Raw genomic sequence first — 72,089 nt, forward strand, 5'->3', positions numbered from 1 at the left:
ATCCTGTCCGTCATGTAATTACCACACACTGGTATACTAAATTCATATTAACTCTTTGTGAAGTCTTCGCAAAAAGAATAGCTGAGGGCTACTTTGATGATTACACCACATGCTCCACGTGGTCAATTTGGTTTACACAAAGCGTACAACTCCACAATAATTTTGATAATTAAAATACATTAGATCGAAAAGCAATTGACAAAAGCAAAACCTTGAACTGGTTACTAACGTCTTACTATTAACCTGATGGGTCAAACAGTTATATAAGCACGTGGTACTGGTCTCGCAAAGTACACTCCACGTGGGTTGAACATAAAGAAAAGCATAAAGAAAAGTTGCTATATTGTAAAATATTGTCCAGACGAGACGTTATAATCACACAAGCATTCACATTTAAGATTGATGAACTTAGTTAGAGTTACTGATCAACACGTGGTTCCACTTTACTCGCAAAGTAATGACAAACCAACTACCCCAAAATAATCTGAACTTCACACGAGAATTACGCTACGCTGCAATTTAAGATAACCTTAGATATTTTAGAGCTAAACCCGAGATAAAGATGATTAAATTTTCAGTTAGGCTGAACTTAACAAATCCATTGTCCTATGGACTTAGCAGACACGCGCTTAGCCGGAGATCTTACCACTTCAGACGCTCGCCACCGCCAGACTGCCACTGCCTACCGCCCAGCGTGCTTCCTCAGGGTGGCTCACAAAAACCAACGGAAGTGGCCAGAGGGGCAGCTTCCTATACCAACATGACAACGGACGGACAGGACCATACTAAGGATAGAAACCCTTTGCTTTTAGGAAGCGTAGCTACCTGTTCCGACGTTGGTCCTACTGTTCTCTAGCAGACAGCCTTGTCTGCTACCCTCAAGCATGCAACTACAAACACATTTGATCATTCATCCTCTCACACAGAAGGGAAGGGGGATGACAGTATCTTATCATATACAGTATATAACAGAAAGCGGATGTAGGTTCCGTATGAGACTGTGTGACATGAATTACATATAAGAATTACATATAAACTGTGCTTTAAAGTGTAGTAGTGTGACAGATCGTTCTTGTTTATGTGTAAAAGTAACACTTTCCACTGCTCAGTCTCCTCCCAGATAGTCAGAAACGCCACAGTAAATTTAGAAGAGGAATTTATTCCATAACTGACAACAGATTTAAGAAATGAAACATGAAAGGAATCCAACAGAGACCTTTCAACCTCCCCATCGCACCCCCCTCAGATTTAGTTATAAGTTGGCACAGTGGATAGGCCTTGATAAACTGAACACAGATCAATTGAGAAAATAGGAAGAAGTTGTGTGGAACTGTGAAAAAATAAGCAAAATACACAAACTGAGTAGTCCATGGGCCACATAGGCAACATCATGCAGAATGCGAGCTCAGGAGCGCCGTGGTCCCGTGGTAGCGTGAGCAGCTGTAAAACGAGAGGTCCTTGATTCAAGTCTTCCCGGGAGTGAAAATTTTACTTTATTTATTTTTGCATAGTTATTATCTGTCCGTTCGTTCATTGACGTCTCTGTTCACTGTAATAAGTTTAGTGTCTGTGTTTTGCGACAGCACCGCAAAACCGTGCGATTAGTAGACGAAAGGACGTGCCTCTCCAATGGGAACCGAAAACATTTGATCGCAAGGCCATAGGTCAACCGATTCCTCCACAGTAAAACACATCTGATATATTCTATACGACACTGGTGACGGCATGTGCACCACATGACAGGAATATGTTGTCGACCCACCTAACTTGTACACTTGGCGATTCTTCTACCTTGTGGATGTGATAATCACTCTCAAAAAAGTGATGAAAACATAAGAGTTTGTCACATAAGCTGAAAATAAAAAATAAAAATTTTCACTCAATGGAAGATTTGAAGCAAGGACCTTTCGTTCCGCAGCTGCTCACGCTACCACGAGACCATGGCGCTCCTACGATCCTATTCTCCTTGATGTTGCATATGTTCCCATGAACTACTCAGTTTGTATATTTTGCTTATTTTTTCACAGTTCCACACCTTCCTGTTTTCTCAATTGATCTGTGTTCAGTTTTTCAAGGCCTATCCACTGTGCCAACTTATAACTAAATCTGAGGGGGGTGCGATGGGGAGGTTCCCTTGTTAGTAATATTCCTGATAATAATAAAGTAACAATAGTAATAAAGTCATTATCATAAACAGCACTCTGAGCATTTCGGAGACGGCCTCTGCGGTAAGTTTCAATTAAAGTAGTCTTCCATCATGACTTCTAAGCACCAAAGTTAATTGCTCGCCACAAAAATGTAATATAATATCACCACTTGCCACGTGGTTTTGTTTACATTATGGAGTGGCAAACAAACAGTTAATAAACTTCCTGGCAGATTAAAACTGTGTGCCGGACAGAGACTCGAACTCGGGAACTTTACCCTTCGCGGGCACGTGCTCTACCAACTTTTTTTTTTTTAGACGCTACCCCTTTTTTCATTTTTCTTTTTTGTGTTTTTTTGACCGGTGGGGGCTCGGGGGGCAAAGTGGGCAGGGGTCGAAACCTGAGGCCTGGCCACAGTGTCCCTCTCACCACCACCGAGCCTGTGGTACTTAGGGGAGTGGGAGAAACATGAATCAACAGTAGTGGAAGGCATTGTTAGTTATTTATTTGCATGTGTTTTTGTAATATTCACTAATAGCATGAAATTATGGGAACACATATGCTAAAGAGAAAATAGATATAAATTCTAGGTAAAAAAAGAAAGGAAAAAGAAAATGCAAAAAGAAATAAAATCCGCGCAATCTGCGACGCGCTCTCCCATCCGCGGAGGTCAGAAGTAGAATAGATCGTAGGCGGTTGAAACTCAGACACCGCCGGGGGAGGAGGGGTGGGTGCCCTCTGTGCCAGGCACCCCCCAACTCAGTGGAGGTCTAACAAATAACGTGGCGTGTTTTCGAGAGCTGCATGGGCTGTTCGTAAATAGGTCCAGAAGTCGAGGCGGGATTTAGGTCCCTCATTAAAGAGATAAGTGACCGCCCACCCTTTGACCCACGTAATAGCATGACATTTGGCGGCGGGAAAATGTCGGTCCTCCGGGTATAGAAACATTCGAGGCTCGACTATGTCTGGTGGCACCCGGAGATAGCAGGCAATGATTTGCTGCACGAAGCGCCATACATCTTGCGATGAGGCGCATGTCAGACGGTGTTCATCAGTGTCCAGTTGCTGGCAAAGGAGACAAAGAGGGGATTCTGACAAGCCAATGTTGTGCAGGCGCTGCTTCGTGGCAAATTTCCTGTTGACTATGTGATACCACAGTGCCCGGACGTTCGTAGGGAGAAAGGGCTGGTGGACGGTAGTCCACACTATGGGCCACTGTATGGAGGGGTGTCTGGTCTCCATCACATTCCGGAGAACACAGCGCAGCAACAGGCTGTAAAAATCCTTAGTCCTAGGTGGGCGTGTATCTGGGAGACTGGTCTGTATGTAACTGTAGTCGACGAAAAAGGTCGAAATATGCGACAAATGCGGCACGATATGGCCGACAGACACTGGTGGTGAGGTGGAAGCAGGTAGGAGGACCTCAAGCAAGCTGCATGTTAGAGATGTACCCTGGCCCATCCACTGTTTTCTCATGGTACTCATGTATAAGGCTGCAGCTCGCATACGGACATTGACGAGCCCGACGCCACAATACCGTGGGGGCAGGGTAAGTGTCTCATAACGGACTTTAAACATTGAACCAGCCGTGAGATAATAGCCAAAAGCCGCCTGAAGGTTGCGCCCAATTGCAGTTGGCAGAGGGAGAACTTGCGCGATGTGAACCAATTTTGATGCCACATAAAGATTAATAAACGCAACCCGTTGAAGAGTGTCCTGGCGGCGCAAGAATTTCTGGCGGACGTCGTTGCGGATGACGTGTAACAGGCGACGGAAATTCGTTGCCGCCGTGCGTGTGACCGTGGGGGTAAAGGTAATGCCCAGGTACCGAAAAGTCCCCACAAGCGGCAGTGGTGCCACTTCACCCTCCTGGAGGCCTCGTCCAATGTGCATTGCAGAAGATTTGGCGACATTCATGGCACTGCCAGCGGCAGCCCCATAACGGGTAATCAATTCGAGGACATCCCGAATCTCAGAGCCGGAGCGAATGAGGAGGAGGAGGTCATCAGCATATGCCCGACAGCGAAAAGTGTGTTGGCGTAGGGTGAGGCCAGAGAGCTTGGTCGTCAAGCCCCCAATAAGGGGCTCAAAGGCAATAGCATACAGGAGGGTAGAGAGGGGGCACCCCTGCCGTATCGAACGGCAGATAGGTACCGGCCCTGCTATACGTCCATTGACTTGGACACGTGAACTGGCACTGTCGTAAAGACGCCGGATGACGTCGAGAAACGGAGGGGGGGATGCCCATTCGGGCTGCCACCGAAAACAGGAAACGATGACGCACTTTATCGAAGGCGCTGTCGAAGTCTATACTGACGACCGCCGCCCGGAGCCGGCAGGCCGCCGCTATCGCAATTAAGTCGCGGCATTCCCCTGTGGCAGTCTGTATGTTAATCTGTCCGCCAGGCGTCGTTTGTTCTGGCGAGAGGATATGAGGGAGTGTAGTTCGGAGCCGCATTGCCAATAAGCGCGCGAAAATCTTGTAATCGGCATTCAGGAGGGTGAGCGGTCTGTAACTCGTGACCATCGAACCACGGGCTGGTTTGTGGACTGGTATAATGATGCCCTCAGCAAAGGCGGGTGGGATTGCTTGGTCAGATGTTATCAGTTCTTGATACATAGTCGTCCACCGTGGGGCCATGAGGTCCCGAAAGGTACGGTAAAACTCAATCGGTAAGCCGTCAATGCCGGGCGATCTGTTGACTGCACCCTTGGCGATTGCGTGACCGCCACTGTCAAAGCATCCGCCTCCGTGTGGGGGAGGGTACGCGTGACGTAATTCAAAATGGAGTCGTCTGCTGCAGTTTCAGCGTCGTCATCACTATAAGTACGACGGTAGTGCTCGACGAATGCGCGGACGATGTCATTCTGAGTGGTCACCTGCGTTCCATGAGGCGTGGTCAGAGTGCTGATGATCTGCCGACGACGCCTTCGTTTGTCGGACACTATATCATGCATGGATGGAATTTCTAAATCCGCGTGATCGTGGCGCCGCGTCCGTATCACGACCCCTTGCAATTTCCGGCGTGCCAGCGCAATTATCTTCGCCTTAGTTCTTTGCCGTTCCAACTGGTTGTCCGTGGTTGGCGGTTGAGCATCCAGATCTCGGAGAATCGCGTAATAGAAGTCAACAGTGGTGCGATGCCAGTCGGCCATGTCCTTCCCGTATCTCATCAGTGTCCTCCGGATCGCCGGCTTGGCGCAGTCCAACCACCATGTCAATGTCGAGTGGTAGCGGGGAAGGCGTCGTTCGCAGGCTGTCCACGTTTCAGTGACTTGTTGGCGACACGCCAGGTCATGCAAGTGTGAGGTATTGAGTTTCCATGGCGCACGGCTGCGCCATACTGATTGCGGCGGAAGGAGGACCGTACAGATGTAAGCGCAATGGTCGGAAAAGGCCAGCGGCCAGCGTTCGGCGCCCCGTATCGCAGATCTAAGAGTTTGTGAGACATATATCCTGTCTAGTCGGCTTGCGGAATGACTTGTAAGAAAGGTATGGCCAGAAAGGTCGCCGTGTTGTGCTTCCCAGGTATCGTGAAGCAGGAGGTCTCGCACCACTATACGTAGCTCCTGGCATGTAGTGTAGTGGGGAATCTGATCTTTAGGATGCAGAACGCTGTTAAAGTCACCTCCTAGTAGGCAATGGTCATAACGCCCTAAAACAGGGGAGCGATTTCCTCGGAATAAAACTAGGCTCTTTCATGCCGTCGGTCGGTGCCTGAGGGAGTGTAGACATTAATGATGCGTGTCCCCATGGCAGTGAGTGCCATGCCCCGAGCTGATGGAAGGACGGCGACATCGGTCACAGAAATCTCGTGGCGGAAGTAGATGGCTACCCCGCGGCCCATAGGATCACTCGCGGAGGCGTGGGCGGTATAGCCATTGATATCCGGGAGACTAGCCAAGTGAACTTCCTGCAGAAGGGCGAAATCAATATCCGAAGCCCAAAACATCTCCTGCATAAGGCGGATTTTCACCCTGGAACGGATGTTGTTGGTGTTGATGGTTGCTATCCGGTAGGCCTGGTGTCGGATTGCTGGAGGCTGGTCCACTCCGCCGTCCGCGCAAGGGTGTGGGCGTCGCAGCGGAACGTTATCCCGCTGGCCCGCAGGGGAGTCTGGGGAGAGTATGATTAGTGGAGCGGCCGTGACGGCGCAGGGTCCCGTAACGGCTCCTGCTCCGTGACCTCCTCCTCGTGCCACGCCGTGGAAGCGGAAACTGGTGTATCGTCCATTTTGTCTGCAGAAGATGTCGTAATTGTGCGTGGTGTAGTGTCGCCTGTGAGACGTTCATGATTTAGTTCAGCGTCAGCACTGGGCGCAGGCACACCGATAGATGTCTCCGCGCTCATTACGTCTTCGTCAGCAGTAGCGGGTTCTGAGGCCTCGTGCTGGTCGACGGGTACGTCCTCCTCGACTTGTAACGTCTCCTCTTGGCCGGAAACGGTGCGACGTCTTCGCTTCCGACGTTTCGGGGAACGTTGTTTCCTTGTGCGACCCTCCGTGTCCGACGACGGAAGGGAGTCGCGTCGTTCTGGCAGAAAGGCCGCTGTAGGAACGATGAGCGAGTCGATCTCCATCGTGTTTCCGAGATCAGGGTCAGCGTCTGGTTGCGTCGGCATCTTCGGAGAGGCGTCAAAGGCCGGCCGAGGCGGCGGGTCGTCCGAGGCGCTCTCCGTCGGTGTCTGGTCGGGCTCGTTGGTGGCGTCGTTTGTGGTGACCGGGCGACGTTGCAAAGTGGTAGGAGAAGTCAGAGCAGCGGCATAGGTCACCGGTAGCACTGTAGGTTGCGACGTGGGTGGTTCTTCGGCAGCTGGAAGTTGCGTAATACGTCGTTGTAGGCATTCGGATCTAAGGTGGCCTTCTTTGCCGCACCCGGAACAGGTCCGAGGCTGGCCGTCGTATATAATTATGGCACGGCATCCGCCGATCTGTAAGTAGGACGGGACGTGGCTTCGGAGATCTATGGTGACCTGTCGGACCCCGTTTAGGACAGGATACGTCCGAAACTGTGACCACTTCTCCGCAGTGTGGCCGTGGACTGTGCCGTATGGGCGTAGTGCCGCAACGACTTCCTCAGCTGGAAGTTCGAATGGCAATTCGAAAATGCGTATCGTTCGCATACCTAAACCTGCGTGGTCGACGGTTACCTCCCCCACATTGCCATCAGCGTGACAGAAGCGGAGCCCCTGTTTGGTCTCACGTAGTATGCGTTCGCACGCCGCGTCGTTAATGATTTTCACATAGACCGTGCTGCTCACGATGGACAAATGTATGCCGATAATATCGGTCGCCGGGATCTTCACTTCCTCTCGCAGAAAACGCTCCACCTCAAGTGCTTTGGGTCGGGCATAATCGTTGCAGAAAGTAAATCGTAGTGTTGATTTACGGTAACGGTTCGCCATGGATCGTACAAGGTAAGCCGGCACTTAAGCAACGGCCGTCAGAAAGTAAACAAGGCGAGCTCGCGCGCCGCACGAAGTCAACACGTACGCGTCCGCTCTGTTGCCCTGCCGAAGGAAGACTGTTGTGAGCTACCCAAGCACGACTCACTCTTCGTCCTCACAGCTTTACTTCTGCCAGTACCTCGTCTCGCTGTGAGGACGGGGCGTGGGTCGTTCTTGGGTAGCTCAGTTGGTAGAGCACGTGCACGCGAAAGGCAAAGGTCCCGAGTTAGAGTCTCGGTCCGGCACACAGTTTTAATCGGCCAGGAAGTTTCATATCAGCTCACACTCCACGCAGAGTGAAAATCTCATTCTGGAAACAAACAGTTACTTTCGCGAAATCTAAGCGATCCTGGACGGTCTACAAACCTCGCGAGTTCAATTCCTATTTCTGCCGAAAACATGCGTTTAGTGGCAGCCTGGCTGTGGCGTCATTCGAGGCTTCGTGTAAGCCGGTGTTTGACTGATGCAGGCAGAGTGATAGCTTGGTGCTATTTTTTAAGTGAAGTGTCACTGCATCTCAGGACGTATTTATACAGGGTGGTTCACTGATCGTGACGGGCCAAATTTCTCACGAAACACGCGTCAAACGAAAAACCTACACTGATCGAAACTTGTCTAGCTTGAAGGGAGAAACCAGATGGCGCTATGGTTGGTCCGCTAGATGGCGCTGCCATACGTCAAACGGATATCAACTGCCGTTTTTTTAAAATAGAAACCCCCATTTTTTATTACATATTCGTGTAGTACGTAAAGAAATTTGAATGTTTCAGTGGGACCACTTTTTTCGCTATGTGATAGATGGAGCTGTAGTAGTAATAAACATATGACTCACAATTTTAGGCGAACAGTTGGCAACAGGTTGGTTTTTTAAATTAAAATACAGAACGTAGGTACGTTTGAACGTTTTATTTCTATTGTTCCAATGTGATACATGTACCTTTGTGAACTTCTCATTTCTGAAACCGCGTGCTGTTACAGCGTGATTACCTGTAAATACCACGTTGATGCAATAAATGCTCAAAATGATGTCCGTCAACCTCAATGCATTTGGAAATACACTTAACGACATTCCTCTCAACAGCATGAAGATTCCTTATCATTTAGCTACAATATAGCACGTCAGCAACTGGAAGAAGTTAATTCCATAAATTATCTGGGAGTAGGCACTAGGAGTGATTTAAAATGGAATGACCATATAAAATTTATTGTCGGTAGAGCAGATGCCAGGCTGAGGTTCATTGAAAGAATCCTAAGCGAATGAAATCCGAAAACAAAGGAAGTAGGTTACTGTACGCTTGTTCGCCCACTGCTTGAATACTGCTCAGCAGTGTGCGATCCGTACGAGATAGGGGTGATAGAAGTGATAGAGAAGATCCAACGGAGAGCAGCACGCTTCGTTACAAGATCATTTAGTAATCGCGAAAGCGTTACGGGGATGATAGATAAACTCCAGTGGAAGACTCTGCAGGAGAGACGCTCAGTAGCTCGGAACGAGCTTTTGTTGAAGTTTCGAGAACATACCTTCACCGAGGAGTCAAGCAGTATACTGCTCCCTCCTACGTATATCTCGCGAAGAGACCATGAGGATAAAATCAGAGAGATTAGAGCCCAAACAGAGGCATACCGACAATCCTTCTTTCCACGAACAATACAAGACTGAAACGGAAGGGAGACCGATAGAGATACTCAAGGTACCCTCCACCACACACCGTCGGGTGGCTTGCGGAGTATGGATGTAGATGTAGATGTAGATGAGTTGATTGAACAGAAGGGGTGAAGGATTGCAGCCATGTCTTACCCCCTCTTCAATCTGATCTCTTCGTTGTTGGTCTTCCATTGTTATTGTTCCCTCTTCGTTCTTGTACATACAATATATATCAAATGTACCTCGCTTCTGTTTTCCTCGGAATTTCGAAGAGCTTGCACTATTTTACTGTAGCGATCGATTTTTCCAGGTCGATAAAGCCTATCAGGTGTCTCGATTTTTCTTCAGTCTTCCATTATTCAACACAACGTCAAGACTGCCTCTCTGATGCCTTCATCTTTCCAAAGCCCAACTGAACGTCATCTAACAGCTCCTCAGTTTTCTCTTTCATTCTTCTGTATACCATGCTTGTGAGTAACTTGGACGAATGAGCTGTTAAGTTTATTGTGGGATATTAGTCCCTCTTATACGCTCATGCTGTATTTGGATCTGAATGGAGGATACTTTTCAGAAAGTCTGATGATATGTCGCCAGTATCATAGATTTTACACAACGACTTGACTAGTCGTTTGGTTTGCAGTTACTCCAATGGTTTTAGAAATTCCGGGAGAATGCTATCTATGTTTTCTATTTTTTTTTTTAATTTCAATTTCTACAAAGCTCTTTTAAATATGGGATCCTACACTAGATCCCCTACCTCTTCCAAAATAATTTCTTCCTGTATCATGTCATCAGACAAGCCCTCTCATCTCACAGAGATCTTCAATGTACTCTTTCCTGTACCAGTCCTCTGCATTTAGGTGTGGATTTCATAATGCTCTCTTAATATTGTCACCTTTACTTTAAATTTCATCTAAGGTTATTTTGACTTATGTGTACGCTGAGACAGTGCTTCCAACGATAAATTCATTTTCTATTTCTTCAGTATTTTCATACAGATAATTCGCCATCGCTTCTCCGCAGTTCGTATTTATTTCATCACCTGTTCAATATCCTCATACACTTCCTTTTTTGTTGTTGTGGCCTTCAGTCCAGAGACTGGTTTGATGCAGCTCTCGATTTTACTCTATCACGTTCAAGTTTCTTCATCTCCCAGTACCTACTGCAACCTACATACTCCTGAATCTGTTTAGTGTATTCATCTCTTGGTCTCCCTCTACGATTTTTATCCTCTACCCTGTCCTCCAGTATTAAATTGGTGATCCCTTGATGCCTCAGAATATTCCCTACCAACCGATCCCTTCTTCTAGTCAAGCTCTACCACAAATTTCTCTTCTCTCCAAATCTGTTCAATACCTCCTCATTAGTTATATGATCTACCTATCTAATCTTCAGCGTTCTTCTGTAGCACCACTTTTCGAAAGCTTCTATTCTCTTCTTGTCTAAACTATTTATCATCCACGTTTCACGTCCATACATGGCTACACTCCATGCAAATACTTTCAGAAACGACTTCCTGACACTTAAATGTATACTCGATGTTAACAAATATCTCTTCTTCTGAAACCCTTTCCTTGCCGTCGCCAGTCTACATTTTATATCCTCAGTAATTTTGCTCCCCAAATAGGAAAACTCATTTACTACTTTAAGCTTCTTATTTTCTAATCTAATTCCCGCAGCATCACCCGAATTAATTCGACTACATTCCATTATCCTCGTTTTGCTTTTGTTGATGTTCATCTCTTATCCTCCTTTCAAGACACTGTCCACTCCATTCAGCTGCTCTTCCAGATCCTTTGCTGTCTCCGACATAATTACAATGTCATCGGCGAACCTCAAAGTTCTTATTTCTTCTCCACGGATTTTAATACCTACTCCGAACTTTTCTTTTATTTCCTTTACTGCTTGCTCAATATACAAATTGAATAGCATCGGGGAGGGGCTACAACCCTGTCTCACTCCCTTCCCAACCACTGCTTCCCTTTCATGACCCTCGACTCTTATAACTGCCATCTGGTTTCTGTACAAACGCCGTGCGGTTGGCAGGGGGGTTCTAGGCGCTACAGTCTGGAACCTCGCGACCGCTACGGTCGCAGTTTGAATCCTGCCTCGGGCTTGGATGTGTGTGATGTCCTTAGGTTAGTTAGGTTTAAGTAGTTCTAAGTTCTAGGGGACTCATGACCTCAGAATCTAAGTCCCATAGTGCTCAGAGGCATCTGTACAAATTGTTAAAATTGTTATTAGCCTTTCGCTCCCTGTATTTTACCCCTGCCACCTTCAGAATTTGAAAGAGGGAACTCCAGTCAACATTGTCAAAAGCTTTCTCTAAGTCTCCGAATGCTAGAAACGTAGGTTTGCCTTTCCTTTATCTATTTTGTAAGATAAGTTGTAGAGTCAGTTTTGCCTCGCGTGTTCCAACATTTCTACGGAATTCAAACTGATCTTCCCCGAGGTCGGCTTCCACCAGTTTTTCCATTCGTCTGTACAGATTTCGTGTTAGTACTTTGCAGCCGTGGCTTATTAAACTGATAGTTCGGTAATTTTCACAACTGTCAACCACTGCTTTCTTTTGGATTAGATTTATTATATTCTCGTGATGGTATTTCGCCTGTCTCATACATCTTGCTCACTAGATGGTAGAGTTTTGTTAAGTTTGGCTCCCCAAGGCTCTCAGTAGCCCTGACGGAATATTATCTACTCCCGGGGCCTTGTTTCGACTTAGGTCTTTCAGTGCTCTGTCAAACTCTTCACGCAGTATCATATCTCCTACTTCATCTTCATCTACATCCTCTTCCATTTCTACAATATTGTCCTCAAGAACATCGCCCTTGGATAGGCCCTTTATATATTCCTTCCACCTTTCCGCTTTCCCTTCTTTGCTGAGAACTGGTTTTCCATTTGAGCTCTTGATATTCGTACAAGTGGTTCACTTTTCTCCAAAGGTCTCCTTAATTTTCCTGTAGGCAGTATTTATCTTACCCCTAGTGAGATAAGCCTCTACATCCCTACATTTGTCCTCTACCCATCCCTGATTATCCATTTTGCACTTCCTGTCGATCCCGTTATTGAGACGTTTGTATTCCTTCTGGCCTGCTTCATTTAATGAATTTTTATAGTTTACCCTTTCATCAATTAAATCCAATATCCCTTCTCTTAACCATGGATTTCTACCAGCCCTCGTCTTTTTACCTGTTCGATCCTCTGTTACCTTCACTATTTCATCTCTCAAAGCTACCTATTCTTCTTCTACTGTATTTCTTTCCCCCATTATTGTCAATCGTTCCCTAATGCTCTACCTGAAGCTTTCTACAACCTCTGGTTCTATCAGTTAACCAGGTCCCATCTCTTAAATTCCCACCTTTTTGCAATTTCTTCAGTTTTAATCTACATTTCATAATCAATATATTGTGGTCAGAGTCCACATCCGCCCCTGGAAATGTCATACAACCTAGAACCTGGTTCCTGAATCCCCGTCTTACCATTACATAATCTATCTGAGAGCTTCAAGTATCTCCAGGCTTCTTCATATATACCACCTTCTTTTATGATTATTGAATCAAGTGTTAGCTGTTATTTAGTTATGCTCTGTGCAAAATTCTACTTGGCGGCTTCCTCTTTCATTCCTTACTGCCATTCCATATTCACCTACTATGTTTCTCTCTCTTCCTTTCCTACTATCGAGTTCTAGTCACCCATGACTATTAAATTCTCGTCTCTCTTCACTATCTGAACACTTCCTTTTATCTCATCATACATTTCATCATTCTCTTCGTCATCTGCGGAGCTAGTTGGCATATAAACTTGTACTACTGTTTTAGGCGTGGGCTTCGTACCTATCTTGGTCACAATAATGCGTTCACTATGCTGCTTGTAGTAGCTTACCCGCATTCCTACTTTTATATTCATTATTAAACCTACTCCTGCACTACCCCTATTTGATTTTGTATTGATAACCCTGTATTCACCTGACCAGAAATCTTGTTCTTCCTGCCACCGAACTTCGCTAATTCCCACTATATCTAACTTTAACCGGTCCGTTTCCATTTTTAAATTTTCTAAGCTACCTGCCCGATTAAGGGATCTGACATTGCACGCTCCGATCCGTAGAACGCCAGTTTTCTTTCTCCTGATAACAACGTCCTCCTGAGTAGTCCCCGCCCGGTGATCCGAATGGTGGACTATTTTGCCTCCGGAATATTTCACCCAAGAGGACGTCATCATCATTTAACCATACATTAAAGCTTCATGCCCTCGGGAAAAATTGCAGCTGTATTTTCCCCTTGCTTTCAGCCGTTCGCCGTACCAGCAAATCAAGGCCGTTTTTGTTGGTGTTACAAGGCCAGAACAGTCAGTCTTCCCTTCCAGAATGTTGCTCCTGCAGCTACTGAAAAGGCTGCTGCCCCTCTTCAGGAACCACACGTTTGTCGGGCCTCTCAACAGATACCTCTCCGTTGTGGTTCCACCTACGGTACGGCTATCTGTATCGCTCAGGCACGCAAGCCTCCGCACCAACGGCAATGTCCATGGTTCTTTGGAGGGGACTGGGGGTGGGGGACACTTCCTTTATCTCTTCATATTCTGCTTGCGAATCGGCATACCGGAACTAATGCGGCCGGCGATAGCTTGCTGTATAATCGGATAGAAGAAACCGGCGACTTAATTGTTCACAGTGACTCACTCTATACCCTACTTTCCTATTCATAAAGAATCCTACTCCCATTATAATACTCTCTGTTTCTGTTGATATTACCATATATGCGTCTTGTCTTCTTTTCTTTTCGTTGCACTGAACCCACTCTATCAGATTTTGTAGTTTGACTGACACACTCAGATTTCTGCCATTCCTCGCTGCTCCTCGTGGAATATTACCCTTCCGCTGGTTATTTCATTCCCCATGATCACCTCCCTTTTAGCAGTCCCCTCCCGGATATCCGAATAGGAGGCTACTTCGGAATCATTTGCCAATAGAAAGACCATCGTAACACTTTCTCTCTTAGAAGCGAAATGTCCTGTGGGTACATATTATGCGCAGAGGCTTCCAGTACCTTCTGCATCGTGATGTCGATGTTTGCCTATTCTTCCGTCCTTTAGGGGCAGTTCCCTACCCAGAGGACAAAGAGACAGTGCCCTGAGCGTCTGTCCACCCCCCCCCCCCCCCCACCGTCACAGACAAGGCCGTTGGCAGTACGGGGTGACTTCTCATGCCAGAAGTCTTCGGCCGCCTCTGCTGAAGATTTTTATTCAAAATTTTAGCAGAGGCTAGGATTCAGTAGCACTGCACGCACTACCGCACTAAACGTTACAAGCTATTGGTTTATCTAATCTAGAGTTAATATTAGTTTAATTTTTCCCTAGGTCAAAAATCCTTCTGTTTGATTTGATGCCATCGCGTCCTGTTATCTTTTACATGTGTGCATCTGTATGTCCTAAGCATACTGTGTTTTATTGATAAAAATAATTCTCACATATGAACGTTTGATACACGGCCTCACAATGAAGAAGGGTGTCACAGATTCCACAAGTTCTTGAATGATGTTGATCCTAAAATCAATATCACCTTGAAGGTAGGGAGTGAAGTCGGTCCCTCTTTGCTAGATGTGTTGGCCTCAGAGAGACCTGACGACAATCTAGGACCCAGAGTGTATAGAAAGGCCACTTTGTACCACCAGCCCAGAAGCAATCCGTGCTCAGCCGCATGTTTACATGTGCCTCCCGTATCAGTAAGAATAGTGGTTTGGAATCTGAGCTCGATTTCTTAAGGAAGACAATGATGGCCAATGGCCGTGATGGTTTGTTCATACGCAGAGTTTTCGAACTTAATATCCTACTGTTGCTATAGATGCTGTGGGTCAGCAAAAGAAGATTTAACAGTTATTTGTTGACCCTCCGTACCGTAATTTAAAAAGCTACCAGACGAACAGAATCTTTCGAAAAGTAGAAAAAATGGTTCAAATGGCTCTGAGCACTATGGGACTCAACTGCTGAGGTCATTAGTCCCCTAGAACTTAGAACTAGTTAAACCTAACTAACCTAAGGACATCACAAACATCCATGCCCGAGGCAGGATTCGAACCTGCGACCGTAGCGGTCTTGCGGTTCCAGACTGCAGCGCCTTTAACCGCACGGCCACTTCGGCCGGCTCGAAAAGTAGAAAATCAGCTACGAGACACCAGAATGGATAGCTCTATTGCCTAGAACCTGATACCCCAGATATCGGTCAAACACAAAATACATGGTCTAAAGAAAATTCACGAAGAAGGGTGCCCACTGAGACCTGTAGTGAATAGAATCAATATTCCAACTTACTTTTTATCAACTCAGTTGTCGGCGTAGTTGTTGCGAAAACAAACAGTTTTGTTGAAGACTCGAAACAGCCACGACTGACATTCTTGAGAGACTGATTTGTCAGTTCGATTGTAGTTATAATAGGATGAATGAAAACTTGTCACTGTCTTTGTAAACTTAATTTCCCCGCTGTTCTCATTTATAGTCCCCAACCATTCACTATTTCTATTTCTTATTTTAATTTTTATGGTAATACATGGGTACACCAGCAATTGATGTTCTAATCTCATTAAATTAGTTAGTATGATTATTAATTTGAGTTCCAAAAGTGACTGCAGACACAGGCAATCAAAGTCCCAAGAGAAAGTCACCAATTACATAAATTTAAAAAAAAATTAAGCTTGTGGCTCACACTTTGAAGGTTACTGAGAAAAAAATACGTTTCTTTATGTAAAGACAATAACATTTAACATTACTCGCAGTTATATTTACGGTCCAAGCAAACAACGGCTGCAACTGGCGACCCTTGGCCAGATCCCGAATCACGGCACATTTGTGAGGTAGTTAAAGTGGTATCTTGCGGAACAGTCGCGTGTTTTCTTTTTTCTCTCGTTCAAAGTGTGACGATAGTGCGCTGGAGCATTTAGACTCGGCTTCGGCGCTATGCATTGTATCTCAGTAATTTTTAATATGTTGCATTCATGGTATTTCAGTGTATATATTGTCTGTGTCATCTACACTGGTGTCCAAAATTAAAAAACAAACGGAAATTTTGCAAGGTTGCGTTTATTTTCCCACAAAACAGTGTAAACAGGTGATAGTAAAGCTGAAGCAATGTTAAGAATGCAGAATGTAAACAAGTGCAACATGCATAACGGTACGCAAAAACATTTTCCATTTTTCACAACTTAACGGATTTGCACACACATTCCGTAAACTTGGTAATATGCTCAGTATGGGGTGTGATAACCTCTGGCAACAATACAGGCCTGACAACGACGGGGCACAGTGTGAATTAAGTCATCAGCCTCATGTTGAGGCAATAAGGCCCATTCTTCCAGAAAGCTGCTCGCATTTTTCGAAATTGGTTGGTAGATGTTGATGTGAGGCAAGGTCATCTCCCTAATGCATCTTAAACCAGCTCCATGGGAATCGGATAGGGAGAGTGAGCTTGCCGCATCATGCGTACAATTCTTCTGTGGGTTTTTCTTTCTTTTCTTTTTTTTTAGGAAAAAAATCAGCAGCCATTCGTGCTCTGTAAGGTCCAGCACTGGCGTCCACCAATAAGAAGTCTAGGACTACAGCACCTCGGAACAACTGCAAATGAGGTCCTAGGATCTTGTGACAATACTTGACTGCAGATAAACCTTCCTGGTTCACCTGTACAATTTCATGAAGAAGGGTTCGAGTAGCCAACTTAATCCGTGGCCACATTATTAGGGATCCTCCTGGATGTCGGTCTTTTTCAACAATGTTTGGATCCCGAAATCGTGATCCACGTTCCCTCCAGTTATGAATCCATTAATAATCACTCTACAGAATAAATCGGGATTCGCCTGTGAAAACAACATTCGCCCAGTGTTCGACCGCCCAGGTAGCATGTTGATGACTTCACTCTAGACGATCCCTTCTGTGAATACGCATCAGAGATAGACATACAGCAGGTCTCCGACTGTAAAGGCCACTCTGCCGAAGCCATCTGCAAACCGTTTGCCTCCACACAAAACGTCCAGTTGATGCTGGAGCTCACACGCCAGTTGCCGTGCGTTACTAAGGCGGTACTGTCGTGCCCTTACAGTCAAATAACGGTTCTCACTTCTGAAGTCACACGTGGCGGGCTCTGCTCTGGTCTTCGGGTACAATCAACATAACGATTGACACCAAGCCATTGGGCCACATTAGTTTGCGACTGTCTTGCTTCCTTTCTTTCTCTGGCCAGAGAGTCTGGTGGGCGTCTTTTCTGTGACATACTACAACGTCTGTAATTGTGTACACAGTGATTGTGGATGTGGGGCTACCCAGCAAACACTACCTCGTTTCATACGTGCCTTGACGTCGTCGTTGGCGTAGTTGTTCGTTGATTGGAGTGCTATCTTCTCTACAAAACAGGATCGCACGGACATCTGGTTGACAGTTTGTATGATTACATCGTGAATTAGACACACTACGGGGATATGTTGGTTTGTTGCTTTAATTTTGGACACCAGAGTAATTTTGTTTCTCATTGTGTCTTGTCAGCGACTTCTGCACCACTTCTCGTGCGATGTCGCGTCGATGCTAACAGCGTTGTGCGAACTTTTGCGGAATTAATTTGCTTACGGGGATGTGAACGACACTTTAGAGTACGTTTTGTTTTATGTGCTTAGGCATAGATGTGTGCATTATTTGAAAGAAGGTCAGAGTAGCATTGTAGCGCGTGGTGCATTAGAGTCGGAAACTTGGGGAAGTAGCAATTGATTTTAATGCTCACCAGAAGAAAGACTGCTCACTAATGTCGTCCAAAATGTAACGGGAAGAGATAAAGTCAGGGATAGAAACAGTCCGATTTATCGGGCAATTCACCATAGAGCAGCTGAGTCGTCTGCGTCTAGTCTTGGGTACATTACTGGAAGTACGCTGTTAGAATCGATCATTCAATTTACGCAAAAGGCACAGAAGAGAAGAGAGGAGCAGTACAAACATAGGAACGAAACGGAAGAAAAGAGACGACAGGAGGTGGGAAAGCAGAGGAAGGAATGGGAAGAAAAGAGACGGCAGAAGGAATACCAAAGACAGGAGAACTTCATTAATGAAATTACGGAAGCTCAGAAGCAGCTAAACAAGGAGGAAAAGAGACAGGACGAAGTCATGAAAGAAATTAAGGAAATTCAAAGGAGGCCAGATGAGTTCGTTGAAAACGTAAATCAGGTCAGAAATTGAGTTAAGGGTGTTCAAATGTGTGTGAAATCATATGGGACAACTGCTAAAGTCATCAGTCCCTAAGCTTACACATTAATTAGCCTAAATTATCCTAAGGACAAACATACACATCCATGCCCGAGGGAGGACTCGAATCTCCGCCGGGATCAGCCGCACAGCCTACGACTACAGCGCCTTAGACCCGGCGCGGCGTTAAGGGTGTAAATGCAGAGGTTGAAGACATGAGGAAAACATCAGATGAGACACGAGAAGCAGCGATAGATTCCAGGCGTCAGCCTAGAACAGCCAGATTAATAGCACGAGATGCACGGAAAAATGCTCAAATTGTGCGAGATCAAGAAACGCTGGCAAAGGTGAATTGAGTAAAACCAAGAAGGATAGAAAGACACCGGAAGAAATGTTAGAAATCAAAGACGAGCAGACACGTCTCGCAACACAGCAGAATGAACAGACGGATCAGATGAGACAAATATGCGAAAGTGTCTCTTGTGAAGAAATTCAGATGGAAGCAACCGCATGTCGTCGTGGGTTCTTTGGCCACCAGGAACGTCAGAAGTACAGAAACATTAGTGCATGGCCGGTGGGAGTGGCCGAGCGGTTCTAGGCGCTACAGCTATTTGAACCATTAGTGTATGACTCTAATGACACGATACGAAGGTACAACATCATTTATGGATCGGTTGGCCATGAAATCTTGGGAACGTGCGCGCCAGAATTTAGAGGAAGTCCAGGGGAGCAAAGGTGTGAATATTGTGACTTAAAATATTTTCTCTCAGTTCAAAATTTTCTGTTTTACAAAGAGAACCGCAATTCATTACGCCCGATGGGATGGATTGCTCAGTATGATAAGCTACTACCAGAGTCATCTCCGCTAGTATAAAAATTGGAATATGTCTGTGCATATCTGGAAGGTGCAATAGCAGAGCACATGAACAGTGTTTGCAGCAAACTGCCGCAGTTATAGTGAATTCCCGAGAGGCTTTCCTAAATACCTACTGGTCACAAGACACTCAAGAAAGGATTAAACAGATTATAGTATAGAAGGACTACGAAGCATCGTGGTGCTACAGTCCGGTAAAGTTTTTCGAGATGCTTGTCAACAAGAATCGTCACCTGTACCAACTATATACTGATAAGAAGATAATGCAACACTACTGCATGAAACTGCCGTTGAGGTACCAGGAAATGCTCACCGGCAAATGCAATTACACAATAAAGTCTTTCAAAGGCGCTCTGCGAGAGTCAAACTTTGTCAAGGAAGCACAAAACGCAAGGGACCGAATGAAACATAATGAACGAAATTCACAGGGCGCGTCTGGAGGAAATAATGATGGGCAAAATACAAACATAAACAGCTCAAAAATCAGTATCAAGGCCAAAGATTAAATAATGAGCCTCAGTGGAATGATGCAGACAGGCGACATGTGGTGGTAACTTCCACGAAAGCGGAAATAGCAACAGGAAGGAAATGCCAAATTCTAATCACTTCGTGCAGCCGGTCTGAAACTCAGGGAAACTAAGAATAATGGGGAGAGTGGAAGTCGAAGTCCGCATTGTGATCACCAGAATAACGCAGTGGAAATCAGACTACCTAACCCCTCAATCAGAAACCGCAGCAAAAGTCGCCGTAGAAACTGACAGTCGGCCACTGCGGCCACAGCCTACACAAAGAAAAATCTTGTACAGTTATATAATTAAGTTTATGTTAAGAATCATCTGAAACCTGAATTTTCTGAGTCTATTGTTATTTATTTGCTTTCACTTATTCTTATTGGGTCATTTATTATTATAGTTAGCGGGTAAGATCTTCCCCTGTGACATCTGATCAATGAATTTGGCGTTCATAGTTTTACTGCACAGCAATTGCACATTGGTCATTTACCGCAAATTTGTGACGTTGTGGTATTCTCTTATTTTTTACTGATAGAAAATTATTTCGTGGATAAGAATGTGCTCATTTCTCAGCGGAAACATCTCGGGTTTATGACAGAACTGAATGGTTCAACACTTGAACATTGCTGTATTAACAGTGTTTAATGCCACAACAAAGGTGTGTGTTGGTATAACGTGAAAATTGCATTTTTTGGACCAGAAGTAATTGCACAAGTATAAAGGTATGGCTTTTGCGTTGATATTGTGTGCATTGTCGGAGGGCGTATGCACAGTCTCTTCCAGCATCCGGATTGAGGAGGCGATAGTGGTGCCCAGGAGTTGATTTGTGATACAATAGTGGATCCTGGTGTGATTTGGATCGTGCTACCGCTACCCATGAGGTATCAGAGGCGTGTTGACATTCGAGTATGTGGTTAAATTAGGGCTATCGCCTGTGAAGCGATATGTTCCCGTTGGTGGTTTTCGAGTGTGATTACGCTTATGGATGATCGCCTATGGTGCGATATTTTTTGCTGGTCGTATATCGTCTTTGGTTATCGCTTACGGATTGTCGCCAGTAGTTTGACGATGTTCGTCTTCAGGTATTTCAACTGTGGATCACCCGAAAGTAAACTTTGAGCCAACAGAGCCCTCGTCGGAAATAGACTACACACACACACTCATCACCGCTGTCTCTGGCTACTGAGGCGAGACTGTCTATTTCCGGCCTCAACAGCAAAGACAGTGGTCATGTGTGCGTGTGTGTGTGTGTGTGTGTGTGTGTGTGTGTGTGTGTGTGTGTGTGTGTGTGTTGTCTATTTCCGACGAGGGCTTTGTTTCTGAAAGTTTACTTTCTGACAGTCCTATATGCGATTCAACATCTCCGCATGTCGTAAGTAGCAACTATCCTTTTCTTAATATTTTCACATTCCATACTGGATTTTCCATTCTCTAAATTTTCTCAGTTGTTTTGCTCGAAAAGAATGTCGCCTTCCTTGAGCTACCGAAGCATCTATATTACCTACCAGAAACAAATCGAGCAGCCTGCCTCTAAAGTGCTTCGATGTCTTCCTTTAATCCGACTTGGTGCAGATTCCAAACACTCGAGCAGTACTCAAGAATAGGTCGCACTAGCGTGGTATATGCTGTCTTCTTTACAGATGAACCACACTTTTCCTAGAATTCTTCCAATAAACTTAAGTCGACCATTCGCCTTACATACCACAATCCTCACATGCGCGTTCCACTTTATATCGCTTTGTAACGTTACGCCCCGATAAATAAACGACGTGACCATGTCAGGAAGGACACTACTAATGCTGTATCCGTACATTACGGGTTTGTTCTTCCTACTCATCCGCACTAATTTACATTTTTCTACATTTAGAGCTACCTACCATTCATAACACCAACTAGAAATTTTCTCTAATTCAACCTGTATCCTGCAGTCGCTGAACTTCGACACCCTACCGTATACCACAGCATTATCAGCAATCAGCTGCAGATTGCTGCCCACCCTGTCTGCGTAATCAGTTATCTGTATAGATAGTGACAACGATCCTGTCACAGTTTCCTAGGTCACTCCTGACAGTGACATTGTCTCTGATGACCACTCGCTACATGAGCGATGCTTTCTAAAATCATGCTGATTCGTCGACTTGGAGGTGGACATGTGATTCAGTAAAATTGTATAGAAACTGGAAGGATAGCAGAAGTATGTATTAAAGAGCGTGATCGAAACATGATGTTAGTGTAACGTGTGAAATCTGCAGCAGTCGAACACGTGGAGGACTGCGGCCAAGACAGTGCTATCTACAACATACGTGTGCTGATCAAGGAAGCCAATTTTATATAATTGAAGCCAGAGCGATCAGCAATAGGCTTCTAATTTTGTGGTTTCCCGCCATCAAGGAATTAAGTAACATGCTATAAAAAGATGACGACATCACATCTGCAGTACGACAATAATAATTTGATAGTCATTCTCCCTCCCTCACTCTGCTCTTTTCGCTTCGTATCCAATGATGATGGCCCACCAGTGGTAGCTGGAAGAATATTGCTTCAACAGCCCCACTTCTTCAGAATAAGCGCGGGAAAATTCCCTTTTATGAGTGAAGTTCACACTTAGCTTTGGCATTCGTCAGCTACCCATGAAAATGCAGAGGGATATCCCAGCAGAGGAATCGAACCGTCGATCGTGAGCGAGACACTGACGCGGGACATGACGCCGTCTAACAGCCTAGAAGTTTTCACCTTGAATTTAGAGATGTTTCAGCGTGCTACTGACGGCACTTCACAGTTTCTTCAGACTGTGTTAATGAGAGAAATGGCTAAAATGTCTCGCAGTGCAACTTAGCCCAGATGCCTGGTCGGGGTGTCTAGGTCAACACTGAAGAATTATGGTATACGGTAGGGATCTAGGTTGGATCTAGGTTTGGGACCGGTAAGCTACTGATTCCCAAGTAAACGAAGTCCTCAGTTAACAATGAGTTTTATTTATACAATGTATACAATTTTACAAGAGATCTGTCAAAAGGCACGAACAAATCTTTATGATTCTGTAATACTGCAGCCAAATAATTTCTTTGCTTAAATGTACAATAATAAGGCTATTGATGTGGGGACTCTAATCTAAAATTTACCCTCCTTTAAGAAACAACAGAAGGTAACACAGTCAATAGTATTCCTAAAGTTAACAACCTGCAACTAATATTACGCACTTGAGGATCTTAATGCCCACAGGTACGTGGGATAATGACTCTTAGTTCACAAATGTTTTCAGGATCTTTAAAAAAGCTTACAAGTACATAAAACATGAAGCGCAAGTACCGTTCAGTTATGCCATAGTAGAATTATCATACGGAGCGGGGGAATGGCGGCATCACTAACATACAGTACAGAGTGAGTTGAATCTGATATACTGCTGCCGAAGCCACTACAGATTTTCGTTAAACTGCGGCCAATCAATTAATGATAATATTCTTCCAGCAGTTCCACACCTCGTATTGTGTGTAAGAACTTAAAGAGTTAAGCGTTAGAGTGACAAGAAGTTAAACATTCGAGGACACTCTAGCCCAACGGGAGACAATCATTCCGATCTTCCATAATAACTAGTCTTATACCTTTGCAGAAATTTTAATTTATGCGGCCAAGAAGCCGATCTCAAAGCTTGCCTTAAGTAAAAAGGGAACCAACAAAAACTAAGTAGTTACTTACGCACCTAAATCAGAATTCTGAGTGTTATCATCATCATCAGTGTTCTGCCTAAAGGCAGGTTTTCACATGGCAGTTCTCCAGGCTGTCCGGTCTTCTGCCATCCTCTTCAGGTCTGCATAATTTCCTCTTCCCTTTATGTAGTCTATCACCTTGTATCTCCTTCTTCCTATCAGTCTTCTCCCACAAACCAATCCCTCCAAAGCATCTACTAGCAAGCACTCCCTTCTCAATGAATGTCCCAACCAGTTCTTTTTCCTTTCTCTTACAACCTTCAGCAGACATCTCCTCTCACCAACCCTTTCCAATAATCTTTCATTACTCACTCCTTCCATCCAGCTTATACTCTCCATTCTCCTCCACATCCACATCTCAAATGGTTCTAACCTTTTTTCATCCTCGCGTCTCAGTGTCCATGTTTCTGCCCCATATAGTGCCACACTCCAGACAAAACATTTGCCAAGCCTTTTCCTTAGTCCTTTATCTAATTTGCCACATAACAGTCTCCTCTTTTTGTTGAATGTGTCCTTCGCTATGGCAATTCGAATTTTCACCTCCTGGTGACATCTCAAGTCTTCAGTTATTGTGCTTCCGAGATATTTAAATTCACTTTCTTGGCTAATGGTAGATTGTCCTATTTTAATATTGGACAGTCTGCGTCTTGTACTGATGACCATACTCTTTGTTTTTGCTGTGTTTATTTGCATCCCATATTCCACACAAGCTTCATTCAGATCTTTGAGCATGTTATTCACTGTCCGCTCACTTTCTGCCACTAATACCATGTCATCAGCAAATCTTATACATTCTATTCTCTTTACACCAATACATATTCCTCTTTCCCCATCTAAACTTTTCGCAATAATCTATTCAAGGTATACGTTAAACAACAGTGGGGAAAGGCAACAACCTTGTCTAACACCTCGACCAGTGCTGCTTCCTTCTGACATTTCATTTCCAATCCTTATCCTTACTTTCTGGTGTAAATATAGATTCTGTATCAGTCGTCTCTCTTTTCAATCTACTCCTTTCCTCTTCAAGATATCCATCAGCTTGTTCCAATGAACTCTGTCAAAAGCCTTTTTTAAATCTATAAAAACAGTAATGATTTCTCTACCATTTTCCGTATATCTTTCCCCTGTAGTCCTTAGCAGGTCAATAGCATCTCTTAATCCTTTTCCTCTTCTAAATCCGAACTGCTCCTCTGCAATCCCTCTATCCAGCTTGCCATATAACCTTCTATTCAACACTCTCAGCAAGACTTTAGCTGCATGAGGAATTAGACTGATGGTCCGGTGCTCTTCACATTTTTTTAGTATTTCTCTTTCGCCTCTATTGGTATCATAACTGTTGCAGCAAAGTCCTCAGGCCAGTCCCCTTTGTAATATATCTCGTTACAGAGGTAGACTATTTCTATTCTTGCCTTGTTTAATTCTGAGTAAAAGACGATATATTAAATTGAAACATGTGTACTGCTGAACCAGTATCAGTTCTTTAAATTTAGTTAGGGTAAGATATGACCCAAGGTAAAATTACCATTTAGTGCTACCTTTGAAGAAAAACGGTCGATGAGACACGTCCGTGCTCTCTTCACACAACAACACTAAATGACTTAGGAGATTAAACAGTACTAAAGGTGTTTCGCCTGTCTCACTCAAATTTGCAACGGAATCTATGAATCAAAATATTAACTGTAACAATTGCGGAGCCCTTGTCAGCTGGTTGATAATTCGTAATTCGGTAACCACATGTACTTTATTGCGCCATGGGAGTTCTCTTCCAGATACAAGCATTCAGTATTTACAATACGATGGCGCCCGTTCTGCCACCGTCCTTGTCAGTCACGTTCACTGGTTACTACTGTAACATACGTAACGGGAAATTACACCACCAATTAATTGTTAAGAAAATTAAAGCACAAAAGCCCTAATTCCGACGTGAGCTTGCATACTTTCTGAAGCTTCTCAAACAGACACAGAAATACCTCTCATACTGCGATCTTTCTTGCCCGTGCACAAGGTTTCGATTGTTAAAAAGGATCCCACGTCGAGTAAGCAGTAGTAGAAAAACCGTGAAGTAAGAACAATAACTTATTAACTGCATCCACAGGTTCCCACTGCAATGTACACAGAACGGAACACTACTTAACAAGTTAAAGACATACGAAACTCTTACACCATACTAATTTAAACGTTCAAGAGAGCAAAATGATTACAGACAGACGTGGGCGTGCTTTATCAGCTGATCAAGCCTCATGAGCAGATAAAACACGCTTCTCCCTGACACATCAAAAAATATAAACGAGAAAGTAAATCGGAAAGCCGTAGCTAACTATCAATAATTGGTACCAAGTCGGAAAAACACAAAAGACAACTCAAATGGAGGAGCGACCAAGTTTCAGCACAGGCAAGTTCTTGGCTATGAGTAACGGATGATCTGTCCTAAGAGCCGGCCGTTGTGGCCGTGCGGTTCTAGGCGCTTCAGTCTGGAACCGCGTGACCGCTACGGTCTCAGGTTCGAATCCTGCCTCGGACATGGATGTGTGTGATGTCCTTAGGTTAGTTACATTTAATTAGTTCTAAGTTCTAGGCGACTGATGACCTCAGAAGTTAAGTCGCATAGTGCTCAGAGCCATTTGAACCATTTGAACCATCTGTCCTAAGAAAGAAGAAATGATCGCCTTCCACCGCACTGCTTGATTATTCCACAATTGCAACGACTGCACACAGCCCATACGCGTTGCAGCTACGGTTTCCAACAGTTTCTTCTTAAAGCAGCCGCCAGCTCGTCAACCTGTTTAGCTTCTGAAGGCAGCCCTGCACCAGGCCCCGCTCAACATGCTTTTACTCACTCGCATTAGCGGAGTAAACACCTCACTCGACTGCACATTGCTCGCGCCTCTATGTAGCCGTTCTTCACGGTCTAGCCCGCCCCTTCTGTCTCCTCGCCACTGCCAAAGACGTAAGCAGGGCAAGAACAGATTTGATAGCGAGCGACGCGCCAGAAACACTCACGCGCAGGCACACTCTCATTACGGGAACGTAAAGCTACTGTGAAGAAATAGGCCACAGCCGGCAGTACTGTGTGGTGTGCGGTAGAACAACGTAACTGCGGTTCCATTAACATGCTCGTTTTAAAAGCAATTGTATGTAGATAATAATGTGTGTAAGTATTCTACTGTCTGCCGAGACAGATAGTCTGCTGCTCTCCCTAGTCCTCCAATGACAAACTGCTACTGTGTGAGGTATCAGGTATCCATCTAATTATTTCATTTTAGTAAGGAAATGTACATAACCTCCTTTCCTCGCTTAGCAGGCCGGGGTCGCCGAGCGGTTCTAGGCGCTACAGTCTGGAACTGCGCGACCGCTACGGTCTCAGGTTCGAATCCTGCCTCGGGCATGGGTGTGTGTGTGTCCTTAGGTTAGTTAGGTGTAAGTAGTTCTAAGTTCTAGGGGACTAATGACCTTAGAAGTTAAGTCCCATAGTGCTCAGAGCCATTTAAACCATTTTCCTCGCTTATTGCCGCTCGGGGTAGCCGTGAGGTCTTGGTCGTCTTGTCACGGTTCGCGCGGCTCTCCCCGTCGGAGGTTTGAGTCCCCCCTCGGGCATGGGTATGTGTGTTGTCCTTAGTGTAAGTTAGTGTAAGTTAGATTAAATAGCGCGTAAGCCTAGGGACCGGTGACCTCTGCAGTTTGGTCCCATAGTCCTTACTACAACGTTCCAAAATTTTTCCTCGCTTATTTACTGGGACTACTTCATTCTCTCACTCTTTTTTTTTTTTTTTTTCTTTGGGAGAGGTTAGTCTTCTGACTGGCTTGATGCAACCATCCACGAATTCCTCTCCCCTCTCCCGTTCAAACCTCTTCATCTGAGAGTAGCACTTGAAACCTACGCCTCGAACTCAATTATTTGCTGGATGTATTCCAATTATTGTCTTTCTCTCTTGTTTTTACCCTCTGCAGCTACCTCTAGCATCCTGGAAGTTATTCCTCGATGTCTTACCAAATGTCCTACCAACCTGTCCGTCCTTCTTGTCAGCACCTCTTACACATTCCTTTCCTAGGCGACTCTCCGAGGAACCTTCTCATTCCTACCGTATCGGTCGACCTAGTTATCAACATTCTCCTGTAGCACTACATCTCAAATGCTTCGGTTCTCTTCTTTTCCGGTTGTCCCTCAGTCCATGTTATACTACCATACAATGCTGTGCTCCAAACGTACTCTCTCAGAAATTTCTTCCTCTAATTGTAGCCTATGTCTGATACTCGTAGATTTCTCTTGGCCAGGAATGCCGGCCGTTTTTACCAGTGCTAGTCAGATTTTGATGTCCTCCTTGCTCCGTCCGTTTTTGATTATTTTGCCGCCTAGGTAGCAGAATTAATTAACTTTATCTATTTCATGACCATCAATTCGGATGTTAAGTTTTTCGCTGTTCTAATTCTGGCTACTCCTCATTACTTTCATTTTTTAATTTACCCTCAGTGCATATTCTATACTTATTAGACTGTCCATTCCAGTCAGCAGATACCGTACTTCTCGTTCACTTTCACTCATGATACCAATGTCATCACCGAATCTCATCATTGCTATTCTTTCACCATGAATTTTAATTTCTTTTGAATCTTCCTTTATTTCAGTCACTGTCTCTTCAACATTTCGATTGAACAGTAGTGCCGAAAGTCTACATCTTTGTTTTACACCCTTTTAATCCGAGCATATCGTTCCTGCTCTTCCACTCTTAAAATTCTCTCTTAGTTCTTGTACATATTGTATATTACCCGCCTTTCCTTATTTTTCTCAGAATTTAGAACATTTTGCACCATTTTACATTATCGAACACTTTTTCCAAGGTCGACAAATTGCATGAAAGTATATTGGCTTTTCCTTAGTCTTGCGTCCATTATCAACTGTAAAGTCAGAATTGTCTAGTGTCTTTACCTTCCCTAAAGCCAAACTGATCATTATCTAACACATATAACCACATTTAGAATATTTCTTTGCCTCCATCACCAATTGTTTCACTGTTAGAATTTCACTTCTTTTCTGTACAGATTTTTCAATGTAAAAAGTTTTCTTAATGCGCTCCTTGATTTCCAAACATATTATTCAATGTTCACCGCTCTGCTTTGTGACTTTTCAGCGTTTGATATGTAACAATTCAGTGTTCATTTCCATTTTTTACCGATAGTTCATGTAGATTATCTTTAAAGTAAATTTAGTGCAATTTCGTTGCCTCACATCTTTTTACACATATGTCCTTCAACTGTATTGTCAAAAGAACTTCTTTGTCGGAGGATCGTTTAATTAGTAAGAGTTCCATTAGACCCTCATTTAAAGACTTATTTTATTTACTTCATGATAAATATAAGCGCTTAAAGTATCCTTGACTGCCGGTCGGTGTGGCCGAGCGGTTCTAGGCGCTATAGTCTGGAACCACGCGATCGCTCCGGTTGCAGGTTCGAATCCTGCCTTGGGCATGGATGTGTGTGAAGTCCTTAGGTTAGTTAGGTTTAAGTAGTTCTAAGTTCTAGGGGTCTGATGACCTCAGATGTTAAGTCCCATAGTGCTCAGAGCCATTTGAACCATTTTTTTATCCTTGACTTCGAGGTTGATAACGTCATCTGTCAAGCTCGGAATCCACATGACTTCATTTCGGCGACGAAGAAAATCCACCAGTTTCTACAGTGATCCAAAATCCAGCTGAAGACCATCAGTGACGATTAGACGACGTAAAGTTACTACGTTTGCACTGCCTTTCCAGACAGTCCTACACATTACCCATGGGGTGCTTTAGAAGGCCAGCTGAGGCGTGTTATTGAGCCTGGGTGTTAGACAAACCAGAACGGAAGTGTGAAGCCCTGTGAACACGGTTGTTGTAATTTTGGAGGAAGTAGTACCCACATGAAGACGAAGAGGATAGAGCGTGAATGTTGAAATAAACACCTTGGTTCTTTGTCAAATTTCTTGAATGAATGGGCCTAAGTCAAGGTACGAAAAGCACCCCCAAAAAGCCATACAATCACCTCCGGCCTGAACTGTGCCCTAAACTGCTGGTCAAACTCATCAATCGGCCATCGGTGCTCTCAACATTTTCCACAATTTCAGAGAGAAAAAGTCGTTACTCACCTGTGTTAGGCTACTGGTCATTTCCAGTATTGTTTTGCCTATTGAAGACGCACATATTCAAGTGCAGCTGTGAGCATTGGCCTTTTTGCGAGATACGCAACTCCACAAGTCTCCACAAGATTTGTTGACAGCAGCAATTTCTCTCGTGCTTCAAACCGACTGTCATTGACAGGGATGACTATTGTCTCCAGTATCTGTCTATTAAGATATTTTTACGATCACAGTTGTTACGATGTGATTTGGCTGACAATTAAGGGTCGGTTAGTATCTTTAGTTACGTAACATCCAGCTAGAGATATGAAGACAAGTAGATGGGGATACTGATTCCTACGTTCAACCTGCTCTTTTCATGCTTTATACTTAATTATCATTACATCATTCCGTTTCTGATTTTCATTTGAAGTGTAGAATAATGAACATAATTTTTCAATATGTGCACTACTAGGATTTTACATTACAAGCAAAGCCACAAATTGGTGACCAAATTAGCTGAATGCGCTGTACCGGTTAATAAAGGCAAGGCCTTTAGATATATGGGTGTAAATATTCTGCATTTCTGTTAATAATACCGTTGCTTATACTGTACAAAAATGTATACAGATCATCAGTTATTATTACGTAAAATGAATTAGGTCTACTGTAAAAGGCGTTATGAGGAGATGAATATTGCTGTATTCATAATTAGAATATAAGGTGACAAAAATATTTCATTGTGTCAAGATCGACGCTCGAGGTGAGGAGCTCTCAGCTGAGATGGAGTAGGGGCACGGACATACCTAGCGAGAGCGCTGTTATGTAACGTGATGAGGTTCTTGCGTGCAGCTGACGTTGCGAGTGTGCAGATACAAGTAGTCGTCCTTCATTCGTGTCCTGCCAATTGGACGCCGTGTGTGGCTGAATGTGCTTGCACTGTGGACTACGGGAGCGGCTTATGAGGTGCTACAAACATTTAAATTCGTATTTAAGACAAGGTTCAAACCAAAAGATTACATAAATACTAGTACAGGGTGTTTCAAAAATGACCGGTATATTTGAAACGGCAATAAAAACTAAACGAGCAGCGATAGAAATACACCATTTGTTGCAATATGCTTGGGACAACAGTACATTTTCAGGCAGACAAACTTTCGAAATTACAGTAGTTACAATTTTCAACAACAGATGGCGCTGCGGTCTGGGAAACTCTATAGTACGATATTTTCCACATATCCACCATGCGTAGCAATAATATGGCGTAGTCTCTGAATGAAATTACCCGAAACCTTTGACAACGTGTGTGGCGGAATGGCTTCACATGCAGATGAGATGTACTGCTTCAGCTGTTCAATTGTTTCTGGATTCTGGCGGTACACCTGGTCTTTCAAGTGTCCCCACAGAAAGAAGTCACAGGGGTTCATGTCTGGCGAATATGGAGGCCAATTCACGCCGCCTCCTGTATGTTTCGGATAGCCCAAAGCAATCACACGATCATCGAAATATTCATTCAGGAAATTAAAGACGTCGGCCGTGCGATGTGGCCGGGCACCATCTTGCATAAACCACGAGGTGTTCGCAGTGTCGTCTAAGGCAGTTTGTACCACCACAAATTCACGAAGAATGTCCAGATAGCGTGATGCAGTAATCGTTTCGGATCTGAAAAATGGGCCAATGATTCCTTTGGAAGAAATGGCGGCCCAGACCAGAACTTTTTGAGGATGCAGGGACGATGGGACTGCAACATGGGGCTTTTCGGTTCCCCATATGCGCCAGTTCTGTTTATTGACGAAGCCGTCCAGGTAAAAGTAAGCTTCGTCAGTAAACCAAATGCTACCCACATGCATATCGCCGTCATCAATCCTGTGCACTATATCGTTAGCGAATGTCTCTCGTGCAGCAATGGTAGCGGCGCTGAGGGGTTGCCGCGTTTGAATTTTGTATGGATAGAGGTGTAAACTCTGGCGCATGAGACGATACGTGGACGTTGGTGTCATTTGGACCGCAGCTGCAACACGGCGAACGGAAACCCGAGGCTGCTGTTGGATCACCTGCTGCACTAGCTGCGCGTTGCCCTCTGTGGTTGCCGTACGCGGTCGCCCTACCTTTCCAGCACGTTCATCCGTCACGTTCCCAGTCCGTTGAAATTTTTCAAACAGATCCTTTATTGTATCGCTTTTCGGTCCTTTGGTTACATTAAACCTCCGTTGAAAACTTCGTCTTGTTGCAACAACACTGTGTTCTAGGCGGTGGAATTCCAACACCAGAAAAATCCTCTGTTCTAAGGAATAAACCATGTTGCCCACAGCACACTTGCACGTTGTGAACAGCACACGCTTACAGCAGAAAGACGACGTACAGAATGGCGCACCCACAGACTGCGTTGTCTTCTATATCTTTCACATCACTTGCAGCGCCATCTGTTGTTGAAAATTGTAACTACTGGAATTTCGAAAGTTTGTCCGCCTGAAAATGTACTGTTGTCCCAAGTATATTGCAACAAACGGCGTATTTCTATCGCTGCTCGTTTAGTTTTTATTGCCATTTCAAATATACCGGTCATTTTTGAAACACCCTGTATATTCCATACAGCAACGTGTACTGTGTGTTGGAATCATTGAAACCGATGACTATAACCCCAAGATGAATTTTCACTCTGTAGTCAAATGTGTGCTGATTTGGAAGTTCCTGGTATGTTAAAACTGTGCCGGACAAATAATCGAACGTGCGACTTTCCCCTTCCACGGCGAGGTGCTCTACCGACCCTTTCTAAAACACTTTATTGTATAATCATGTTCCAGAGAAAAGCAAATAAGTAAGAAAAATATTTATAAATAAATTGCTTCTTCTTTTGAACTCCTGAATACAGGCATGAATTAAATAATTTTCCAATCACCTAGGCAAACAAATTTTAACAGAGCTAAAATCAAACGTGGAATACGTAGCGAAAGTAGTTCATGGATTTTTGTATCACTCCTTACGAAGAAGTAGTCTGCTTCTACTATATTATAAACTTACTTTGTTCCTTTACTATGAAATGTTATTTTTAAGACACTGACAGTTTTTCTTATGATTTTCACATTGTGTTAATCCAGTGTAATATCTGTGTCCCTCAAATAAGTCGGTACTTATTTCGTTGATGACGTAGTTGACAAAGTTGCTTACAGCCACATTTCATTAGAGTATACTATCTAAAGATTACCTTTTGTGATGGAGTGAAGCATACTTGTGCCTATGGTGATCCTGCTTAAGTACATGGAAGTATTCAGCATTCAAAAACATATATCAGATAATGAAGATCTTCTGAAGTTGGGAAATGCTGGCAGAGCCAGGCATTAAAAAATGTCTATAAGCATTTCAGAACTGTCTTACTGTAAGGAAGAGCTGTTGCATAATCAATGCCACATTAAAAACTGTTATCTATTGTGAACCCTAGAAACTCGTAGGGACTCTAACCATCACTGCCCTAAGGTCTAAAACTGGAATTAATCGTACAAAGACATACTCACAATGGTAGTGCCAGTTTTGGCAAACCAAATCGTCAGATTCTCTCAACTCCAATTTTAGGGCACAAAAACAATGAAACCATCACTGTCTGAATTAGTAACTTCCACTAACCTCCAAACAAAGGCTTCATTTCAAACCTCCTCTTAATTTCAAGTCAGAAAACTTTTGTTGTCATTTGCGATTTCAATAGCCACAGCATTACCCAGAGATAGCCTGAAGACGATCTAAATGGAGAAGCCATATTAAAATAGGCAGATCATCATCAGCTGTCAGCCACACATGACCGAAAACCGAAAACTGCCAACGTCTTTCAACAGTGGCAAATGGCAGCGTAGTTAAAATCCTGAGCTTATTTTTGCTAGTGAAAACCTATCCCAGCGGTGCATCAAATCAGTACGCCTACCGGTTCCACATACGCAACACCGTCCAACAATGTGGCACTTAGTGTAAGCATTCCGACCAAAAACAGTGAATTTCAAGAGACAATACAGTTTAAAAAAGGCAGATGTTAAAAAGGTCCCCACTGTGTAACCAGAGAAAGTTGAACGTATTTAACCTGTCTAAACATATGAAGAATATGTGAACACTGGCAGGTTCTGCCCCCTCAAAGCTATCCCTAGATAGTGCCGAAGTGTATACTTATAGGGACTTTTTCCAGGAACATACACCACTCTCTTGAATGAATATAAATACAATTTCTAGATGAACCCATTTAGTGCTGAAACGATCACAATTAATCGATGTGTCATTCTTTCTATTTCTGAGGCAAACCGCTCACAGTGGATTAAGTTGATGGAGGAGGTAGGCATGGGAAGAAATAGCCTCAGTAATGATTCTTCTAACACCCAAAATAATAGAGCCAGTAACACCCGAAGAAGCAGATTATGGATCACGGAAAAACTGCATCTCTTAAGTATTACACCTAACGTAGTACCCTGAAGACGGTTTTCAAAACAATTACATCACGGGTGTAGTTTTCATCGATCTAATGGCATCATATCACACAGAGAACCGGCAACTACTGTTAAAGAAGCTCTATGAAATAACAAAGGGTTATAAAGCAACTCATATATTAGAATACTTGCTACAGAACTGAAGATTTTTAATTGTCTTCCAAAGCCATAGATGTAGATGGAAGAACCGGGAAAAGGCCTCCCACAAGCAAGCGTCTTAGTTCTCATCCTCTTTAACACCTACACCACTAATCATTTCTGCCCAGAAGAAACAAATAGTTTCATCTACGCAGACGACCGTGCAACATCAACACAAGAGACAAGAATAGAGCTTGGTTAAAGGAAGTTGTTCCTGTGTCTAAAGTACCTCAGTAATTACTACTAGGACAAGTAGTTGAAACCCAGTCCATCAAAAGCACAAGGATCTTGAGAAGAATTTACCACATTCTGCAAAAAACCTCGGTGATTACAACCAAGACAACCAGTTAAAACCTAATTCATCAAAAACACAAGTGTGAGTCTTCCACATAAAAGCAGACAAACAAGAAGAAAATTGCAATTGACCTTGGAACACACCCAAGTTGAATATACCACTACATCAAAATACACTGATGAAAAAAAGTACATTGCAAAGACAACGTCGATTTTGATCCGATGACAGTATATGCCACCTGTGAGATAGTAAACCTGTGAGTTAGTAAATGTACTGATTTCAGTGTCATCCGCCAGTAGGTAGTGTAGTGTCATAGCTACTAGAGAGCCATGTGTTTCTATCCTTTAATAGGGAATGCTCGTACACAGAAGGCTCAGTACGGTGATAACGTGTGCAGCAAGTAGGCAATCTCGCCACAGGTTCGCACAAGTGCTTTCTGCAGCCAACTGAGAGAGTTTGAAAGGGATAATGTGGCATTCCGAGTGGCGGGATGGTCGTTTCGGAGATGTACCACGCAAGTTGAACGTGGTGCGCCAGTTGTGCAACGATGCTGTTGAAACTTCCTGGCAGATTAAAACTGTGTGCCGGACCGAGACTCGAAGTCGGAACCTTTGCCTTTCGCGGGCAAGTGCTCTACCGACTGAGCTACCCAAGCACGACTCACGCCCTGTCCTCACAGCTTTACTTCTGCCAGTACCTCGTCTCCTACCTTCCAAACTTTACAGAAGCTCTCCTGCGATCCTTGCAGAACTAGCACTCCTGAATGAAAGGATATTGCGGATACATGGCTTAGCCACAGCCTGGGGGATGTTTCTAGAATGAAATTTTTCCTCTACAGCGGAGGGTTCGCTATATGAAACTTCCTGGCAGTGTGCGCACTCTCCGCTGTAGAGTGAAAATTTCATTCTAGAAACATCCCCCAGGCTGTGGCTAAGCCATGTCTCCGCAATATCCTTTCTTTCAGGAGTGCTAGTTCTGCAAGGATCGCAGGAGAGCTTCTGTAAAGTTTGGAAGGTAGGAGACGAGGTACTGGCAGAAGTAAAGCTGTGAGGACGGGGCATGAGTCATGCTTGGGTAGCTCAGTCGGTAGAGCACTTGCCCGCGAAAGGCAAAGGTCCCGAGTTCGAGTCTCGGTCCGGCACACAGTTTTAATCTGACAGGAAGTTTCATATCAGTGCACACTCCGCTGTAGAGTGAAAATTTCATTCTAGAAACGATGCTGCTATTAATGGTCATGTGAACATTCTCACACCCATAGACGAGTTTCTGGACATCCATGTAGCACCGATGCCTTCATGATCGTCGTATTGTAAGATCAGTAGCGGCAGATCGTATACGTACTACACCACATTTAAGATGACTTGTGAGCCAAGATGTGTCAACACGAAATATTACGAACCAACAATTAGCGGTGTGACTACTGGCACACACACCTCTGGCCCAGCTTCCAATTATGTCACCGTGACGTCAGAGGATCGTGTGGAAGACTGAATGGTGTACCGTGGTCTACAGAGATGAAAGCAGATTCTGCCTGCTTAAAAGTGATGGTCGTTTCAGCCTACGATAAAGACCTGATGAGCGCTGTCTGGTAGTGTGCATTCGTTGAAGATTTATTGGCCCCATCTCATCCCATCCAAGGGCTTACAGTCTTGTGTGCGATAATCTACAACTCTCGATCACCTTCGGTGCCCCTGGATGGGACGCTAACTATCGCTTGGTACGTGCAGAATGTTGTTAGACCTGTCGTTTGCCGTTCTTGCGCAGGCATGGGATGCGTTGTACCAACAGGATATATCTCACTCACACAGCATTTGTGAAAATCAATGCGTTCTGAAAGGCATGCAGCAATATCTCGGCCCAGCACGATTTCCAGACTCGTTTACAATCGAGCACGTGTGTGGTATGACGAGAAGTGACTCATGCGACCGTCAGCGAATAACTCGTACCGAACTACACAGGTCGATCAGGCGTGGCACAACGTGTCCCAGGACAGTATTCGCCATCTACACGCTCAAAAGGATATCAGTCAGTTCGTGCATTGCCATCTGTGGTGGCTGCACCACGTATTAGTAGTATAAGTTTTCCAGCAAGGATCGATACCTGGCACCTCAGAACCGCTGGCGCTATTCATCTGTAAATGTAATAATATCATGCACTCCATATACACTGTGCAACCATAAATCATGAGTGAACTGGTAACCTCTAAAAGAGTGAACTATTCTTTATTCTTACAGTATATTTAGGAGGCAGCCTTGATCGTACACCACCTTACTGATCCCACAGCTTGAACACCGACGAAACGGTATCAGCATAGAATAACATCCTTCGAAAACTGACTGGCACAACTTCAGGACGCGGCCACGAGTTCTCAGAACATTAGCTTTAGTCCCCGGTTCTCTGCAGCAGAATTTGCCTGCCCTCTCTGCTACGGCTCCAGTCATGCCAGATAGGTTGACGTTATCCTAATCGAAACTCTGCAGAATCATCACAGGCTCACTGTGATTAACTCCAACATGTCAGTTGTTTAGCAGGTATTCCATTCCAGGACGTCTGCCGTGAATTTGCCGCTCGACTCGAAAGAAATGAAGCATTTAATACAGAGACCTATTCTCTGTGGGCTACTCACCAGCAACTACCCAACTCAAATCAAGATGAACTTTCCCTAAATTACAAAACTTTTCTTAGAAAACATTCAGTCCTTACATTCCTGGGGTAACAGAGACAGCGACATCACAGAATGGATGGCAACACGCGAGAATTTACCTTCTGACCATAAAGAGGACTGAACGACACGGAAAACACTCAGTAGGCTAGAATCCGGTATCGGAAAGTGCAAGACCAACTTTGAGAAGAGGAAAATTTCTTGTGACTCCACCCTGTTCATATGCGGGAGAAGAGCAAATCACGGATTATCTCCTCATCTCCAAGCTGTGTACAATCACATGCTATCATTTCTTAAAAAAAAAAAAAAAAAAATCCTTGGGAGCTACCCATAAAGCCTGTGGGGTAGATAAATATTGGTCACATAAAGCTTAACTTTGGTGTAATTACGTAAAATCAGTTTGTAGAAAACTGGCAGTGTTTGTAGTGTCAGACCGATATTACCTATGTTTTGGTTTGATTGCGTGATGTATGCTTTCTCGTACAGTTTAATAAAACTTTCTATAATACAGATTACCGCACTTACTCAGAATATATCCAGTGAGCGTTGTAATTTTAGTGCCCTGCAATAATCTGTATTTGAAGTAATCTGTTGATACCCGGTGTATGATTTTCTTCCTCGGCTTCCATTTCATTTCAATGGTCCAACAAAGTGTACTTAATAATTTGCACTCATATATCTCTTCAGATTTCCTTCTTCCTGAAGTGAGATTTAGGGTATTCTGCAATATTTGTATTGCTTACGTTGTCTTCCTTGTTCTAAATGGTTTGGTAATACGGGCGATATTTGTTTTTTTATCTTTGCTTAAGTTTGTTCTTTCTTGGTTTAAGTGATTTGCCTCTCGTTTCGGGAGCCTCAGCACCAGCTGCTGAATTTGCTATCATTTTTTCCTTGTTATTACTGGCTGTTGCAACATGATCTCTAGATGCACTGCCGCCAACTTCCACGATGTTTTCGGTAGGAGAACTTACTGTAGGTCCTGTTTTCTGTCGAATAATTTCAGTGTGTTTAGGTTCCTCGTGCATGTTTTCAGTTAATGAGTCATTGTCACTCTACGTTTCCAGAATACTGCTTGGTGTCACCCAGGGAATAGCGTCCGCGTAAGTCAGCAGCACGTTTATTGTGCCCGTCGTGCTCTCGCCCACGTCTCAGTCCGGTATCTGTGACACCCGCCGCCGCAACCACTCAGCACGCAAAAGTTCTGTGAATGAACGAACGATCGTATGACACTGGTGGCCACGAGTCCCCACTTTGAGAAGCGCGGCACCGGAGTTGCAAGTCTTTTCAGTTGACGTCAGATTTAGCGACTTGTGTATCGATCAGGATGAAGGAGAAACCATTGCACCCTCTACCCGAGCGAAGAAAAACTCTGACCCCCTCGGGAATCGAACCCGGACCCGTTGAATGGCAGTCAGATGCGCTCAGCACTCAGCTAAGAATGCGGACAATGCTCAGTGTAGATTCTATTCCTCACGTTATAGGCAGTCCGTTGTAGATAACTGACCCACGGTAGCCATATAAATTCATGAACAACAGGATGTGTTTCAACAGATCAGTCCACTGAGAACAGGCAAGTGAAATCCGATACATAGAAACTGCTCTCCCAGTTTCATTTAAAAAGTTTTCCACGCAACCCTAAACCACCATATGTTGTCTCACAAAGGATTATATATGTAAATTTCGTAGTGCATATGTTTCTTCAAATACACGATTGCAATTTCGTGAACCTTTAAGCTTGGCGAACCTTTAAGCTTGGCGAACTGCGGAAGATGTATACCAATAATGTTACCTGAAGTAAGCCTAAACTTCGCAACAACAAAACTGTGACATTCAAGTTCAATGGGCTTCAGGTACATTCACGATCAGAAATGAACTTCAGAGCATCTCGTCTTGATATCAGTGACTTCAAATAACTAATAAAACAACTGCAATAGCTAAATACTCAACGATTAATACAACAAACTTGTCTTGATTTCTGAAGAGGATAGCTCAGCGGCAATAAGTTCGCTCGCGATGACGCTTCAAGCCAGACTTACCCACGAGTTATCAAAGCACGACACAAGAGCCACCCTCAGAGGTTAAATTCCACATGTACCTCGTCCCCTACCTTCCAAACTCGGATAGGTCACTCGGAAAACCTCTTTCTCACTAAAGACAAGGGTTCCAGGTTCGAATAGCGGTTCGAATCATAGTTTTAATCTGCCTAGAAGATTCAGATCCTAGCACATTCCTCCCACGCCCGGGTTCCCGGGTTCGATTCCCGGCGGGGTCATGGATTTTCTCTGCCTCGTGATGGCTGGTTGTTGTGTGATGTCCTTAGGTTAGTTAGGTTTAAGTAGTTCTAAGTTCTAGGGGACTGATGACCATAGATGTTAAGTCCCATAGTGCTCAGAGCCATTTGAACCTAGCACATTCCGCTGCAGAGTGAATATTCGTTCAGGAAATAATCCCTCAGGCTGAATCTAAGCCATGTTTCCGCAATATCCTCTCTTCCAAGATTGCCAGACCCGCAAGATATTCAGAAGTTCTGTGAAGTGTGGAGGGTAGGAAATGAGGTAACTAGCGGAGGCAAAGCTGTGGTGGGGAGGAAGGGTGTGTGTGTAGGGGTGGGTGGGTTATATGTGATTATGTGATATCAAACAGCTAGTTTATGCTCAACCTAAAGATACATAATGTATTTCATATAAATTCTTCCATATTTCATTCCTGAGCTGAATACAGCCAATTTTTAAATATTCCTCTTCATTCTACATTTCTATTTTCGATTCTTTAGGTTGTTAATACGGTGCTTTTCGTTTCGATATAGTGCGTGACATTTTCCTTACGTATTTCTTCAATTCCACACAGTAGCTTGTTTGCGTTTTATTACACTGTGCTCACATGGAATATCATTCCTATTCTCCTAAAGCTGTTCGCACGTGCAACTATGTTTTGTCTCTTTTTGTTTTCTGCTTGTTTCATCTCCATGTAATTAATACTGCTGTCATTCTATCTTCTTAAATCTTACATTTATTTGGCGATATGTGTGTTCCCATTACAGACTTTTTCCAACTAATTTTGCAGTGCATTTGGTGCAATCAAATGGTTTAAATATTTCGTTCTCACTACATGCGCTGCACTCCTGCCAGAACTCTCATAGCTTTTAATTATGCTCCTAGATACCCGATAGGAAGAACTTTGTATCATTCATAGGTTCATTCCCCTTCCTCTCATACCCTTCGTTTTCTAATTTTTGACTCTCTTTTTGGATTAGGTTTCATCGGTGTGCACATATGTCATGCATATTTCACAGACTTATGTACATTTTACATACAGGCATATCTCATACATACTTCATTCCTCTGTGTAGCCAGCTTTCGGACATACTGACATTTGAACTCTTCTTGACCTCAGCCTCACCCCTAGTGGTATTTCTTTATTTCTTATTTTCTCATTCATCTGTCTTCCGACTGGTTTGAAGCGGCCTGCCACGAATTCCACTTGCAACCTGTGTCCTCATATGCCTACAGTTATTTATTGGAGTTATACCAATCTATACCTTCCTCTACAGATTTAGTACTCAACAGTTCCTTCTAGTAGTATGGAAGTTACTCCCTGATGTCTTAACCGATGTCGTACCATCCTTTGCCTTTTTATTGCCAATGTTTCCCATATATTCCTCCCCTCGCTGATTATACAGACAACCTCCTCATTACTTACCTTACCAATCCACTTAATTTTCAACATTCTTCTGTAGCACCACATAACAAATGCTTTATTTCCCTCTGTTCCGGTTTTACCACAGTTCATTTCTCACTACCGTGCAGTGCAGTGTGCGGGCTTTCAAAATATTAATGAAATGATGTTGGTGGCTCTCAACTACGCACCCACACACTCAGAGTTGAAATACTAAAAGTTTTGGCTGGTTTCGTTGTCTAGGGGTTGAGATACGTAGTTACCGCAATACAGGCCAAATAACTGCTGAGTCTGCAGTATACAATATGAACATACATATGAAACGAATGGTCGAAGGTTCCTATCACTCGGAAATTGTGAATTTAGAACGTAGCAAAGACGTTTATAAATGAAAGATTGCAATTAAATAACACCTGCAGGTACTTTCTTAACGACTTTAAATTATGAGTACGACAACAGAAGTAGTTTTGAGAATGCGGTATATTTCTGCAAAACATTGGTGTCGATGGTCCCCCAATTAAATAAATTACGAGTTGAATTGCGGGGAAACAATAGATACCTACTTCACTTAAGTAGTTATGAACAACAACATAGCTCGCGAGATATTCATACGCATACTACATCTTCACAGTAGAAACCTCGGAAATCTCACAAGTTCTCAAGTCTGCACTCCGAAGTATTTCTATCTCTCGCGACCACTAGGAAACTGCTCGACAATCCAAGTCCTTCCTCGCAACTGTGCGTCTGTCGCGCCGTCGCGTCGAGCACCCCCGTGCCCTGTGTCGTATTCTCCCTGACCTCTTCTCCCACTTCCATCCAGTCTCCCCATTCACGAGCGCTGTGATTGGCTAGAACGTTCCTGCCCTGTCTTAAAGCCAACGCACATGTACAAACATATTGAAACCCATTCGGACTACTGGATTTACATTTAAATAACTTGAAATTAAATAAATATTCCTATGGCCGGGCCATAAACACGCTCTAACAAACAATATTAAATACGTAAACAAATTAAATAAACATATATCAAATCAATAGCAAGCAAAAGTAGGCCAGTGGCCTAAAGTCTCTGTACTTTCTAAAACACAGTAAATATTTGACCAATTTTTTCATGAATAGTATATATCGGATATAAACAAAGACATAAACGAATAAATATATTGATAAGCATGCTGCTACCGTTTTTTCGCGTAACTGTGGAGTACGTATGGCCCGACGCGGTCGGTAGTAATTGGCCACTTTGACCTCAAATAACTCATGTACTATTCACGTTAAATGCCTGTAATTCATACCAATCTAGGTTTATACTGATAAAGACATGCCGATCGACAAAATCGGATGAACTGCTTAGATTTAGGAAATTCGTTGCTGGGTGTTATTTGCATAATTTACAGTCGGATACTAAACTTTAAACCAATAAAGATATTGAAAATCTGCTTACACCATCAGAATCGTTATGCAAATAATGGTAGTGTACATGTTTCTTTTTGAGATATCATCATTCATCTGGCTACGATTAATTTCTGTACAAACTGTGAAATGTCTGCTATTATGGTTTCACAAAGTCTGCCATCTTTGGCACTCCCGACATAGACATCTCCTCCATCGACACAAAGTACCGTCCTTGTCACAGCGTCAACATGGAATTCCCAGCCACGCGATCCGGCTGGACCGCTCTTGCTTCGGCCAGCGTTCGGCACCACGTGGTCGGCCTACAGAGCGGCCCGCGCCCTCCGAGCGACCCGTGATACCATGCCAACTTCGAACTTAGAATATTTTCAGGGCGCCACAATTCGCCCATTACCTAACAAGTGCTCCAAAACTACAACTCAGAAATTCCTTCTTCAAAGGAAGACCTATGTTTGATACTAGTAGAATTCATGTGATTAAGAATTCCCTTCTTGCCAGCGATAGTCTTCTTTTTATATTCTGTTTGCTCCGTCCTTCATGGGTTATTTTGTTGCCTACGTAGAAGAATTCCTTAAATTCATCTGCTTCGTGATCACCAATTTTGATGTTAATATTCTCGCTGTTAATATTTCTGCTACCTTTCTTTCGTCAATGTAATCTCAATCCATATTATTTACTCATTATACTGTTCATTCCATTCAACAGATCCTGTAATACCTTTTCACTTTCACTGTAGTTGGCAACGTCATCAGCGAATCTTAACACCTGATATCCATTCACCTTGAATTTTGATCTCTTTCTTGAACCTTGCTTTTTTTCCACCATTATTTCTTCGACATGTAGATAGAACAATTGGGCGAAAGAACAAATATCTGTCTTACATCCTTTTTAATCCGAGCACTTCTTTCTTGTTCTTCTCTTTTCCCACAGCTTACCCCTATTTCTCTCCATATTTCGAACGTCTTGCACCAGTTTAAATTGTTGAACGCTGTTTCCAGGTATACAAATCCGATTAACAAGTCTTGGTTTTTCTTCAATCTATGGTTGTAGGGATAACTGATTCCCAATACATTTTTCTAGTTGTACTTATTCATATTGTGGTGTCACCGCCAGACACCACACTTGCTAGGTGGTAGTTTAAATCGGCCGCGGTCCATGTAGTACATGTCGGACCCGCGTGTCGCCACTGTGATCGCAGACCTAGCGCCACCACCAAGGCAGGTCTCGTGATACGAGAGTGGACTCGCCCCAGTTGTACGAGAACCAAGCTACCGCCCAGTTGTACGCGAACCTAGCTATCGCCCAGTTGTACGAAGCCTTTCTCTCTCATTAGCCGAGAGACAGAATAGCCATCAGCTAAGTTAATGGCTACGAACTAGCAAGGAGCCATTTGTATCAGTGCCTATAGCTTACGAGTAATCAAGAGAGATGTATTCCAAGGAATTATTAAAAGTTAAGTAAAAAGCATCTACATACTTTTCTTCTTATTCATTCATAAGTTTTTATGTTCCAGACTTCACGCCCGTATGCTTATTGCCGTTCGTGCACTATCGGCCACAGCGTTAGTTTAGCATTCCTTTTCAGCAATCCACATCACGGTGTCGGTCCAGCTACCGACACTACACATATATATACCAAATTTAGTAGAAATTGCTCCAGACATACCTAAGTTATGCATTTCCGTCGTCCTTTTCATTCCCTCTCCCCCCATTCAGAGAAATTCTAGAGGTGTGTACAATCGCCGTATCTTGTTCTTGATAGCAAGGGACACAGTCCAAGTTTCTTAGAGACTGCTTCCGGCATGACTGAGATAATGTGCGCCGCGCGTGCGACATCCTTGCTTATGTATATGTGTTGTAGGACGGATTAGCCACTGTCCTATGCGGTTTTTACTGAACTGAAGAGCGAACCAGGAAAGGGACCTCACTTTACTTTTCAGTTGGTCTCTATGGCATTCATCAGATCATTTTTGGTAATGTAAAATCATCGGATATCTGTGGAAAATTAATCTTATTTTTGTAAGAAAGCTGGCAAGCTGATTCTAGTAACACCGCATTATTTGATATTAGCTGTTTGACGAACTAGCTACTGTTGTTATAATTATATTGTGATTTCTTTGTTTGCCGTTTCCACCAGCTGGGCTCATCTAGTCATTTCTGTTTATTTGACCGGCTACTGCCGTTGTTTGCTTGCATATAACCCTCTCAGATTGTGTTTGCCTTACTTTGGCGTTGTACACTTCAGCTAATTATTATCCATCTAGCGGACCTTTATAGTTAGCTTTCTTTATGATTTACTACAGCTAGTTCCTTCTAAACCCCAGTTATGTACATGTAAGCAACACCGTTTATTGTCATTTAGGTTCGGCCGTTTGCGGAACCCACTATGTTCACGGTGATTTATCATGGAGGTCTCACGAACCTCACGCCTTGTACCTGGGATGTGTGTTAATAAACCTGATAGCCTGTCTACTCGTTGAGGCTCGTTTGGGCGTAAGCTTAAGATACTTTAAAACAAATATTAACAGGCATCTTGTACACTTTACCAAATTTCCTGTAAATCCTGAAGCACCTTTGCCCATTGTGAAATCTTTTTGCATGGCCACTGGCCGTTCATTCTGTTATCCCGGATCTGTCTTACATGTTATTACAACTTTTAGCTATAAAAAGTTCCTTATTTCAGATTGGTTAGTTTTCCAAAAGGCCGTCTGTAAGGGCGAGGCAACTTGTTCCTTGATGAAACTTGTATGTGAAATGTAATTACTTGAAAAGACTTGACATTGGTAGAGATTTATCATCAGGAGTTAAGCTGTTTCTGCTATTGCCAAGTGCAGTTAGTTGTTCGGTCAGTTGAAGGCCTTGACTTGTAGTTGTCTGTTAACAACCAACTCAGTAAATAATTTTTGTTGCAACTGCTTAGTAATTTAAATTCTGTTGATGTGAAAAGGGAGGAAATTTTATTTTAGGTCTGCCAAAGTGAGGCGATGTTTTTAAATTATAACTTTGCATCTATGCATTCCAAGAATTGTATCTACTACCTGGTGAGCCTTGGGTTTAGCTTCCTAATTTACTTGTCATCAGTGTTCCAGCTATTAAGTTGTGTATTTAAATATTTTTGAAGTGTTACATTGTGTTTTGATAATTAACAACTGTTTAATTATATACAGTTTTGTTAACCCAGAACCTTAGTACTCCCCCACCAGCTCCCTGCCGCCTCAGATATCCTAATGCCACTGTCTTTCTGTCTTTCACCAATTCCTCAACTCGTATTAGGGGTGGAGCGTTATCGGGGCTGTCATCGGAGACCCTAGCGACTTCGAAAACTATGAATTTAATATTAATATCGGTCGTTATTAAATATTTTTACATGCCACGTTTTCTCACCGCCTCTACCATTCATAAGGGTGTACTGCCCACACAGTAATTAGACACAAATAGTTCATTTAAATACAAAATTAGGTTAAATATGCTCGAGAAGTTCCTGAAATAAGCTTATGGACTTTTCTCCCTCTCTCGTATGAGAGAGAGGTGGTTCTAGTTAGGTGGTTCTTACCGTCAGTGTGCTTTATTACAAATAGTAAGTGATACGTTTACTAAGTTTGGTTGGTATCGACTCAGTGGTTTCAAACGTGCAGAGGGCCAATACGTGCATACGATAATTATTATAGATATGTAGATGTTTCGGTCTACCGTTCGAACAAAACTAATGGAGGAGGGTTTACACAGTTTGCAGAGAGACGCTGTCTCTGTGGTGTTAGGGAAAGAACATGATAACCGAATGAAGGAAAAACGACCCAGCAAGACTAAATATTGAAGTAGCAATGGCACAACTGCAGGTAGACGAGCGATAGACTTGAACGAGTAGGGACTCGTGCAAATGGAGGTAAAATATTGTCAGTTTCGCTAGCGCCATCACACACATTTGGAAACTTGACACACTCAATTCCGCTTCATTTGGTATTCCAGTGGCGCGTTATGTAAGGCGGCGGGCGCCTTGTCGTCTACTGCGAGCTGTTGAGACGGCGAATAGAGGTGCAGTGTGTGCTGTCGCGGGTCATCCTACACCTGAGAACGGCACGTGCCGTCACACGCCGCGCCGCCCTCGGAGCTTCCCTGACGGCAGCTGCCGGGCGCCGTGCGTAGCGTAATGCCGACGCCCACATCCTCGAGTCTGGCATTCAACCAAACGGCGTTTTCCTCCACTACAGACAACGGCGGGGTCGTAGATACGTAAATAACACTCCAAGTACACTGACACTTAGAGGTCCTGATGTTTCATTCCATAACACGTACCGCTGCACTGCCACCTGTTATTACGGAACGCCCGCTTCTCTCGTCTTACAGTTGGCTGTCTCGGTGCTAATCCTTCATGTAGTGCGGCAGCATCATAGTTGTGGAATGCATTGTGGTAATGGACGAATAATGTAGGATGTAGCTTAGATACTCATGATGCTCGTGTACATGAAATCTATGATATGCACACAGACGCGCACACATATCTACACGACGCCTGTGTGTATGTCTCTCTCTCTCTCTCTCTCTCTCTCTCTCTCTCTCTCTGTGTGTGTATGTGTGTGTGTGTAAGTGTGTGTGTGTGTGTGTGTGTGTGTGTGTGAGATAGATAGATAGAAAGAGAGAGAGAGAGAGAGAGAGAGAGAGAGAGAGAGAGAAAAGAAAGGAAGGGTAGAAAAAATACCCACAAATCACCTTCAGATTTAATCATATATTTTCCCTACTGTATTGTTCACGCAGAGTAAGAGAAACTTTCGGATCCTGCAATTTTAGAGCCCAACAATGTATTCACCCCAAAAGCGAACATTACCAACTCGGTCTTATATGTCCGTAGCTCGTGGTCTAGTGGCTAGCGTTGCTATCTCTGGATCACGGGGTCCCTGGTTCGATTCCCTGCCGCGCTGGGGATTTTTCTCTGCGCGGGGACCGGGTTTTTGTGTTGTTCTCATCATTTCATCATCATTAGTGGCAGTTGTTGGATTGTGTATAGGTTGGGAATGTGTACGGGCGCTCATGACCGCTCAGTTGAGCACCACAGACTAAACATCATCATCACTGACGTCATATTTGAAAGGAGGAAAAACTCTCTTGCAAGATATTAGCCCCAGAAATGGATCCCGTGCGAAAGTTTGGACTGTAATTCTTATAGTTCGCGATCATGATCTTTTGAATGTACAGCTTTCAAAATTTTTGGCGCATCGTTCGTTTATCACTAACTCTACCCCACAGCACCCACCTAATGTCCGAGCGCGAAGTACTGTGTAGGGGAGTGAGTAAGAGGTATGTGAAATATCGTTTTGACGTTGGTAACATGCTTTGTTCATTGTGCCAAAGTGCGCTGTTTCTGATCTGCAGTTGGTGCCAGTGATCTCTTTGCTTTGAACATTTTTATGTTTCGATTCACAAATGCAGCGCAAATGAATGAAATGAATTAGTGCGTTATTAAAGAAGAATTGTAGCACTATTTAATAATTAACATTGCTGTTGTGCGTTTTTTTCTTTGGGTTTTAATGTGGACACGATTAAAGTGGAGAACAGTAGCAGGTCACAATTAAAACAGTAGCAGGTCACAATTAAATTGTAAATCGAAAGTCTTTAACTTCATTTCATAATTATTCCTCAGTGAGTTAGGTTTCTTAATTTTGATTGCGGGACGTATATGTAGCAGCAGAATATCAGTACAAGACTACTGTTACAACAGTATTAAGCATATATGGACCTGAGCTTCACATATTAAGTACTCATATTTAAATTTTTGGCGTAGGGTAACACGACCGTTCCCCAACAACATTTCAAAATCCGTTGCAGAGATGTCCACCTCCCTCCTCCTCTTCCCTCGCCTTCAACATCCGAGGAATAAGAGGGCTCTGTTGTCACATCGCTGAAGAGTACTTCGCTCTAGGGCATTACGCAGCTGCTGTGGGGCGGAGTGAGTAACAAACAATCTATGCGCGATAAAGCTGTACATACAGTAAGCCATAACTGCATAGTGTCAGAATTAAGCCTCAAATTCGCACCCGGGATCGATTACTGAGGCTGATGTTCAGAAAGTGTGCTTTTTTTTTTTCCTTAAAATATGAGGTCACGTTGGTGATGGTTCCCTGTCAGTTGCGACAACTCTCCGGCCTGCCTCACCTCTTCCTTCCTCCCGATCTCTCTCCCTCCTTTCCTTCCTTTCCTTCTCTCCCTTTGCTCTTTCACTCATTCACAGACACAGAAACACACACACTACCACACACACACACACACACACACACACACACACACACACACACTCACACACAAACAAACAAACAAACAATGTGATAACTGTGGTAAATACAGTGTTGGGCAGTAAACGTGGGTTTAGAGAGCAGTTAGACGAACACATCATTACATCTGAAGGACGTTGGGGGTATACTGGATGTATGCTGTATAGTACATAGACCTGCCCCTCTAACAGCAAAATTGGCTCTTACTCGATTGCGCATTCAGTGAAACTCAGCTAGGATGACAAGTACATATAACTCGTTCCATTCTTTTTCAAGCTTTGTCAATCGTAGTATTTTGCAGGTGTCGTGCAGTCACTCATCAACCCAAATCCTGTTGTTTTTGATGGATGAGAGATGTGGAACCATGCTGCCCGCAGCAACAATCAAACATCCTCTGCATAGAATAACGTCTGAACTGTAGGAGGAAGAGATGGTCTTCTTTTATTTTATTGAAATAAAGCGTGGCGGACAGCTCTAAGATAGGTTATAGACGCCGGCTTTCACATACCAGAACCGGAACCTCTTGTGTAGAACTACCGGCAGTGCGAACCAGAGTTGTTCGTTTTGTGTACCCAGCAGCATACCATTCCTTGATTCCATGCATTGTTTCTGCATAACGATTTCGAATGCAATATTGAGATGATCATTCTTCGTGGAACTTCAACATGCGCATACGTTCGCCGTGAGGCTGTATGCACAACCAAGCTTCGTCTAGGAAGACGCCGTAGTGGTCTTCGTGCGTCCACTGTCGGCGCACCTTCTCCTTGTTCCCGCGTCGAATGAGAAGTGTCCGTGTGACTTCTCTTACAGTAGAAAGACTAATTTCATTGCCACAAAACCAACGTAGGACAAATATATAACCTATTCAGGCAATTCACTCCCAACATTAAATTCACCATTGAGCATAAGACAGACAAGACATCACATTCTTTGATCTAAGAAATTGTATATAAAACAACAGATGCACTTTCACTGTATAGAGAAAGAAAACAGCTACACATAGGGCTATACAAAACAGTACCTCCCGTACCACTACGCAAAAACTAGCTACATACGGAAATATGATTAATGGAGCAGTGAACATCCAGTGGCAGAACATTATCTTCGTGATGACAGTTTATTAATCGAACAAAGAGCCATAATTCATTGATAACATAGTAAAAAACGAAATCAAAATGAAACAGCACACTAGTTACCAACAGAACTAAAGCATGAAATATTTCTGTATTCCATTCATTGGGAGAACCTCTTACAAAACTGCTAATCAGTTCAAAAGATATTGTTGCTTTAAAATGAGTTATTACACACAAAATAAAAATGAAATAGTGTCCTTCCTCACAGCTGAAGCAAATCTGATATATAAACAACCAGCTGGATGCGAGAGCACTTGCCCAGACTGTCCTAGTTTTTATATACACTCCTGGAAATTGAAATAAGAACACCGTGAATTCATTGTCCCAGGAAGGGGAAACTTTATTGACACATTCCTGGGGTCAGATACATTACATGATCACACTGACAGAACCACAGGCACATAGACACAGGCAACAAGCATGCACAATGTCGGCACTAGTACAGTGTATATCCACCTTTCGCAGCAATGCAGGCTGCTATTCTCCCATGGAGACGATCGTAGAGATGCTGGATGTAGTCCTGTGGAACGGCTTGCCATGCCATTTCCACCTGGCGCCTCAGTTGGACCAGCGTTCGTGCTGGACGTGCAGACCGCGTGAGACGACGCTTCATCCAGTCCCAAACATGCTCAATGGGGGACAGATCCGGAGATGTTGCTGGCCAGGGTAGTTGACTTACACCTTCTAGAGCATGTTGGGTGGCACGGGATACATGCGGACGTGCATTGTCCTGTTGGAACAGCAAGTTCCCTTGCCGGTCTAGGAATGGTAGAACGATGGGTTCGATGACGGTTTGGATGTACCGTGCACTATTCAGTGTCCCCTCGACGATCACCAGTGGTGTACGGCCAGTGTAGGAGATCGCTCCCCACACCATGATGCCGGGTGTTGGCCCTGTGTGCCTCGGTCGTATGCAGTCCTGATTGTGGCGCTCACCTGCACGGCGCCAAACACGCATACGACCATCATTGGCACCAAAGCAGAAGCGACTCTCATCGCTGAAGACGACACGTCTCCATTCGTCCCTCCATTCACGCCTGTCGCGACACCACTGGAGGCGCGCTGCACGATGTTGGGGCGTGAGCGGAAGACGGCCTAACGATGTGCGGGACCGTAGCCCAGCTTCATGGAGACGGTTGCGAATGGTCCTCGCCGATACCCCAGGAGCAACAGTGTCCCTAATTTGCTGGGAAGTGGCGGTGCGGTCCCCTACGGCACTGCGTAGGATCCTACGGTCTTGGCGTGCATCCGTGCGTCGCTGCGGTCCGGTCCCAGGTCGACGGGCACGTGCACCTTCCGCCGACCACTGGCGACAACATCGATGTACTGTGGAGACCTCACGCCCCACGTGTTGAGCAATTCGGCGGTACGTCCACCCGGCCTCCCGCATGCCCACTATACGCCCTCGCTCAAAGTTCGTCAACTGCACATACGGTTCACGTCCACGCTGTCGCGGCATGCTACCACTGTTAAAGACTGCGATGGAGCTCCGTATGCCACGGCAAACTGGCTGACACTGACGGCGGCGGTGCACAAATGCTGCGCAGCTAGCGCCATTCGACGGCCAACACCGCGGTTCCTGGTGTGTCCGCTGTGCCGTGCGTGTGATCATTGCTTGTACAGCCCTCTCGCAGTGTCCGGAGCTAGTATGGTGGGTCTGACACACCGGTGTCAATGTGTTCTTTTTTCCATTTCCAGGAGTGTAGTAGGTCATTTGTCATACGACATAATGAACTCTGCCATGGCCGGTACCAAGCTCGTTTGAGAAAGGAGGAGGGGAAGGAGTAACACCACGTTAAAACAACCTAGGTTTTTGGCTCAAGTGATTGTGCTTCTTGATGATACGGCGAAGACTTCAATGGCAGTGAAGGCGGAAACGGCGACCGTCGGAACTGCAGAATTAGTGGATGAAGCAACCCTGCTATTACAGGTAATATGGAAGGGATGGGAGGAGGGATCTCACAGCCACAGTGAAGGCAGTCCCTGTAAGGCGAGGGTATGCCCATTGGAGAAGTCCCCTGGAACTTCAGGTTGCGGGTCCGATGCAGGCCGTCTATCCATACGCGGAAAAAGGTTACTGCGACGTATATCAGAGAAAACGGCAATGGCTTCATAAAGCGACTATTCGAATTTGAATATGGCATATTCAGAGCTTCAGCAAAAGATTCCAAGAGGTGGTGTCAGAGGTTAATTCCCAGCAAGTGATATGTCAGTTTTGACAGAGACAAAGAAGGAAGGCAGAAGCAGTGAAAATCTTAAGAAACACCAGCGTAAATTGAGTGGTGTTATCAAAGATGCACGGGATAAAGCTGCCTTGTCTAGTTTGGTAAAGAACCGATGGAAAGTAAGAATACAGAACTGGAATGAGGTAATTGAGAGGTTCTCGAAGTTGTTGAATCAAGTGTTTAGTAATTAAGTGATTATAATAGCAACATGTGCTCCCTGTGACGACGCTACAGTCGCTAATAGACAGGAAGTTTTTGGTTGGCTTAGGAATATGAGGCAACTTCTCCGCATCAGGAACTGTCCGTTCTGTGGGACTTAAATTGTAGAAATAGTCTCTATTAAATAATAGTGTGGTTCGGAAATATTGTGAAGAAACAATGAAAAACAAGTATGTGATCACACGCAGTGTCAAACTATGATTGGGATTTTCCGACATAAGGACTTCCATAAGTAAACGCAGATTCACAAAACTATGAATCTAAGGTCATTTATAGATTTAATAATTGCTAAGCAGGCTAGAAGATCTTGCTCGGAAGAATCATAGATTTAATAATCGTTAAACAGGCTAGAAGATCTTGCTCAAAAGAATCATAATCCTCCTAAGATACGAAGATGTAGAAGGGAGCAGGAAAAGACTCACTATCGAAATGCCACGGCTAATTGGATGGCTTGTCCAGGATTGGAGTATAAGAGATCTGTACCAGAGACGAGTTGAGCAGAGACTCAGCATGGGCGAGGACGGAACTGCAACACCGCTATACGAGGATTTAAAATCATGTTTACTACTATTAGCTGAGGAGGCTCTCGGAAGAGGAAGATGCAGAAACGCTGTGCAGATGACTTAGGTATTAAAGGAATGTCTGATGAAAGGAAGACTGTTCACCGGAAATGATTAAGCTCTAACAGGGAGGAAGATAGAAATCACTACAACACAGTCAAGAAGAAAGTAAAAGGGACGGTTATCCGAATTAAAAAGGAGTCGTAGGAGAAGACACCTGCTGACGTAGAACTTCTAGTTGGATACAACAGGGCATCAGGAGCCTAGCGATTTATACGTCAAGCGAGAGCTCTTGCCAGAATTAGAACGATTGCCATTTCTGAGCAGAAAACACATTTTAAAGATCTAATTATGGAGGATGGGGAAGAATTTATATCAAAGCAGAGTGAAGAAGAGGCGGCTGACAATAAAGATTATCAGGCCCTTCAAATATTACAAAAATGAAAACCTCATGGAGGTATAGCAATGGAATTACTGAAGTACTAAAGTTCTATAGCAGTAACCGCACTATGAACTACTTTTAATAAAGTGGTTCAACGAGGTGATGTTTATTGATTCTTCTGTCGATTATTGGTATTAGAAAATCATGATAAATGAAAAGTACGGTACTATGTTCTACACGATTAATTTATTGAGTTGATCCTTTTTCGGCTTACAAGACAACCATCAAACCTTAAATGAGTATCGTTGCCGAAGAAGCTACAACGTTTCTAAGCAACACTGGAAATATGTTACGCGTCTAGACTAAGGCAAAAACACAGAGTAAATGTCATCTTTGACAGTGTGGTGGTAATACAATTTGAAAATATTTTTGAACAATAAGTAAATGTAAAGAAGCAAACAAAAACACCATTAACACTAAACTCATAAACAGTGTCTACGCGTCAATTGACATTAATGAACAAATAAAATTAGTACAGGACAGCTTCAAGGGGTATTAAGCATGGAAAGTCGTACAGGAAGAAATTAGAAGACAGAATTAACAAATTAACAACTGTAACAACAGATCACGTGGAGTACATAGAAAATCACAATAAAATAAAAATAATTGGATAAATACAGGAAAATGGAAGAAAATAAAGTAGCAGACGGCGTGGTAAGTAATATAAAGCTGAAAGGATTGTGGGAAATTCAGAAGAGGGTAAGTATTAAGCTGAGCTTGGTCTTTTAAAATTAAATCAGAAGTGTGGGCGTGATGTATCTTGATTTCCAGAGCTTCCAGCAAGCTGAGTTTTTGGGATTTGTTTGCTGAGTGAAGTACATGGGACTGTGGCTGGTGGCTCTGGCACTCACTCAGTACATGATTTGCAAATGTGAACTCATGATTCTGCAACCTCCAGCTGCATTCATGTTCAGCCAACCTAGTTGCCATGTCTTTGCCTGATTGACCAATATAGAAATGATCACAAATACGTTAAGTAATTCTGTATGTCTTACTGTTGGCTAGACTCTGTGTGTTATCTTTACTTTTGAAATTAAACTGGACTGTGGTGGTCTTCACCTAGTAGGAAATCCTATAGTTGTAAGATTTCGGTACGATACCTGTCATAGGTATGGTACTGTACACCATTTCCCACAGACAGTGGAAGGGGCAGCACTTGGAGCCTAAAGGAGGAGTATATTTTTCTATTTTTGTTTCCTTTTCAGTATGTGGTCACTCCGTACAGGACTGTAGTTATTGGTTGAGTAATAAAGTTTATTGTATCTGACTCTGAAATTTTGTATGGGCTTGAGAACAGGTACGAGACGGTGTACCATTATGTGAAAAGCTGTATTTTTGTATGTTACAGAATGTTGTGAGAAAGAAGGTATAACTATGTCTGTTGTTATGGTTTTTCTATAAATTTTGAAACAATGTGTAACGGTAACCTTAAAGTGAAAGTAGTGACGTGAAACCAAATCTCTGTGTACATCCAGCACAATAAGCTAAAACATGTGTAAATATGTGTTAGTCATAAAACTATTTAACATCACATATTTACAAGAGGATGTGCAGAAACATTAAAAAGATCAGAGCTACAAAGTATACAATCAGGAGCTCAGTTGGAACAAAGCTTGTCTTTCTTTTTAGATGAGGAAATCCCTAGTACATATGAGAACCTATCTTCATTTAAGGTAAAATATCACACAGTAATTTATGAAGAACTGTAGTATGCATATTTACGACCTAGGTTGTATCACAACTGGTGATACAATTAGTTGTCACAGCATCAAAAAACAACTTAACGCAAAACACAGTAGCAGTCGACATGTTACGAGAAAAACAGTATGCAAAGAGCACGCTGAAAATATTCATAAATAGCTTGTGGGCCTAGCTTGTACCAAAAATCGAAATAAAAATATGATTTGGTTTCCTTTATATTGCTTAACAGGTCGGAATCACCACAGTGAAAAATCAACAAGGATCTCAAGTCCTACTTAAGCAACGGGAGTCATCCAAGTTCTGAGCCGACAGTATCATACTATTTCCCTGGGAGTGTGAGGCAATACCCAAACGATCTATTTATAGATGAATAACCCATCTAATTAATAAGACATAGCAAGTTGTATCGCAGCAGGTAACGTGGATATGGAAAATGCTTGTGCAAAGACCGTATCATCAAAGTGAAGCCCACAAAGTGAGTAACGTCATCAAACTCCACGAACAACAAAACACGTCTCTAGTAAGAACATCATAACATTCCCCCTAAGCTGTATGGAGAAGTAACGACAACGCTGACATGCTGATAAACTATCCGGGTCCTAATCATACTCATAAGATGCAGCCAAGACATAGCGAATTCCCACAAGTTAACTGGGGAATGTTATCAATTAGGGTCTCGAAATGCAACTGGCTAAAAGGTGGTAGCATATAGGATAACAAGGAACCGAAAACATTGTTTCTAATAAAAACATGCTTCCTACCAAGAGAGTAGACTGCTACAAAGCGGGATACCAAGTTTTCCAGAAAAGAACCAGCGATCTACGAGCTCATATGAAGGCGACATATTGTATGCTGTAGTCAAACAAATCAACGCCCCAGATCGGCGGTGTCCGTCACGTCGAACCATTAGCCACATCTGCAAGAAGCTCATGGAAACAGGAAGCTGGGCTCCCAAAAAACGTCGACGTACAGTGCCAGCGACTGGCAATGGAAACGAAATTGCTGTTCTGGCTTCTGTAGCGCACAATCGTCAGGTGGGTGTGCGAGAAATTGCACGAGGTGTAGGAATATGCCCCAATAGTGGGTACAGAATCTTGCATCGACATCGATTTCATCCGTTCCATATCTCACTGCACTAAGAACTGTGCGGCAATGACTTTGAATCCCGAATTGCATTCTGTCGTTTTGCACTTCAACAGTTGCAAGGTAATCCAGTATTCCTAAGCAATAAGTCGTTAACGGTAATGTGAATCTGCGGAACATGCACTACTGGTCCGTGCAAATACCCCACTGGCTTCGCCAAGTTGCTCATCAGCGGCAGTGGTGTGTCAATGTTTGGTGTGGTATTATTGCTAACTGTGTTGTAGGTCCCTGTTTTTACCGTGGAACATTGAATGGACAGTGAAATACATGCGACATTTAAAAATATACGGCGGCCGGAGTGGCCGAGCGGTTCTAGGCGCTTCAGTCTGGAACCGCGCGACCGCTATGGTCACAGGTTCGAATCCTGCCTCGGGCATGGACGTGGATGAAGTCCTTAGGTTAGTTAGGTTTAAGTAGTTCTCCGTTCTAGGGGACTGATAACCTCAGTTGTTAAGTCCCATAGTGCTCAGAGCCATTTATAAGTATATGGATGGGGCGGGGAGGTACTGTGCGATAGCCAGACCGGTTCCCCGACTTGACGCCATTAGACTTCTTTCTCTGGGACGCAGTGAGAGACAGAATGTATCAAGAACCCCCAACGACAGTAGAGGATATGCCGCATTGTATTACTGCGGCGTGTGCGGCAATGTCTGTAGAAACTCTACAATCTGTGCAACACTCTCTCGTTACCCATCTGCTAACGTGTATTAATGCAAACGGAGGGCACTTCGAACATATGTTGACGTGACACAGTTTCATTGGTCAAGATGTTGGTGTATTTTTTATGCTGGATGTAATGTACAACAATACAATCTCTGTGGGCGACAAATCACTAGTAAATGTGTGTAGCAAAGTGAATGCAATTGGATTGTCCATACCTTTGCATTGTGTGAGACCCTGACACAGGCAGCGTGAGGTGCACGATTGAGTCTAAGGACGTGCGCTAGCTGTGCGCTTCATTCATTACAAGCATCGCCGGCCGCTGTGGCCGAGCGGCTCTAGGCGCTTCAGTCCAGAACCGCGCTGCTCCTACGGTCGCAGGTTCGAATCCTGCCTCGGGCAGGGTAGGTTTAAGTAGTTCTAAGTCTAGGGGACTGATGACCTCAGATGTTAAGTCCCATAGTGCTTAGAGCCATTCGAACCATTTCAAGCATCAACTTCGCTTCGCAATTTCTCGGGATGTAATTGACGTATTGCGATGCAACCAACGCCATTATTTTTGTGATTTTTCATGCTATTGATTGCATATGAAATAACAGGAGGGGGGGGGGAGGGGGGTGGTGAACATTTAAAAATATACAAGTTTGTGTTGAAAGTTGTATTTGTTTACGTTTTAAAATTTCGTATAGTATTTCGTTTCCTAAGCGCCTGCCGTAAGTTCATGCTGGTGAAAACCGTTTTTGCATATCTATTGTTGTTCCAGAGATATCTGAGATGGCAGAGTGAGGTGAGACACCCCGTATATAACAGAAAGACAAGCTTTGCTTCAACGGAGTTCCTGATTGTATACTGTCTAGTTCAGATCTTTTTAATGTTTTTGCACATATTCTTGTAAATCTGTGGTGTTAACTAGTTTTATGACTAACAAATATGTGCATTTATTATATCTGTTGTGCTGGATGTACACAGATATTTGGTTTAAGGCCAGTAACAAATATATACAATTGCTTTTGTCTATTGTGCTGGATGTACACAGAGATTTGGTTTCACGCCACTACTTTCATTTTTAAGCGTTGTTAAAATTTGGAAATATGTGGTAAGGTCTTATGGGAACAAACTGCTGAGGCCAACGGTACGTAAGCTTACGCACTGCTTAATCTAACTGAAATTAACTTACGCTAAGAACAACACACACACCCCTGCTCAAGGGAGGACTCGAACCTCTGACGGGAGGAGCCGCTTGGGCCGTGACAAAGGGCCTCAGACCGCGCGGCTACCCCGCGCGGCTCTCAAGCTTTAAGCGCTACTATGATTACCACTAACGTTCTGTAAGATTGCTTTGTACACTCTGATATACAATACGTGTATACTCTTTTATTATGTAGTGGCCTGAAAATGGCGTAACGAAATGATGAAACTGGTAGCCTTTCAAGTAAAATAAAATAATATCTTAAGGTACACGGCTGTCGGTGAATTTCATTGACAATGACAAAGTAATTCAAGGTTTATACATGCTGCTTCAGCATTAGGCCTCCAGTCCCATTAACCTTGAGCTTTCGCTGTAAAATTTAATAGATACTGAAGTCATAATTCGTGCAAATAGTTACTTCCTTCCGGTCTTCAACAACGATTCACACTTGCAGATTCATCATAATCTTTATTTAGACAGTTTCAGTGTCTGAAATTTCGGAACCTGATCTCCTTTGTGGGCCTACACTAAAGTCGTTAAACAGGCTCTCACCCCACTCATACACTGTTTACTTAACCCTCTCACCACACTAGCCGACATTCTGTACTGCATTAGTTGAAGTAAACAATCTACAACAAGTGTAATATGTAAAGATTAGCATTGTCATTTATTGGTTAATATTATGTCAATAATATTGTTCATATCACTGTAGTAGAGGATCAGTTACGAGTTGTTACTTCGTGTGGTTCCTTTCTGCAGTAAAGGAGATTTCTCCAACATTAATATTAGACTGGCACAAAGTATATTTTTAGGGCCTACTTTTCGGTTCTTGTGAAGCACTCATCGGAAACCATCCCTCTGACTCGTCATCGGAGCTTCTGTGGCGTGGAGCGAAGTTCCACACCACGCGGCAAGAGTCCAGGCACTTCCATCGACGTGCAGCTGCGAAACAAACCACATGGCACATTGCTCCGTAGTTTAACACAGAAACGCTTACTGCGGACCCCGATTAATGCTCAATACCGCTACACTTTTAAAACAATCTAACTAGGGGTCTAAAGCTTGCTTTGACCGGCGAGAGTGGGTCAAAACTGTCACTGCTCTCACTAATATCGGCCCTTCAGCTATTCAAATACTTTCGGAATACTCTAATACCACACAACGGCACGAACATGGCAAACAGCCACAACGTCTAATCTATCTGGTTTCTAGAAACTCTCGCCCATTATTACCCCGATAATTAAAACAGGATAACTGTTTGAACTCAGAAGTAAAGAAAAAGGACACTTACAAAATCAGCAGCCACACTTCACGATTCTAAGGGAACAAGTGGAATTTATTGTCCCCTACGAGACCTCATCAGGCCCGCCTCCTTCATCAACGGGTACTGTCGTAATGTTCTGCTATGTGTCTATTTCCTAACGAGTATGAACAAGCTGCATACTGTGACCACATACAGCTCTTTCAAAGCTTTCAGTTTTGCAGGGAAGTTTATTGATCAGCGATAATCACCGGCCAGTGGCCTTGCGGCAGTGGTAACACCAGTTCCCGGCATATCACCGAAGTTAAGCGCTGTCGGACTTGCCTGACACTTGGATCGGAGACCGACCATGTCTGCTGAGTGTCCTCGGCAAGTAGGCTGCACTGAGCCATTGAGTGGATAGTTCAGGAACCACTAGATTGAACGAAGCGGCTCCGGACACAGTAACTAACAGCGGCTGGGGTAGCGGTGTACTGACCACTTTCCCCTTGTTATCCACTTCCCCTGGCTTCTTTGGACTAAGAATGACTTGGTGGTCGATAAGTACTGTTGGGCAGTTTCGGGTTCTGAATTTTGACGAATACTGGCCACTGATTTAACACACTCAAAAACGCTGCAACAGCACTGTTGGTCAGTTTGAGTTATTGAATCTTTCCTGTAATTGGTTTCTGATTTAATACAGTCAGCAATGCTGAAACATTACCTCCTTCGCACTGCACCCGTGACTGCCTTCCTACTCCCATGGTGCAGCCCACCGACTCCTGATTTTGTGTAGCCGGCCGAAGTGGCCGTGCTGTTAAAGGCGCTGCAGTCTGGAACCGCAAGACCGCTACGGTCGCAGGTTCGCATCCTGCCTCGGGCATGGATGTTTGTGATGTCCTTAGGTTAGTTAGGTTTAACTAGTTCTAAGTTCTAGGGGACTAATGACCTCAGCAGTTGAGTCCCATAGTGCTCAGAGCCATTTTTGAACCTGATTTTGTGAGCACCAAAACTGCTCCAGGAAACTAACATCGACACGTCTTAGCCTATCAGCATCTGGGGAAGAATGTAAAAACTGACACTATCAAATGCCTAATGTTACCAATACATCTTCTCTGACAAATGCCGCTTCCTGCTCTCCAAGAGGCGCTCTGTACAGTGTAGCATGTGGAGCGAGGACTGGGTGCCAAGAGAGAGATTAACACTTCCAAGGACCGGCCGGTGTGGCCGTGCGGTTAAAGGCGCTTCAGTCTGGAACCGCGTGACCACTACGGTCGCAGGTTCGAATCTTGCTTCGGGCATGGATGTGTGTGATGTCCTTGGGTTGGTTAGGTTTAACTAGTTCTAAGTTCTAGGGGACTAATGACCTCAGCAGTTGAGTCCTATAGTGCTCAGAGCCATTTGAACCATTTTTAATAAAAAGTCACTCATCAACAGGTGGTTTACATTCCAGACGCACTGTGGAATCGGCTAGAGGAATGTCATTCAGTCTCCATCTTGTCAGAAATATTTCGTTGACTACGAAGTACCAGGTGGTGCATATCTGCCTCGTGAAATATTTTTGGTGAATCGATTGTCACACCGCAGGCCATACGTCTCCTGGTAGCGTTTCTCAGTTACATTCCGAGCGTGATTCGTCATCAACAGGTAGTCCACATCACACTCTGTAGTTGCCCTCATACGGTGACAAAGCTATAATGGAGGAAGAATGTTCTGATGTGGGAGAAAGCAGGCGCGATGTGAGCCAGTGCAACAAGAGGCTGGGAGGATGGAGGCAAAAATTCATCAGTGAGGAGATATGTGAAAGTTTATCGACTATGGGTCCTTATCTTGGTATGGTATTCACGTAAAGAAATGCCACATACACTCTGACATTGATATAACTCACTTGACGGGTGATAGCAGGGCACATGGGCTCCTGGAGTGGAAGTTAGAACCGAATTGAGGATAAAACGTAACAAACAAAATATAACAAACAGCAGGGTCCTAACCCATAAAAATTTTAATAAGTACAATGCATAAAAACGTGAGTCCCGAATTGAGAATATATATATATATATATATATATATATATATATATATATATATATATATATATATATATAAAAATGAAAGGTTCAACAAAGCCTTCATTAAAAGGGGAACTTTAAGCAAAACGTATTGGAAAAAATTTACTTCATCAAAATTATTGATGAGAAAATATTTTAAGCAACGAGTTAATTTATTAAATCTAGTGCCAAATGGCAAAAGAGAAAGCCCTTTCTTAACTACATACAATTACATCAATTACTGTGCCGTTCCACTCACTACGGCATCTTTCAGAGAGCATAGACAATCCTGACTTCACTAGACGGCAACTCCCGAGGCAGCAACATGGACAAAATAATTCCCACTCTACAACACACAAAAAAGCAATAAATTCACGGCTAAGTGTGACGGTACTTGCCTAGCCACAATCCTTTACGAACCATCAGTATACGACGATAAACTATCAAACCAGGGACAGCAAGAATTGTTTTTTCTAATAAAGCTCAACAGTGGCCGTTGTTGAGGATAATATAGTCAACATAATTCTCTCTTTCAACTGTCACTCAGGAAAGCGATAATTAATAAAACTACTACTTCGCCTTTCTTTCGTAACCACAACAGAAGCAGGTAGCGGGTCATTACCTAATTATGTAAGACAATTCACGGAAGCACTAGGTAATTAAGAAACAGACTTGCCGAAGCAACACAATTTGGCTGTAAGGTGAAGCAAGAGGCTTTGGATACTTATTGCGATTTTTATAGCATTTCCAAATTAAGAGTAGTTTAGGAACAACAGCAGAATTACTTGTAGTTAGAATATGTACCTGCTTCACACAAGAACACCTTAGCGCCTTCCACAGTGATTGCCAAACCATTTACATCCCCCTACTACCATAGAATGTGACAAGTCTTTAAACCATCGTAGTAGACCATGGACAAAAGACGTTTGGGGGAGTTACAGAAACTTCGGTAAGAGAACAGTGGTGTTTCCATGGCACTTTTACTGTTACCACAATTGCTTTTGATTGACCAAAGGCTGTTTTAACTTTAGTACATTCTGAGTCAGTTCTTCCGACAATCATTTCTTTTTCGATTTCTCCACATTTTTCCATGTTACCATTTCGTTTTAGCTTCCCTGCACTTCCTGTTATTTTATTGATAAGTGACTCGTATTTCTGTATTCCTGAATTTCCCTGAAAATTTTTGTGCTTCTTTAATACTTCACACAGGTGGAGTGATTTATCATCGCAGTGAGTGGGGGCTGTGCGGGGACAGCTCCCTCCTACGCACTTGGGGCCGTGCGGTCCTCGCAGAAGGCCTGCGCCTGGAGAGCGGGACCGGTCGGGCAAACCGGCCACTTTGAGGCAAGGCAGCAGAGCGCTGCGACTCGCTGCAGCATAAATAATTCCGCGCTGCCCTCGAGCGCCGCAGTTTAGCCGCCCGGCCGGGCTCCGCTACTTTTGGCGGTACCTGAACGAGGCTTGGGGAACTGGCTTTTGACAATAAGCGCCTCGATGCTCAAGTTCTGAGGTTTCCTTTTTTTCTTTACCTGTGGAAAGCTGCAGTGTTGTTGCGCATGGCTGCAGCAAATATGAATAGCCGCGCGGGGTAGCAGCGCTGTCTCAGGCTCCTTGCCATGGTTCGCGTGACTCCCCCCCCCCCCATTCGAGTCCTCCCTCGGTTATGGGTGTGTGTGTCGTCCTCAGCGTAAGTTAATTTATGTTAGGTTAAGTAGTGTGTAAGGCTAGGGACCGATGACCTCCACAAATTATAAAAAATTTAGAGGTAGCTTGCATGAGAGTAAGTAAAGGCGTTTCGCAGGCTTCTGAGACCATTGTCACTGCTGAAAGAGAAATACCGACCTGAGCCACATGAGGACACTGAAATACACAACTGTTTGGAAAAAGTGAAATACTCGGAAGCGATGGTCTGCAATATCCAACGACAAGAGAATGTGTAGAACAGGGGAAACATTATAAACGATTTAAATTGCAGAGAGTTGGCGTGCGCGTAGGCCCAACAGTGCTCTCTTTTGTGTGACCCGAAATGTCGGTGCGGAGTCGTCATTTGAATCTAAAAGGTGTAACTAACTTCACCTCGCTGACATTACAGTGGAATATCAGCATGTCAGTACGTTCGAAAGAGACAGAATGATTGGTCTCCGGGAGAAGGGAATGTGTTGTTCCGTGGCTGATGTGGATCACGCTCCTTCCACAGTAAGGCGTGTGTGGAACCAGGGGAGAGAAGAGAGCCGCAAACAGCACTGACAGTGTACTGGACGGCACAACGTGACCACAACACGGAGAGGACAGCTTTGTCCATGAAATCCCCCTACATAAGATGGGAAAGGAAGAGGACACTTGGAAGTGTGGACCCACGATAATCGCATCATTTTTCCTTTAACACTTCAGATTTATTTACAGAATGTATTACAGTAACAAACCGAATACAATACGAACGATACCGAAGAATGACCAGCTGCAATATCGTTAGTGGTTTTATTATTATAATTGATTCAAGTCACTGATCAGAGGCCCCAAGCCACAAGCGAGAAATCAGTGTAAATACAAAACTGCAAGACAAAAAGTAAGAAATTCCTTAATTACACCAATTTTGCCTTGTAATAACTAAAAGAATTACTCTCCAAAAACTATAAAAACAAATCGCCACCTACAGCTCTTAAAATGGTTTAAAAAACTTAAATTTATTTCAATGTTAGTCTAACTAGCTTTTAAAGGAACACCTGCAGCTGCGGTTACTAATTACCAAATCAGTTTTCAGAACAGACCAACCATGAAAGTTAAGTGCCCACAGTTACGACCCAGCAAGATTTTCTTTTACATGCATGGAATGAATACAATACGGAGGTGACGGCTAAATAGAAAATCATCTCAAACAGAGAGTAAGCTCAAAGTTTCCAAGTATTAGCACAATAGGTACGAACTGAAATAATCTAATTTAGAAAATCTGAACGTAAGTCATAAACAGGAAAATATTACCCATATCAGGAGAGACATATTGGCGGGAAATATTTACATAAGAGCTTGTAAATAAGAGCGTAGGCTAAACAAGCATAACTTAAGAGATACGCTTCTAACACATACACCTCCACCAAGGTAAAGTCGGGCAGCCACAAACACTCCCAAAAACACCATGTCAGTGCGTAATAGCAACACTTCCCCACCACGAAGCGCCGCCCCAAACAGGGGACCTGAAATTTGTAAACCTAAAAGCTGTTGACAATCAGCAGTCTGGTGGGACATGAGCTAAAAGATGGAAGTTAATAAAATGTAATTCACCTAAGCCTCAATAACCAAATTACATAAAATATTAAAATCTATCAAATAGTAAGGTTACCCAAATTTGCGCAGACACCGCTTAGTGACACAGAACAGTAGAATGATAGCGTAATAAACGTCTCCCCAAAACAATTTAATTGAACTGGATAAAATCATTAGTCTAGAAAATTTACCTCAGATAGAATAACAGTCATTAAGTCATCTAGGTTACAAAGCCAGAGACTTGTTTGTGCCAAACTGAAATTTCTGTGAGGAACGGAAGCTTAACTTTAGGAGGTGATACTTAGTTGGCATTCACAAATATAACTCTCTTCCATGGGACTTAGATATTAGAACGATCTAAAACACAATTTCAACGACGTATATTAGTTCGACAAATTTCCTTAAAATAATTAAAAGATTAAGTAATAAATCCGAGAATATATCCCAAGACGTTAAAAACAACAGTCTATAAACAAGATTTACCACAGAGGTTATGAGCAATTTAACGGCACTAAATAGCCAGTTTCATTATACACTAATGTAACAAAAAACGGCCTGATTGTTCACAGGAAAATGACACTGACTGGAAAGCCACCAGATTTAAAGTGCCACAAAACTTGTAGTGTGAACAAGTAACAGTAAGGTAAAACTTCTAGTAACACCTATAATGAAAAGCAGCCACCATTATATGTACGGAACAAGCACTAACCAGAAAATGAATCAAATTCGACCAAACCAGTTGTGGCAAAGAACAATTACAACAGGTGAACAATTTTTTAAGAGCCATAAAGCGAGAGTCACAGAGGCTGACATATCACAGCGCGGCTACCACTGTTTCACTGGCCTACTAGATCAAGAATTCGTTATTCCGTAAAATCAGCTCAATACAAACCGCAAGGATCGAAAAGTGCACAATATGAACATAGGAGAAGACAATTCAGTTGAAGCATACTGAAGATCTTGGTGAATACTCGCCGTGGTGAATGCAGTCGGGCAGACCGACTGTATTGTTAAGGCATAATACACAAACACCAAGTGTGACGGTTTGGGGCACCATTGCCTATGACGAGCGATGTCCAATGGTTAAAATGGCTCTGAGGACTATGGGACTCAACATCTGAGGTCATTAGTCCCCTAGAACTTAGAACTACTTAAACCTAACTAACCTAAGGACATTACACACATCCATGCCCGAGGCAGGATTCGAACCTGCGACCGTAGCAGTCACGCGGTTCCGGACTGAAGTGCCTAGAACTGCACTGCTACCGCGGCCGGCAAGCGGTGTCACTTCCTGCGTCTTCAGCAGAACCTAAAGTTATTTTTACATGAGGAAGGTTTCGCAGCCCAAGGCACTACCCCTCCAACAGGCCGTTCCACATGACGAATTACAGCAGAGCAACACCCGGCAGCATGTGGTGAGGAGTGTGCTTCGAGAAAAGACGGGTACCACTGCTCCCTGCCCTGCCCATTCGCCTGACATGTCACCCATCGAACATGTGTCGGATATATGAAGATGGTATCTGTTCTTTTGGACAAGTCGCTTGTCAAAGTATTCCCCAGCAGCGCTTTCAGCCCCTCTTGCATACATGCCACGATGTCTAGAGGCTCTGACTGCAGCACGTGGTAGCGCTACGCTGTACTGAATTTCGACAGCCAAATGCATGTACAAGTCTGTACTGCTAATCACTTCTGTAGTGCCATCACCTTAATTGGTGGAACAAATTTCATTGTAGACACATCTCTAGGTCTTGGCGTTTCACCGTTTCCAAACAATAATGTAATTCCATGGCGATAAGTAAAAATTTGTGCCGAACTGGGACGTCAACGAGGATTTCCCGCTTTACACGCGCGGTCACCGTAATCGCTTTATTATTGTTATCATATACAGAAAGTTCAAAATAATAACAAGGTGGAAAACAGAACAAAATGTCTCACTGTAACTTCTGTCCTTGGGATACTAAACTTTATTTTAAGGCCAGTGGACTCATAAGGACCCACCAATGGTAAACATAACGTAAGTACAATAATGAAGAAACTTGCGTGACGGCGTTGTATCAGCAAACTGACGACCCTTCTGGTAGTACAAGGTAAGAGCAACGACCACCTGAAGCATCAGAAAATAAACACTGTTCGGTGCCAACATTCCACAGCAGTGACCCAGGTATGTGTTCTCAGAGAACATTCTTATTCAATGGTCCGCTACTAGATGCAAATCAGTCTCCACCTGAAGCCGAAAAGTCAAGCATATCTTTGAGAGCGTCCAGAACAGGGTAGCACACAGGAAGTACTTCGAGCCAGGATCATCGTATGTGGCTTTGGTTGCGGACAGTAGGTCTTAAAGAGTGATGCAGCAATCCGAGCTTAATCGTTATGGTTGGCACTCGTAGATAGAAAGCGAGCACTTATTTAATTAAAAAGCCGGCCGAAGTGGCCGTGCGGTTAAAGGCGCTGCATTCTGGAACCGCAAGACCGCTACGGTCGCAGGTTCGAATCCTGCCTCGGGCGTGGATGTTTGTGATGTCCTTAGGTTAGTTTGGTTTAACTAGTTCTAAGTTCTAGGGGACTAATGACCTCAGAAGTTGAGTCCCATAGTGCTCAGAGCCATTTGAACCATTTTTAATTAAAAGTCACTCATCAACAGGTGGTTTACATTGCAGGCGCACTGTGGAATCGGCTAGAGGAATGTCATTCAGTCTCCATCTTGTGAGAAATATTTCGTTGACTACGAAGTACCAGGTGGTGCATATCTGCCTCGTGAAATATTTTTGGTGAATCGATTGTCACACCGCAGGCCATACGTCTCCTGGTAGCGTTTCTCAGTTACATTCCGAGCGTGATTCGTCATCAACAGGTAGTCCACATCACACTCTGTAGTTGCCCTCATACGGTGACATAGCTATAATGGAGCAAGAATGTTCTGATGTGGGAGAAAGCACGCGCGATGTGAGCCAGTGCAACAAGAGGCTGGGAGGATGGAGGCAAAAATTCATCAGTGAGGAGATATGTGAAAGTTTATCGACTATGGGTCCTTATCTTGGTATGGTATTCACGTAAAGAAATGCCACATACACTCTGACATTGATATAACTCACTTGACGGGTGATAGCAGGGCACAAGGGCTCCTGGAGTGGAAGTTAGAACCGAATTGAGGATAAAACTTAACAAACAAAATATAACAAACAGCGGGGTCCTAACCGATAAAAATTTTAATAAGTACAATGCATAAAAACGTGAGTCCCGAATTGAGAATATATATATATATATATATATATATATATATATATATATATATATGAAAGGTTCACAAAGCCTTCATTAAAAGGGGAACTTTAAGCAAAACATATTGGAAAAAATTTACTTCATCAAAATTATTGATGAGAAAATATTTTAAGTAACGAGTTAATTTATTAAATCTAGTGCCAAATGGCAAAAGAGAAAGCCCTTTCTTAACTACATACAATTACATCAATTACTGTGCCGTTCCACTCACTACCGCATCTTTCAGAGAGCATAGACAATCCTGACTTCACTAGACGGCAACTCCCGAGGCAGCAACATGGACAAAATAATTCCCACTCTACAACACACAAAAAAGCAATAAATTCACGGCTAAGTGTGACGGTACTTGCCTAGCCACAATCCTTTACGAACCATCAGTATACGACGATAAACTATCAAACCAGGGACAGCAAGAATTGTTTTTTCTAATAAAGCTCAACAGTGGCCGTTGTTGAGGATAATATAGTCAACATAATTCTATCTTTCAACTGTCACTCAGGAAAGCGATAATTAATAAAACTACTACTTCGTCTTTCTTTCGTAACCACAACAGAAGCAGGTAGCGGGTCATTACCTAATTATGTAAGACAATTCACGGAAGCACTAGGTAATTAAGAAACAGACTTGCCTAAGCAACACAATTTGGCTGTAAAGTGAAGCAAGAGGCTTTGGATACTTATTGCGATTTTTATAGCATTTCCAAATTAAGAGTAGTTTAGGAACAACAGCAGAATTACTTGTAGTTAGAATATGTACTTGCTTCACACAAGAACACCTTAGCGCCTTCCACAGCGATTGCCAAACCATTTACATCCCCCTCATGAACAGGTACAACCAAATGATTTTAAAAAAATGTAGCACTATGCGAATGCCACGAAGTGGTTCCTTCATTTTCGGAATCAAATCAAAGTCACAAGTACTTAATTCCGGGGAGTACGGTGGATGGTACAGTACTTCCCAGTCCCATCGACCGAACAGAGCACCCACAATTGCGCTGTGTGGGCCCGCGCATTGTTGTGCAAAATGATGGGTGGGTTGCGCAGAAAGTGTCGCCGCTTCTTTCGCAAAGCTGGTCGCAGGTGATGCCCTATAAACGAACAGTAACACTGTGCATTCACGGTCTGCCCTGGAGGAACGTAATGCGTTAGGATAGCACCATCACAGCCGTACACGAGAATCGTCTAAACTTTCACCATTCTGAGGCACTTTCGACTTTCACGGCGACCCATAATGACGCCATTCGTTGGATTGGTGTTTAAGTTTTGGCTTCGTGGCATTCGCTTCAGAACTATTCCAGAGACTCGACAGGCATTAGATGACTCCATTCGCACCATCGACAGAACAGGCTCTGCTAACGCTATACTACGCCTTCCACATCGCTGGCAACGGGTTCTACACAGTGCTGGCATGCTGGCGACTACATTGGAGGACAGTACAGGTGCAAACATGTAACTCTTTCGTATCATTTGTGAATAAATAATTCCCACTATTTAAGTTCCAACCCTCGTACTACACATACAAAAAAGAATGCAATCAGTATCAGCAGCAGTAAAAAGGCTACAGACACTGCGCGATGCCACACATTAACGGCCTATGGACAGCAACGACTTCCAATGTGATTTCCAACCCCAGTTTCGCTACACCACGCCGTCCCACTCAGCTGTGCCGACCCTCTGTATCCAGTGAAGCCAACAACAACACCCAGCTAGAGTGCTGACTGCCAGCCCATACCACAATCATCTCACCACTTCGCACGTGGGCGTACTGCTTTCTCCCACTCATCCCCATCAATCTTTCTCTCCAACGTCGATGCAGACCGACCAACTTGTAGGCAGCCAGTCACACCACGGCAAAGACAAGCCAAATAGAAGAGCCGCCAAACGATCAGAGCCAAAGATTAAAAAGGCATTATGTGTCAGCACTCCTCCACTGCATGGTGGGAGGGTTAGGGCATTATGTGGTATCTTGAAGAGAAGTCCGTTACTAACTAAGTTTCCAAAGGCTACCTGGTTCTTTTGTGCCATCATTGTAGACATTGGTAGGATCTGCGCCAAATGAGGCATCTGGGGCGCCATGTGGGTGTTAATGAAGGAGACCATTTGGACTATATCTAGAGTTCAGAGCATGTGGCCTCAGGCGCCTGCACAGAGACCTTTTAACGACGTTTATAGTTTAGTTCAGCAGCATTGTACGGCAGACACCTCTCGTAAATATACCAAAGTATATCCATCACCCGCAGTGAGATCCCACTCCACTCCTGGAACCCTTTGCCGATTTCCATGATATGTGACTTGATCAAGATCACGTCGCTACCTGCTGCATTTCCATATGACACAACCCATACTAAAGGAACCTGTATCTTCTCTTTAGAATGAGCGAAAAAGAACAGATCATCCGAAAAACAATGGCACTGCAAATTGTGTCACCTCAGCGTGATTCCCAAAATATACTGTTTTAGCCTACACGGCAGCAGCTCTGTCGCTGTTGCATAGAGAATCATTTGAGAGGGGACAGTTGTGTAAATCGAACATTACATGTGGATGTGTCCTTCCACTCTAACATCAATCGTCACCCTGGATGAGAGACCACGGAGAATTCACTTGATCACGTGGTAAATGTGGAAGGCCATACTATCTACCACAGCAGCCAAGAAATAATGGCTCACCTTATCAAATGTGCGACTGAAGTACATGGTACCAGCGCACCACACAGCCTTCAGGCTGATGCAAGGTTGACCACATCTGAAAATCCGCTGAGACCCCTCCCAAAGATGTTTGTTCATAAGAAAAAATTTGTGCAAGACTCACTAAAGATGCATCGCCAAAATTCTGATGAAGATCTTGACGTCACCGCAGTGGAGGAGGGTGACTGGACGCACATATTCAGTCTCTGTTTATCTAGCTGGTTTGAGCACCAGGATAACTCGAGCTCCATGAGAGCCAGCGGAATGCGGACTTCTAATAACGGCAATTCTTGGTTGACCTCCTTCCATCGCAGGGCCATTAGGTTCTTAAATTTTCCGTAGAGTATCGACAGAAAACCTTCTGGATGCAGTGATTTATTAACTGCCCCAGTGGGAAGGTCGCCCTTAACATCATTGCTCGTGACCCGTTCCAGAAGGGGTGCCAACGCCATACCACAAGATTGCCAGCAAGGATCTGGTTCATCATCTCCTGATATAGTTGGTCATAGTCATCTATGCACGTATGTGTGATATCTTCCTGCTTCATCACCCTGCACCATCTGAGAGAACGACATCGTGTGACGACGTTCGTCACCTTTGTTGCTGTTCCTAGATAATTTGGCTCATGGAGGGAGGTACTTCTCCAATCCTGCCCTGGAATCGTATCCACACCACAATACCTTCAAACCTGTGGGGAAAGGGTGAGAATCCTTGCTTTGGCATGACGGAATACTGCCTGGCGATTGGGAGATGGTGGGAGGGCCGTAAGCTCTTGGAGAAGCACGTAATAGAAGTCCATTATTTGTCGATGCCAGAGCGATCTTTCCCTACTGTAACCAAACAGCAAATGACATGAAGTGAGTTTGAGAAACTTTAACCACCATCAAAGTCGCAATGTATACTGCAACAATCGACTTTCACGTCAGGCCCCCAGCCTACGTTCTGGTTGCCTATATTCTTGATACCCAACTTCTTCACACGATCTGTCTCTGGAGGTTGAGTATGCAGATGCACTATGGTCTGAGAAAGCTGTGGGGCAGTGCTCTACTGCTAGAATCGCTGTGACAAGGACAGAACAGATGGAGATGTGGTCGATTTTTCTGGTGAAATGACTGGTCACATAAGTAAAGCGTGTGCCTTCGTCATTCTTCGAAAGTACCAGCCAGATGCAGGTGCTGTACCACGACAGGCGGTTTGCGGCATGGAGTGTAGTTTCGTTGTTGGTCTTCTGAGTCAGAAATTATTAAAGTCGTGACCCATAATGACGCTGTCATAGCGGCCCAAGACGAGAAGTGTGATTTCTTTCACACGAAACCGTGAAGAATCCCACATTTACCAGAAGGGACATAGGCATTAACATATCAAGTCCCGTGATTACTTAACGCCAGTCGTCGTGCTCACATCAAGTGCATCACATTAGTTACATCTACTCCATGTCACACAAGAGGCGGCATTCCACTGTCTCCCATAGTAGTAGAGGCAACAACTTGTAGAGGTCTGCGTCCGCCATCCTGAGCATATTCGCCCAACAGTTAAATGTTTGATACATGTGCTTATCATATTGAGATTGATGGAGGCAATCCTTTAGGCTGGCAGCTAGTTTACAGCTTTTCATAACAACGTGGGGAGACGATGTAATCGCAGCAGCAGATCAATCACGCTGAGCCGAAGCCTTCACTGCACAAAATTTCCTGTCTTCTCCCATGCAACAGTCGCCTGTGCGTCCTAGACCGAATATTCAGTGACAATATCATCCGCCTTTGCCATTGGGTGTCTTC

At 43.7% G+C, this 72,089-nt stretch overlaps 1 protein-coding gene across 1 annotated transcript; it reads right to left on the reverse strand.

Moving 5' to 3' along the window:
• Nucleotides 1–6,279: 6,279 nt before the first annotated feature.
• Nucleotides 6,280–38,206, reverse strand: LOC124795798. Its single transcript, XM_047259878.1, has 2 exons — nucleotides 38,020–38,206; nucleotides 6,280–6,959 (listed from the first exon to the last, which is right to left on the reverse strand). Exons 1-2 carry the CDS (start codon nucleotides 38,204–38,206, stop codon nucleotides 6,280–6,282), a joined length of 867 nt encoding a protein of 288 aa, XP_047115834.1.
• Nucleotides 38,207–72,089: the final 33,883 nt, after the last annotated feature.

The sequence above is a fragment of the Schistocerca piceifrons genome, chromosome 4 (assembly GCF_021461385.2).
Source record: "Schistocerca piceifrons isolate TAMUIC-IGC-003096 chromosome 4, iqSchPice1.1, whole genome shotgun sequence".
NCBI classification, from domain to species: Eukaryota; Metazoa; Arthropoda; class Insecta; order Orthoptera; family Acrididae; genus Schistocerca; species Schistocerca piceifrons.

Bases quoted from the DNA above. Each gene is read 5' to 3' on its own strand.
- LOC124795798 (XM_047259878.1), bottom strand. From the start codon at position 38,206: ATGCACGAGGAACCTAAACACACTGAAATTATTCGACAGAAAACAGGA. The intron at 6,960-38,019 runs GCAAATCACTTA...CGCAACTTCCAG, and splicing joins TGAGGCTCCCGAAACGAGAG to CTGCCGAAGAACCACCCACG.